The 72,089-nt window shown below is 39.4% G+C and overlaps 1 protein-coding gene across 1 annotated transcript; it reads right to left on the bottom strand.

The window, feature by feature from the left end:
- Positions 1-1,199: 1,199 nt before the first annotated feature.
- On the bottom strand, positions 1,200-28,216 carry Egln3 (egl-9 family hypoxia inducible factor 3). The gene is made up of 5 exons (XM_027929811.2): positions 27,564-28,216; positions 7,506-7,625; positions 5,785-5,921; positions 3,670-3,743; positions 1,200-2,807 (listed from the first exon to the last, which is right to left on the bottom strand). The coding sequence occupies exons 1-5, from the start codon at positions 27,918-27,920 to the stop codon at positions 2,776-2,778; spliced, it is 720 nt and encodes a 239-aa protein (XP_027785612.1). The 5' UTR covers positions 27,921-28,216; the 3' UTR covers positions 1,200-2,775.
- Between the last annotated feature and the right edge of the window lie 43,873 nt (positions 28,217-72,089).

Genomic DNA, 72,089 nt, shown 5'->3' on the forward strand with positions numbered 1-72,089 from the left:
AAAAAACCTGAGTTATTTAAAGATAAAAAATAGAATCATGTCTGAATGGATAATTCATGATTCAGACAGCCCAGAATATAATTGGTATTAACTACTCTACTAAAGATCTACTTAATGCACTTAGGTAAGACTTTTTATTTCTGTGAAATTGGATTTTTGGTTCAAAATTTAATCTCCTACCAACGACTCTGTACAATATAGATGATGTAACGGTGAGGTAGGCTCTTAACATTTCATTGCCAGGAATATAAATGAAATTGATCAGATTATTTGCCAAATAATGTTTCTTTAGCAGAGCTAAGTCCTCCCCTAAGTGGGCTGTCAAAGAGAAGAGCAAAAAGCAGACATTGGGTATTAAACTTATATTTTCAGCTTAATTGTGCAGAACTCAAATTCAGCCATGAAAAATCAGCCTGCATGATACACACTGATTTGTTGTACAGTTTATTAGTTTGTAGGACTTTTGTCTGGAGGCAATGAGGTCAGATCTTTTGGCAAGTCAAAATATCAATTAAAATGAAGATAAAAAAAGATAAGTCATGCTACTGGAACTACACAACACTCCTTCAGAATAGTATCACTATTGTTCTCCTGACATTCGTAATCATAGAGAAAATACAGTCACAAGATTGCAGAATATAAAATTTCCTAATAAACAACCTTCCTTCTTTCTTTTTCTTTTTTTTTGGTACTGGGGATTGAACCCAGGGTCACTTAACCACTGAGCCACATCCCCAGCCCTTTTTATTTTTTGAGACAGGGTCTTGCTAAGTTATTTAGGGCTTTGCTAACTTGCTGAGGCTGGCCTCGAACTTGCAATCCTCCTGCCGCAGGCTCCCGAGTTGCTGGGATTACAGGTGTGTGTCACTACGTCCAGCCCATTCTTTCTCTCTTAATGAGTTTTTTAAAAATTGGTTCAAAGGCAGAATGTACTCTGTCCCATCTGAAACTATTCTTCTGTTATTCCTAGAGTCCCAAGATACAAAAGGGAAGAAATGCTATTTGAGCAGTTTTGGGATTCATAGTGGTCAATGAGTGACTGGTTTGGAGATTAAACACATAGAAAATGACACTATGGAAAAGCATTCTAAAACTCTTAACCTAAATTTATAAGTCAATAGTGACAGAAAGATGTGTGTGAAAATTTTTGTGAGCCCTTCCTGCAAAAGATGGAGAAATGAATCAAACCATTACAATACTAACAGAGGAGACTGAGTTTATTCAACAAGTATTTACTGAGCCTTTACTATGCACCAGACCCTATTTTAGGTGCTGGAAATATATTGCATTGATTAAAAACATACAAAATCCCTGTCTTCATTGTGCTTACACTCTAGAGGAAGAATACAAGACATTGAACGTAATAAATAAGTATATTACATAGTAAGTTAGAAGGTGATAAGTACTATGATAAAACAAAATAGAGCAGTTGTGAGAATGAATGACAAGTCTTATGTAGAAATCTTCCAAAACCATAGAAGGAAAAAATTTATTTCTTGAAAAGACTAGATATCCATGCCCAACCAAAGAAAATGTTTCTGAGTCTTTAATGTTTACAAGATTTTCAAGTAGGAAATTAATGGGCCTTTAAAAATTCAAACGTAGAATTGAAAACTAGGAAGGGTGACTTTCATAAAATAGGTGCTCAACACAGAGTTCCTGAAGCACTGCCAACCACAGTGGATCTGAGGAGTCAAGTTGGCTAAAGAAAGTCCAGTAGGGACACACAATGTAAAAGAACTCAAATAGCTTTGAGATTTTTTAAAATTTCCATTTCCTCTTGACAATGACACCCTATCCTTTTTTATTTTGTTAAAGAAGGGTGGGCTCATTAAAAAGGAAGGAACACTGAAAAAAAAAGAGAGAACACCCATATTTCCGACTCCATCTTCCTTCTCAAACAACTGTTCACACTGCACACACGTTCACTGTCTATCAACAGATCTAGCTCTCTTCACACTCTTTTCAGAGGCTAACCCTAAACTACCAAGTAGACTTTTGTCCTCTGATTTAAATTCAAATTCCCAATCCAACAAAACAACCAAAACAATTAATGTCTAGTTTGGGCCTCTGGGTAAGTGGTGTCTCCAAGTAGAAGGGAAAATAAAGAATGAATGGTGATATACTCTTCAATCAGAAAATCATTATTTTTAGCAAAATGGGACAGAAGCATAAAGTCCAAATTGTAAGATAAGGAAAAAGGAGTGTCTGCACCATGGGACACTTATAAATCGATCACTATGACAGCAGCCCTTTCTAGAGGTCATTTTTCATTGGGTTGTAGTAATTCTCCAGAAACTCCAACAGCTCTGGATTAACAACATCTGGAAATGGTTCAGATGACACCAATTTATATCTCCTTCTGTTCAGGCTTCAGTGATGTCTCTCTGTGGCATATGTCACAAATTGGTTTCTTTGCAAACCTCCTCCTTTCAAATCAGGAAATGTAAATAAAGTGCAAATAAAATTCATTTCTGTGCTCCCAGGGTCTAGTTTTGATAGCCAGTATCACCAAATCTATCAGTTAAACTGCTGGCCAACGAGGATGTCTGCAGGTCTTTCTGGAGTTAGCAAATGAATTCATCTGGAGAAGACAGTCCAAGAAGTCCTGGCAAGAAAACATGAAGTACCACATACAAGACAGGGATGTGAGGGATGCAAGCAGTAGAGGGGAACTTATGGTCAATGAAGAGGTCATCTTTGGATCTCAACTCTTAAAAGAGAATTCTGGAACCATTACTAAAATGAACAAGGCCAGCAGATTTCAGAGCACAGTCAGTCTTCAGTAAGGGCAGATTCAGTTTTCCCTGGGTTGGGGACAGAAAAGAGAACAAAAAAGTAGAATGTCAAATCTGTTGAATTTTATGTCACAAATGTCACCAAAAAAGTTCCAGTAAATACTTCCCATTTTATAAAGCAAATGAAGCCCTAATAGAGTCTTGCCAAAAAAAAAAAAAAAAGGCAGTCTTCTTTGGAGTTTGATGGGTATATAGTCCAAATGGGTCACAAGCTAGGCAACATTACATACATTTCATTATTGTAAGACTTCTTAAGAGTCTTTGTTTAATATGCAATAAATACTGTCACTCTTCAAGAGAGGAATACAGTACGTAAGCATTTACCATATTTGGGGGGCCAGAAGTTTACCTTTTCTTAAACCAACGTGTTAGGATTAATGTTTTAGTGCACCATATTTCGGGGAATGCTACCTTACAATACTGGTTGGAGGGGACAGAAATGGTGTTGTCATGTTCAATTTATATTACATGGATCCTGCTTTTAAATTGAGTCACAGTGCCACACCAACATAATAAATTAGCCATTTTAGCTGGGTTCTATTATATTTTATTTGTAATGTATCAAAATCATGGACCAAATTTAATATTACCTATGACTAGTTAATACTGACAAAAGTTAATTATTTCTATCGATTATAAGCCATCATAGAATTGGTGGGCAATCTCAGGGAATGCCCTTTGTGTTTTTTCTGATTTTTCCAAGAGTGCTAAATCCAATGTTTCAGGATTAAACCCAATAAGGTGTCATTATGTAGGGAGCTAAACCACAACTGAGATTAAACAGAGTATATTACAAAATATATAAAATTAAACTCAAGGATTGACTTGATCAAAGGTCACAGGACATTATCAAACATGTACTACCACGTACTAGTTAAATTCCTGAATTTCTTTTTGGCTTCTGCCCTTTCTTCAGCATCAAAGTACCAAACAGTCATAGCATATCTGTAAAAGATAAGCAGGTGTAAGAAAAGACTACTTCCAAAAAAAACCAAACTTACTGTAAATCTCACATTAAAGTCACTCATGAAACCAACATGTAAAGGTTTACCTATTATGAGAAGTCTACCCCAATTTTAATTTAAAATTAATTTCTCTGGTTTCAATTCTGTTTAAATGTTTTAATGAAACACATAAGGATGCCTGGTGTGGTGGCACACACCTGTAATCCCAGCTACTTGGGAGGCTGAGGCAGGAGGATTGCAAATTTGAGGCCAGTCTCAGCAACACAGCGAGATTCCATTTCAGCATAAAATTCTTAAGGGCTGAGGATACAGTAAAGCACTATTGGGTTCAATCTCCAGTAAGAGGTGATGGGATTGGGGGCTGGGGGTCCTGTCAACAGATCTTCTTTCTCACGAATCTCAGGCTCTTAGCAGAAAAGACAGGGAATTAAATATGTAACAACAAGGAAATGTGACCTATATGGAAAAGACTGGAAATGAGTCATTCTGCTAAAGACTGGGAAACTCAAGCTAGTGGGGAGAGAACAAAGAAAATAAGGTAACAATTGAGTGAAGCTTTGAAGAATAACTTATTTAAATGATAGGACAAAAAAAATCTTGGCTTTCTTTCTTTAGTTTGGGACATTGAGGCAGAGATTCAATTGAATAGCAATACCCTCAAGCTTTCTACTGCATTCCAATTAATTTGCCTTATCCTGTCCGAGATAGATTGTAACAGAAGCCATTATTTCATGCTTGGGTTTTTTAAAGGTTTCCTTTTGTAATTATTATTCACCACAGCAATTTCTATAACACTTGATTTGTTTTCAAGGGCTTCTCATACACATTTGCTAATGTCCCTGTGAAGTCAGTCACCATGGGACTGGGAATAACCAGAGAATTCTACCACATAACACAGGGTCCAATTAATGTACCCCATAAAACAAGCCACAGGTAGACTTCTGTGGTAGACTTCTGTGGTAGAGGTGATTACCTGCTTATCTAGAGCTCAGTCCAAGCTGGCATTGAATGTGGAACTCTGGAGCTCAGATGGGTGACTTCTGAAGGGGGATTCGTGATTTTTCTCTGAATTAGGCTTATTAAGGTTTAGTTCTTAATAAGAACTAAAAACTCTCTACCCAAACTCTCTGCCCCTGCCCTCATCTGTTATTCTTAGCACAGGCTACACTCACATCACTCCCATACTGCCAGATCTTCAGCTTCAACCATAAATCAAAGACAAATGAGAGACAGAATTAAGATTTTTACCAGGAATTCCTAGATTAATACTAAACAATACAAAGTTGCTCAGTTATGCTGAAAATCTTCACATCTGTATGCTAATAAAAAAGATTTTAAAACCTCTAATTGTTGAGACATGGATATAGCTAGTCCAACAGGCCTATTTTATGCTACAGAAAAGGTAAAAAGGAAAAGAAGTCAGAGCAAATTACTTTTAAGTTTCTCTGCTTGTGACTGGCAATTTGTAAAGTCATCTAAGGTAACCACATAGAACTGCCTTTATTTGATATGGAAGGGGTACTGAGAATTTAATTCAGGGGTATGTTTTGCCGCTGAGCTATATCCCCAGCCCTTTTTATTTTTTATTTTGAGACAGGGTCTCATTAAGTTGCTTAGCACCTCACTAAATTGCTGAGGCTGGCCTTGAACTTGTGATCCTCCTGTCTCAGCCTCCCAGATCACTGGGATCACAGGCATATGCCACCACACCAGCAACATTTAAGTTTCTAAATGGGGAGGAGAAAAGGAAATAAAACAAAGCCAGTGAGAAATCTAGAATCCTATGTACACACACCTAACAGAAAATAATTTGTTAATATTTATTTCAAACCAAAGTTTGATTTGTATACTACAGAATCCAAAGTTTCTCCTTTAATTTTTATCACTCCAAATAGGTTTACCTATCAGCTTTGGGGTGTGGTCCATCCCTCACATGCACAGAACATGAGTTTAGAGAGTTCACTGGGAATTAGACTTTGTACAAAAATCCCCCAAAGAGGAATCAGGGCCCTGGCTATTACCTGGTGGCATAGGAAGGCTGGACTTCATGCGGGTTCCTGCGATCTGACCAGAAGAACAGGAGTCTATCAAAAATGGGCTCCACATCAGCTATGAATGATTTCCCTTCTGGAAATATCCGCAGGATCCCACCATGTAGCTGAGGACCATAAGAAGGTAGATCATTTCCTGGCCACATGTACAGTTTATCAACAATAATATTTTTAGCCCCATCTGGAAACAATGCCACTTTCTAACCTCCATTCCAAGTGTGTTTTATCCCCTAATTTTTACTTTCTTAAATTTTATTTCAAACTTAGCTAGAGATACCTTATGTACCTCATAACTAAGCCTTCCAACCTCCACAACCATAAAGCCCATGGACAAAAAATAGGGTACTATTAGATCTTATATAGAATTGCCACTATATGTTTTTGACCTACCCAAAACCCTAGCAACATCATCTGGTTACATCTAATATTAACAACTTCCTAAGGTATTCATCACATGTAACTTCCCCTTCAATAAGAATTTATAGCTTTCTTCTCTGCACGCCTCACTCCTATCTGACCTCATTAGTTGAATGTTACATGCTTTTTTCCCCTGTACTCTCAGACTACCTGTACCTGTACCTTTTATGACATACATCACTCTTAAACTGCTTTTTTCTTTTTTCTGATGTATACCCAATCTATCCTACTAGAAAAATCACATTCTCGGTATAATGCAGGCCTACCACATCAATGTTCCTCCACAGCACAGTACCTGACACTAGCAGAGACACAAGTATTTGAGGGTCTCATACTTTGCAATTTACTGTTATTGACTTGATAACTGTACCCATAGCAGCACCCATGAAGGTTCTGAAAGAGAGCTAATGGATATATTCCCACCATGTTAATAAAATAGGGAGAATAAGCCTCTTTACTGATTCATTAGTTTCCCAGGTTTCATTTTTCTGACTTTCAGATAAAATATACTGCTTTATGATAGCCAGAGTCTGCCCTAATGAACAGGAAATGGACATGCAGAAGGTTCAAAAGCCAAATAAGCTTGAAAAATTCTCTGACTTCCCAGACCCCTAAATCATGCTTAACTTTCAGAGAACATACAAAGTCCAGACGAGTGTGTGTAAGTGTGGAACCAGACTTCATCTCTCTCTCTCTCTCTTTTTTTTATACAAAAATAAGCCACGTAGCCTTGGCATTCACAAACCATAGTAAGCCATGGCAAACGGCCACCAAATGAGACGTATCACTCAGCAAAAGAGGATTGTGTGGGAAATCTCTCTTGGGGATCCTACAGTTCTATTTTTGTGGAATTCTCTCAATGTTGCTGCTGGAAGGGAAAAGTGTATATCTTACTCTGTTCTGAGAGACATATCAGCTCTGAATTATATGGAAAAAAACTGATTTATAATCCTCATATTAAATTACCTTCCCTTCATCAACTACTCCCCACACTTCAATAATTGCCCCCACAAAATTAAGTTCATATCCATTATTTTTATGTCATCAACTATACTACTAATTCCATAGGTGGGGGGAGGGAAAGCATAAAGGAGAAATAGAAAAGATTTATCAGGAGGCAATAGGGCTATTAGGAACTCAAAACTCCCCACTGAGTTACATGAATTCTTCTCCTATTTGGAAGTCACATGCTCTTTTTTCTGAATTCTTAGTCCACCTTATCTGCACCTTTTATGACATATAACCCCACATGCACTGCCACTGTTCCAAAGTACCTTCGCATCCCAATTCTTGTTCAGATAGTAGATGCAGGTGATACAGCGGCCATCACCATTGGGGTTGTCCACATGGCGAACATAACCTGTTCCGTTGCCTGGATAACAAGCCACCATTGCCTAGGGAGAAATTCCAAGGACATGGTTAACAAAGCTGGGCAATCCTCCCCTCCTACTGATAAACAGACAAGCTTCTGTGATATATGACATTTATGGGTGGTCACTAGATTCTTAATTGCACGTATAGTATATAAATTCAGATTACAAACAGAAGATCAAAATATTAATCTTCAGCATGTAAGATTAACAGGCAAGTCACACCCAGTGGAAGATGGTCCAACCACACCCTTACAGTCCGAGAATGTTTTAAAAGACTTATAACCCATCTACCTCATCATTAGGATGACCCACATTTCTGTAAAAATCCTTAATGAAAATCCAGGTTCTGGGTTCCCATCCTCAACCCACCCACAAGATCAGAATCACACGTGTGGAGCTTAGAGATCGGGCCTGGTTACTGAGTATTGCTGAATGGCAGAATCGTACTGTCTTATTTACAAATAGACAAATCCAAACACAGAGGAGGAAAAGGGTAGGCTTACTCAATACAACGTTGGGCCAGAGGAAGGCAGAAGGGTCAAGAGGAAGCTATGTCCTAACTTAGCAAAAGCAGCCCAGGGAGATCCCTTTCAGGGAAAAAGCTACACGTATCTTTTTTTTTAAATTTGAGGGGTGGTACTGGGGATTGAAGCCAGGGGCATTCTGTCACTAAGCTACACCTAGAGCCCCTTTTTGTTTTTTATTTTGAGACAGGGTATCACTAAGTTACCAAGGCTGGCTTGGAATTTGCAATCCTCCTGCCTTAGTGGGATTACAGGTATATGCCACTGGGTCCCCAACGCACATCTTAATATGCACTTCTTAGTGGTTTTCTTCTTTCTACTGATAATTATCAAATCGAGTGATAATCTGAAGTTCTCTTCCTTTGTCTAAATGTTACCTGTATCAAATCAGATAGAGAATAAAGCAGAAAGCCATGTCAGAAAACTTACTGAAAATTACTATTTGAGAGTTACTATCAGAGGGTAACAAAACTTCTAATCGTTCCATGAAAAAATTGTAACAGAAAGTGGGGGGCAGGGGAGCAAAGTACAAAAGCCTTTTCTTTTCTTTACAGGACACTACTATATTTTTAAAATATGTTTATAGGGATGCAATATGTGCAGGAGATTAGTGAATTGGTAATATAAAATGAGGGCAGAGAATTTTTTTTCCTGTTCACTGATGTATTCTTAGCACCTAGGACAGTGCCTGACACATAGATGGTGCCTATTTAAAATTTGATGAATAAATCAAATTTGGCTCTTTCCCAAAAAATTATGCTCACATTCTACCTAGATTGATAGGCCTTTCTGCCATTTTAAAAAACCTACTTTCAGGAAGAATGGAAGAACTTTGGATTGAGCAGAGGGGAGTGAGGGGAGGGGAGGGGGTAGAGAAGTGGGAAGGACGATGGAATAAGATGGACATTATTACCCTATGTACATGTATGATTGCATGAATGGTGTGACTATATCATGTACAACCAGAGAAATGAAAAGCTGTGCTCCATTTATGTACAATGAGTTGAAACACATTCTGCTATCATGTGTAACTAATTAGAACAAATAATTAAAAGAAAAAAAACCCACCTTCAAACATATATGTGGAGAAACAGGTCATAATATTCTCTGATAAATGGTGGGGTTGCTTCATTGGTAAAACAACCAGCTGGGAAGAGCACCAAACTGATGCAGTAATAGTTCAATGAATCAGTTTCAATGCAGGTCATTGCAGTAGTAACTAGGAAACATGGAACTAGGCATCTCACACATTATGTACTAGAATAATCAGGCTGAATGGTAATCTGGCTTTACAATGATCTTAAAGCTTAAATCACCATATCCCCCACACTTCATATCCTCAAGCAGCTAGCCATCTTGCCTTTGAACCTTGAAAATGTTAATGCCATGTCATCCATACAGCTGAAGTTAGCCTGTTAGCTTAACATCTTTCCAAAGATGGGATTTTGAGAAGACTGCAATAAAGATTTAACAAATGATGGTACCTCCAAGTAAAAGATGGCTTAGAGAAAGAGAACTGGGAGCAGACAGAAATGATAGGCCTAGTTGGAGAGGAAGAGATAAATGAAGTCATCCATAATGAGTAGGGAATTACCCATCCCTGGAAGCAACTATTAGGATTATAAGAGCCACAACTGAGCCAATAATGAAAGTCACTTAGGCCACAAACAATTACTGGCTAGATTCCCTATCATCTCAGCCTCCCCCACTATGTCTGTCTGAAAAGAAAAAGTACTCCATCAATGCTATAATCTTATATTCTTAAACAGCTCTACTCTAAGGAAAAGGTCAGTGGTCTGGATGTCTGCCATCTAGTACACTCTGCAACTAACTGTGTGATCCCAGGCTCAGTTTCTTTCCTATAAAGAGGGGCTTAGCTGAGCACACATAGTGCATGCCTGTGATCCCAGCCACAGGAGGCATGGGTAAGATGATTACTAGTTCAAGACCAATCTCAGCAACTTAGCAAGGCCCTAAGCAACTTAGCAAGATCCTATGTCAAAATAAAAAATTAAAAGATCTGTGTAGCTTAGTGGTAAAGTGCCCCTGGGGTCAACCCCCAGTATCCCTGCTCCTCCCCACAAAATAGAAGGACTCGGGTTACATGGTCTTCAAAGTCCAAAAAGAGCTAAGACTTGATCTATGCATCAGCCCCAGGAAAAGCAAGATTCTTTAGGGAATTCTGAAATGCTTAGTTGCCTCAGAACTCAGCTTAGATTAAAAAAAAAAAGAAAGCATAAAAGTACATCCGCTACTAATTGCTGCACGTATAAAACACACATAGATAAAGAGCTAGCACAAATCTAAAGAACTTACTATTAGGACAAAACCCCTAAACGTAAGCAAACATTCTGATTGCTTAAGGGAGACAAAGGGACCATTTTTCTGGCCAGAGCGAATATTCACCCTCTCTCCTTGTTCCAGAAGCCACATGCATCATGTTTGTTACAATGGAAGGAAATTATTGTGAGCCTCAGTGGGCCTGTTGAAACTACACTAGCCAATTGTATCAGTGAGTTTTTGGATGAGTGCCATAGGAGATGGGTCTCACCTCAGGCACATTCCCAACTATCTGCTGATCTCTGACAGGGGCTAAAACTACCAGGCAAAGGATGTGCTAAGAAGCAAACCACACTTAATAAATAACTAGTCATTTGCTTCTGAGCCAATTTGTGCACGGGGCAGTAACAAACTCCGGAAGCTAAGCAGCTCAACTAAGTTGCTATCTAAATCTCATCAATCCTGGAAAGGGACCTAAACTGTATAATGGAAGAAAAAAGCTTTTATGCTTTATTGTTAAAAGAACGGAGCAGGAGTAATTTAATGATTATGTAACCAACATGGCAAGCACTAACATTGACATCCACCAGGAGGATGTCTTATTACAAACCTTTCATTTCTAAAACTTCCTGACTGGATTACTATTTAACTTAGAGAAAGTTAATAACACAATAGTGTCACCTATAGTAGCATATCCAGTGTAGTCCGATTGTTCTAATTCTTGGAAATGCTGATGAATTCACTTGTCCCCTTGTGCATCACCATTCATTCCTCTGGCCCCTCTGTGTACCTGTCAGGCCCCCATCCCCAGAGGCCTCTCCATAGCTCTGTAGCAACAGGAAATGAGAAGAGGAGTGTACCAGGTATTCCCAGGCCGGCTTCAGATCAGAGATATGTGCTCTAGACATCTACGAAGCCAAGTTCAAGCAGGAAGTATGCATGTATTCTTTAAAGATTTATACAGATATATAGAATCATGACCATCCAAGTCCAAGTATCAGATTTGCTCCCTAAATGACACTGGTGGAAAAGAAAACAGTGATAATTGTGAGTTGTTGTTAGTGAACTGACTTTATAAAACTGTATCTCGTTCAAGTTCAAAGATAAAGCCGTAAAATAAAAATCTAGGTTTTTCATTCCAAGACTGAATGAAAATGTTCCTGAAACAGAATGTTCCTGAATGCTGTTAGTTAACCACAGCTTAACTATAATATACAAACCACTGAAAAATTAGCACCAGCAACCTCTACTGTCTATTCAGCAATGATGATCATTTTTTCAGACCACGGGTGGGAAAGGGAACATCCACCCTCCAGTTAGACTTGTACTTCTCTAATAAATTATACAATCCCCAGCGCCACAAAATACAAAAGCAACAACAAAAAATCATACCATGTACTTTTGTGCAAGTGTATTTTACATTACTCATAAATTTGGAGTCAGATTTGCTAATAGGAATTGATTTTGAACCAGTTATAATAAAGTGGCATTTCGTGCAAATTTAACTCAGTAAATTAAAACATCAAGTGCCTCACTTTACAAAATTTGCAATACATGAAAATCCATTGTCTTACGTTTGTCAAGAATAGCATAACTTTATGGGGCACAGCAGCACATGGCTATAATCCTAGTCAGATGGATGAGGAAGAGAATCACAAGTTCAAGGCCAGCCTAGACAACTTAGCAAGACCCTTTCTCAAAATAAAATAAACAAGAAAGAGTTGTGGAGGGAATAAAAGAGACCATGCACCTTCTTTAGCCTGGAAAAAACAGCCAAGCAACTCATCACAGTGGAGAAAGTAATAGCTGAAGTTTTCTAGCCAGACATGAGTCTCATTTATATTCAGGTGCCAGCAGGCTAGGTGACATACTTGCCAATGTTTTCAGTCTGAGGGCAGAGGAGCTGAAGGCTACACTTCCGGGGACATTTTTCTGGGTGATTTGTGTTCAGCAGATCTTGTAACACACATATTGAATGTGGACAGCGGGCAGGGCAGTCCCATGGTTGCATGGCCTATGTCCTTCATTCATAAAGATGCCTACTGAGGTTCAGGGGTCCCCTGGTAATTCATCAAGGTCGGGGAGGGAAACAGAGGCACTGAATGTGCTAGCAGCAGCTCTAAAATTGAAATTATCTCATTTAAAAAGTAAAGCAAAAATACAAAACCCTTAAGTATCCAAACTGCTATATGCAGGATCCCACAGGAAAGGTCAGAGTAGGAAAAAAATGAAGAGGCATGATCTTTGCAAGTTTTGTTCTTAAAAAAAAATTAAAGCCAAATTAAGGCCAAATGTCAAATTACCTTATTTTCCATTTGGCTTTGACAAAGAGAATTCCAGAAATCCTTTGCAAATTAATTCCAGAGGGCATGAAAAAAACTAACTGGAATTGCTGCATTAGTCTTTTGTCACCTTCCTTGTTCAAGGGTTTGTGATCTTCAAGGATACCCTGTGAGATCCGTTGTCACTTAGATAAGTTCCTATAATACATGGTCACAAGGCTCTTTACAAAATGATAGCAAATCTTTCTCCAAGGTTCAAGAAAATGTCACCAACACAAAGTTCATACTTGCTGCTAACTGGTCCTGTCTATTATACAAAGTTGAACATATGAGCCAGATCTCGATGTGATGATCCAACGGCACTACCTTATGAAGCATTAAAAAGTGCTTTAGAATTTTTATACTTTCATTCATATACATAAACATTTCATCCCGAGACTGGGAAAGAGAAATGAGTTGTAGATAATGTAAGGACTTTAGAGAAAAAGATAGGAAACTGCTCAAACTGTCATTTGCTATCTTAGCATCTTGCTTGTTATCCATGTTGTTAGTTAAGATTGAATCTAGCTATTTCCTTCCTTTTAAGGCCTCTAGTTAGAGATTGGAGGAAAAAATAAGGGGAAAATAGAAAATATACTTTTAGAGTGGTCAATAACATGAGCTGCGTCCAGCTACCACATTCCCTTTCCCAATGTTTTAGCATCTCACCAGACAATTTGAAAGACTGCCAGACACTCAAATCTGTCAGGTTAGTAGTTCTTCCAATAAACCCCAAATTATTCATGAAAACGTTTTCTACCATTCTATTTCCACAGTAAAAACTACTTCCACCTCGTTTGTCCAAAATCCACACTACAAGTAACTCCATTCCCTGAATCTATAACCCAGAATGTTGCTACACATTAACCTCACCTCCCAGCGTAGAACAGTGCTCACCATGCCCTTACACCTGAATTGTGTAATAATGTGGGGATTTCTGTACTTCTGCAAAGGAAGTCATAACCGACACTTAGTTACTTTGGTGAAGTGGGTCTGCCTGCTCTTCCTTGTCAGGCAAGAGTACTGTGACTAGAAGGGCAGAGAATTCACCATCTTCATTTTAAAACCTGCCTTCAGATGAACTTGGCCCTTACTTCCGGATCATGCAAATAAGCATCAACAACTCTTGAGATTCTGAAGTCTTCAATTTAGTTGTGTTGAGTCAGTGACAATATAAATCTACCTGAGCGGAATTGCTCCCACCTGCAAGAAATATACATATCCCTCCACCTGAACCCCCCCAACACACACACCCACACACACACACACACACACACACACACACAATCTGCACAAAACTGCAGAGTATTCCCAGGCCTGTAAAGTCTATCTGTACTAGGTCAAGATTCCTTTCCAGAGAATCCTACACTTCATGCATAAACTTCTGATTAAATCACCCTCCCCCAAGCAGCCTCTAAAACTCTGAGACCAGGAATTTAAGAGACTATTGTCATTCCTTTCTCAATTAATTCCTCTCCTTGGAGGGGATTCAGCCAGAGCTCTGCAATTAGGCACAGTAAACAGGCCAGGCAACATCGACATATCAATACAGGCTCTTTGGGTTTGGGAAAGCCGCCCTTCCCGTGGAGGCCTGGCTCTAAGCCAGCTGGGTGACGACTGAGTGACAGGGCTACGTGCGCTTCGTGAGGATGGCAGCCAGCCCACACCCGAGCACACCGCCAGGCAGCCTGAGGAGGGAACGGACACTGGGGAGCCCTCCCCCTCCTCCCCCATCACTACCCCAGTCACCAGAGAAATGTTTTCAACAGGGACTTCCTCACAATTACAAAATCAGCGAAAGTCAGTCAAAGCCAGGGTTGACGACATTAAATAAGACAGGCATTTAACCATGTCCTTTCTGATGCCTTTCACCAAATATTAACAGCTGCCACTTCCTGAGAACCCGTGTAGCCTGGTGGCACACATCCCTCTCTAATTGCCTGGTTCAGGGAAAGGTGAGTAGCGGCCATGTTCCCTGAGTCACACTGCTCCCAAGGCCTCAGTGGAAGTCATTAACCCTGGAAGTTATCGAACAGATCTAGAAGTTATCATTATATAGAAAAGCAAATTCATAAGTAATCCTTAAGGCAATGTGGGGATAGGGACTCAACAACATTTAACTTCTTTTGATGTGAGAAAACAGGCTTATCAGAAAAATACAACTTCACCTGTAGATCTATAGAGACTTTGAGCATAATAGAGAAAAGGAATGCTGTGACTGCAGAATTGTCAAAGGATTAAGTGTGGATCCCTTTACATTTCTCATCTAAAATTAGTTCTAAAATAGTTGAAGGAATCTACGATAACTTAAATACAACTAGTAAGACAACACTTTACTAGTGGATAATATCTAAAAGCATGGTTACCAATCAAAACATGTCATGAAAACTGTCTTGAAGCATATTGTTTAGACAGAAGAAACCTATATTTGCATTTCAGCACTGGGAAAAACGTATCTGCTGAATGAAAGAAATAGTACATAGCAAGTCAAGCAGAGACTCAAAACTCATCAAACAGCAACCATTCTTATTTGCTCAACAAACACTTATACTGTGCTTACTGAGTGCCTGACATTGTTTTGTGTGCTTCATAAAATACTGCCTCATTCAATCCATAACAACCTCACAAGGTGGGAACATTTTCTCCACTTTACAGATGAAGAAAGGGAGGCACAGGAGGCTGGATAACATGACTTTTCAAACCCAAATGGTCTGGCAGAGGAGTGTGAGGCATAAGTCATCAGGCCATGCTTTACCAACAGTTTTGTAGCATCTAACATTAGCCTATTTATTCCTATCCTATTTTTCTATTTTTTGAGGGAACTAGGATCTCCACTTATACTTGAAGTACAGTTATCCCTTAGTCTTCACCTGGAGTTGGTTCCTGGATACCCCCACCACCACCCCTTGCTCAGATATCAAAATCCATGGATACTCAAAATCTTTATACAAAACAGCAAAGTATTTGCATATAACCTACTTACACTCTTCCCTATACTTTAAATTATCTCTAGATTATTTATAATACCTAATACAATGCAAATGCCTTGCAAATACTTTTTATATTACATAACTGTGAAAAAGTGTATCCACGTTCAATACAGAGCCAATTTTTAAAACATACTTTCAATCCACAGTTGGTCGAATCTGAAGATATAAAGAGCCTACTTTATTTGATTCACCCTTTCCATAGTGATAGAAAATCATAAAATGCAAAAAAAAAAAAATCACAAAAAACCACAAAAATATGAAAAAACTGAGTGGACCTGAAATTGAAGCTATGAACTAAAAGCTCCAAGGGGGATATTTTAACAAGAGCCAGAGGCAAAGGAAATTGACCCTGAATCCTGCAGAAAAGCACTAGTGTCCAACTTCTTGTCTGTCCAACTTATTCCCACTGCAGGGCCAAGCTCAATCCCACCGTAAAAACTCCACAGCCTCTGCTAGGCTCCGCCCGCTTCATGTACAGTAGGTCAACAGCCTCCATCTTAAACCCAAGACCAGTCCACAGGCTGAGCTGTTCTTCCCTCCCTGAGGTCCTGCAGGGGGAAGTCAGCCCTTCTCTCTAGGTCCTTCCTTCATTAGATCAGGTCAACACCAACCAAGGCTTTCAGACTTGTTTCAAACTCAAGATGATAAATGGCCAATGCAAAATAATTCTAAAAGGAAATACAAAAGCATATTTCCCCTGGAAAGAAAAAGAGCAGCACCTGGTAAAGGAATCCCCAAGACGGGATCAATTTTTCCCTGTTCAGCCACAGTGCTGATTTAGGAGACATCTTACTACTACTACCACACTAATTAGAATTCATGGGATACAGAACTTTCTAAAGTCACGTTAATTAGAATTCACTGGATACAGACTCACTAGCTTAGAGGAGGGCTGAGATCCAGAAGGCCTGTTACAAGGGTAGAAAGTAGAAGACTTTTGAAAGAAATGTCTAAAATCTATTATGGGGGAATGGAAAGGGGGATTAGAAATAAAGGCAAGCCTGGCTATGAACATGGGGTGGGGGGGATGGTTAAATGTTCCCCTGCTCCTCAAAGATGGCCATGAGCCCCATTTTACAAATTTGGAAACTAAAAGAGTGATTTATTGGATCTTATGGAACCAAGTGGATGAGCCAGAATTCCAAACCCCACGGTCTTTCCATCACTAAACACTGCTTCTGAAATATCAGGGGGAAAGTCTTATTCAAAAACAGGAGTTATTATTTCCAGAGGGAACAGGAATGATATTACCTTCTTTCAACTTCAAAATAAGTAAAGGTTCTCAAATAATTCCCGACTCACCAAACACAGGCTCAACCCCGTAAGTGGAAAATCAAAGACCTTCGTGCCCAAATAGAAAAAGACAAATGGCAGCCATTTAACCACTCCTACCTAATCATACATTTGACTCCAATCAAGCTGAATTCAATTTGTTTGTCAAGTTTCCCCCCAGACCCCCACAGCTCATCCTTCTCTAGCCTCCTAAGGATAGCCATCTTGCCCTGGAGGGCCAGAGACCACTTCAGGCTCCTGAATGATGTTTCAAGTTAGCACATAATAGATGCTCATGATTTAGAGAATCACCTGCTCACAAGGCACTACTTCCCATTTGGGATCCTCCGAAGTCACTGTGATTCCTTCTCATTCTTCCTGGGGTCTTCAGCTCACACCCCTTGCAAGACTGTTGGATTCATGCATGAAAAGGAGCGATAACTTGCAGTCATTCACAAAGATTTTTTTTTTTTTTCCACTCCACTCACCACAACAGGAGGGAAACAGTTCCAAATTTTTTACTCCAATTATAGTCCTGGAAAATTAAGTTTTCTGGTACAAATAATAGAAACATAATGTATGTGTATGTTTAACACATGGAGAGATTTTTTTTTTTTTGAAAAAATGTCCCAAATAAAAAACAAGGGGAATTTTTAGTTTAAGTTTTAGCAGTGAGTAAGTTTTGGAGCTGTTCAACTGAACTCTGATTTTCTTGCTAACAGAAAAATTATAGGGAAATATATCACCATCCCTATTTAGCTCCTCTTAAAGCATGAACTCCTACTCAGTAGTTCTCAAACTTTAGCATGTATGAGAACCACCTGAAGAATTGGTGCAGCTCTGATTTAGATTTGGGAAGAAGCCCAAGAATTTGCATTTACAGCATGTTCCCTGCTAATAGTGATGCTGCTGGTCTGGCCTCTGAGAACCACAACTATTCTGTGCCAAAACCAAGAGTGGTTGTGTGATGCCTCACCCTCAATGATAAAAGGCTTAAAAAAAAAAAAAAGTTACCGGTACTAATTAATTTGGAGAACTGAAAGCAGGCGGGTAGAGCAGGAAGTGAGAGAAATTTGTAGGGCAGTTTCTGGCAGAAGCTTTTCAGGGTCATTCCTAAAGCTGGCAGGAAACATTCTAATTGTCACCTTTTTTTTTTTAATCTTATTCACTCATTTATTTTTATGTGGTGCTGAGGATCGAACCCAGTGCCTCACACATATCAGACAGTGCGTGGCACTGAGCCACAACCTCAGCACCTCCAATTGTCACTTTCTAGCATCACTGTTTGGTGTTGGGCTATGCCTCTGGGGATTGCTGTCTTGTCAGTTCTGGGGTCTGACTGTAGGTATGCATTTTACTCTCTCCAGGAATCAAATATGAGGCACCGAAAGCACAGATGGAAATCTAGTCTCAATTTTCATTTAATTCCTTAGAATCCTGGAAATAGAAACCATATTGTGCTTATGCTGTAGATGGAGAAAGGGGGCTCAGAGAACCGACTTGCTCAAGATCACAGTAAGATGAGATAAAATATAATGTCCATTCTCATGCCTAGTCATAAGTATTGACCAAAGTTAAATTAAAACAGAAAATAAATAATTAAATCATCCAAAAAGAAGTGGAAATCGAGGTCCTGAGATGTTCCTTGCCAGGCGCTGAGCCAGGATCAGAACCTGGGGGCTCTAAGCTTCATGGTCCTGGGCTTTTCTTGCTTCTTTGAGTCAGACTTATAGAGGAGCTGCTTTATATATGAACTATGTAGGAGCTGCCAGAATCTCGATGTGACTCTGGTACTTTCTAGGGTAGACCACATAATTTCAGAACTGAAGAAAAAATTTACAAAGCTAAGGTCCTCCTTCGGGATGATATGTAAACACTCGGCATCCCATTAGAGACCATTCTGCAAACTCATTACTTTAACATTTTATGGCTTTTTTTTTTTTTTTTTTTTTTTTTTTTTTTAATGCTCTGGCATCCAACAAGCATCTTTAGGGTTGGGTTTTGTCTTTGTTTTTGGTAGTGGAGATTGAATCCAGAGTGCTTTACCACTGAGCTACATTCCCAGCCCTTTTTAGTTTTTGAGACAGGGTCTCACTAAATTGCTGAGGCTGGCCTCCATTCAGCGATCCTCCTGCCTCACAATCTGAGTCCATGAGATGACAGGCATGGGCCACAGTGCCCAGCTAAGCACCTATGAATTTTAAGGGACTATTCTAGGCAGTAAAAGTATATGCAAAATGCAACAGTCTCTGCATTCAAGGAACTTCTAAATCTGTGAGGCATAAAGTAAAACAGGCAAAGAAAGAAATGTGCTAGGGTAGCCTAGACTGAGCCACCACAGAGTTCTAGGGAACAGAAAAACTTCATCAGATGGGCACTAGAACTTACCATACCTAGCAAATCATTTTCTAGCATTTCAGGAACCGGGAGGGAAGCAAGGCAGTCAGCAGGAGAGATTAAATGTAGAAAGGTCAGATGCGGTCAGATGTGGAAAACTTTCAGTGTGTCACCAAGAAGTTTACAGCATTGCAGGCAGACAATGGGGAAGGAGCATGGTTGGTTTGTGTTTTGTTTTTAAGAATGGAGACTGCGTGATTAGAGATGGGTCCGGACTACTACACTCTGGCAGAACCACAGAAGATGGATTACAGAGAGAATGAGACCCAAAGGCAGGTGATTTATGGTTAAAGCCAATCTCTTTTAAAAACTTTCTTCCTCGGGGTTTTCTACTAAGAAGGAGAAATTTTAGTTGAAAAGAAAAAGACAAAACTTGAGGTTTCATAATGAACCTAAAACACACATCAGTGAAAAAAGCACAACAGGCCAGATTTTGACTAATAATACTACATATTCCCACAGTGTTCAATACTGTGTATTTTAAAAGCATTTTGCTGCGCCATTCCAATCACTCATATTAACCCACAAAGTGATGAAGATGAGAAAATAGCTAGCCAAAAACAACTCACCATGATTGCATGGGAGGGACTGAGATTTCTGGTTAATAGTTCCCAGAATTGTCTGGATGGATGAACTGGATGGAGGGAGGGGCACAGGTGACAGGTAGAATTCTTTGCTCTCTGTCTAGACAGCACAGAGCAAGCTCTTGAAGGTGTGCAAACTGTCTAAAGCAACATGTCTTTACTACATTTCCAAGCAATGCTTAAATAGAATATTATCCTGGAAACTTCAAAACAACTTCAGTGTCCCCCATTAGAACCAAAAATAGATGGCGCTGACACCTAGAATTCAGTTTCCCATTTTTGTCTTCTTCCCACTGGCAAATAATCAAGACTACTATCATATTCTTTGATTCTGTGTTTGGAGATTATTTTTATGGGTAATACTTGGTATTTTTATTAACAGTACTAGATATGAAACCCAGGGACACTCTACTAACAAGCTACATCCGCAGCTCTTTTTAGTTTGTTGGGATAGGTTTCTGCTAAATTACCTAGACTGGCCTCGCAGTTGAAATCTTCCTGCTACAACCTCCTAAGTAGCTGGAATTATAGGCAAATGCCATCACACCCAGCAACAGTCAGTATTTTGGCCTCATTTTGAAAGGAAAAAAATATATATTTTTAATATGAGATAGACACATTCACTCCAGAATTTAAGAAATGTTATCACAGTACCTTTCTAAAGAATAAAAACTTGTCCTGACTTATAAGGATGTATTGACACTGCTTTGAACATAAGGGACATTTATAGCAAGTAGGTACCAAATAAATCCAATACAAGATCTGAAAGAGTGCATTATACAACAGCAACCCACGGGTATTTAGCTGAGGTAGGGTTGGGGTAGGGAGTGAAAAATATGTACATATAGTCACTACCAGCTCACTAAAAACAAGAACAGAAAGTCATCCACAAATCAATATCGAAAGAGGATGCAAAATTAAAGTAAGTGTCATAGTGGTTTAAGTTAGAAATAATTGAGAGAAAGGGGATACAAATTCTATGTATAATTAACCAAGCTAACTAATCTTGCTTGGCAAACAGACACTAGCACTGAATCTAAGCCAAATCAATGGTTCCTGGCAATCTGCCAAAGCTGAATTCCTTAGTCTGGCATCACAAAATGATTTGTCTGTTGTATTTACAATTCCAATGCCTCTGGATTCAGCTACCCGCTGGGCACCCCTGGCAGATGCCCAGCAGAATACATCTGAACTATCATTACTGTCAGAACATGTGCATTTGACAAACACCAGAGAAAAGTGACGTGCATTTCTTAGAACAATATCAGCTAACAGCTACAAAGTGCTGCTACAAAAGAATTATCAAGTCTGTTGCTGTAAAAATTAACACAAAATTAATAGCCTTGTTCATAGTGTCAACCTGTAAGGTGCTCCTTGGTCTTCAATGGGCACAGGTTAAAATGTCATTTATTTACCCAGGGCCACAAAGTTGAACCAAAAACAGAGGCCTTGCCAGACGGAACAAACATAACCCACAGGTGAGAAGCCTCTGCGCTTTATCCTGAAGTACACATGACACGGAGATGTGTACTTGGAGATGCTTCTCACAGGAGCTCTGCTCCTCATGGGGTGGGTGGTATGGAACTTCCCCATGTCCACTTTCTGGCCTCTTCAGAGGTGTCTTTCCACACATGGTAGGTCTCAGGAGGGGTCATAAATGCAAGGCTGTTTGCTATTTATACAATTAGAAGTTTTCCAGTCAGAGTCTGGAATCAGAGTCTGGAAAAGTTTTGCTTGAATATGGTCAGAAAGTGAAATAATTCCCAATACCCAAAAACTGAATACAAAAGTAGGCTATATAATTTCCACCAAAGGGTATTTTTAAATATTTAGTCAAAATTCTATTCAAAATTCTCACATAAAATGCTAATGCAGCTAACACATGGAACAGCACGAGCTAGTGAAGGCTCTTCTCCGTGAAGCACCTGTTCTCAGGCCCAACACCTACCCCAGGCCCTTCTCAAGACCTGCTCGGGGTATTTTCTCTCTAAATATAAAAACAACTGATGAATGACTGAGAGATTGGGTGGATGTGATTTCTGATACCTCTCTGACTCTAACAGCCCTTACTATTAAAGTCCTGGTTACTTATACTGATCATTTAGTTTTAAACAATAGAGAAATTATATAAAGCCCAAAGAGAAAAAATGACTAATGAGCCCAGAGGTGGACTTTTTCATTGGGGGGGGGCGGGGGCAAGAAAGAAAGAAAAAAAAAAGCCAGCAAGAAAAAAAAGTTGGTGACAACTATTGTACCATACTTAGCTCTCAGCTCACTTCTTCAGGTGGCTTTAGAGTCATTTCCCTCCTTACTTCCCCCATCCAAGTGCACACACAGTTCAAGGCAATTTAATGGTTTGCAAATTAAATTGATAACCCCTAATTTCGGGCTTTACTGCAAGCAGATAAGGGTGTGATTAAGTGGCCAGTGGCCCAAAATTGAGCAAAAGGAATGTAAATTAAACACACACACACCCACACACACACTCACCACTCTCCCTTCTTTGTTCCAAGTGTCATTCAATAAAATAGAAGAAGAACACCATGAAAACTCATCCAGCAAAATGCCTTGATTCCCTGTCACTGGAACTGTATTCCATAAATTATTTCCTTGGATTAACTTCCTTCCTTCAAGAGATAAGTTACCTTTTATAGGAATCCTTATAAAAAAAAAATGTTCAGAGGTTCAAACAGTGCCTCAGTCCCTAAAATACCTTACTCACAGACTTTTAAGATTTTAGTTGCAGAAATATGGCTATGGTGTTCAGACTACAAATTCTGTGCTCTGAGAACTACACCTCTCATAGACTCTGGCAACCCTATTTTTGTGACATATGACTGATTTTATGTGCCTCCCACCACCCCAACCAAGGCTGATAGGTCCCATGAGCCAAAGTGGGACAGTCAGACTCTCTCCAAGGCAATGAAAATATGAATTCTGTAATGTTAATCAAGCCTCCATTCACCTGGAACTGAAGGCTGCACTGGCTATCATAGGGCAGCCATCTGATTAGAAGGAGAGAGGGGAAGAAATAAGGTGCACAAGCAGAGAAGCAAGAATGGAGGCCGAAAAACTCAAAAGAACTAACACACCAGATGGCCTGAATCTGAAGGACTTTCTAGTTCATGGCTCCAGTCTTCTGAGAACACTGATTGCCTTTCCTGCACTTGGATCCTGAGAGACATCCTAGCCCATGTTTGCTTAAAGTAGCTTGCAACCAGGATAAGTTCTAACAACCAGGATATTCCTAACATCACATGAGAAGGGTGGGCCAAAACTGTTATTGTTCAACAGCACCTTGTAATACCTTTTCTTTTATTCATAAACTTTTTGTCCTTTAATAGTCCTCTAGATTGGTTCCAGGAAAAAAGACTGGTCCATCTGTTCACAATGCAACCCTCAGAACATCACTGTCCAGAGACACCTTGGTTAGGAATCCCAACATCCAATGTTGTTAATACTTTTCCTAAAAATAATAAGAAATACTAGCACAGGAGTCCCTTTCTTCTTAGATGTACTCAACTGACAGACATCAATATTTTTTTTTTCCTGTTTAGTCTTTTCGTAAAGTTTAAGAATTAGTCAAGTGTGCACTAAAGGTTCCTAAAATTCAAAGGTATATATGAATATACTCACTGTTGTACCCCCAGCTCTGAAACAGTACCCCACAAAGTGATTACTCCCTCAGCACCTGCTGAATACATGAAGGGGTAAGAAGTGGGAGAAGATAATGGTTAAGAGTACAGACTCTGGAGTCAGACGGATCTGGGTTGGACTCCCACATTTCACTTAAAGCCTTTTAACAATGATGAAGATCAGAATTTTACTAAGAATTTTATGTACATTATCTATTTAATGTTTCTTCCTCTCAAAAGCTTTCTGGTAAACAAGTCATGCGGGTCAGCCCCTGTAAGCCCAGCTACTCAGGAGGCTGAGGCAGGAGGATCACAAATTTGAGGCAGCCTAGGCAACTCAGTCACACCCTGTCTTAAAATATAATAAAAAAGGGCAGAGGACGTAGCTCAGTGGCAGAGTACTTACCTAGCATGCACCATGCTCTGGGTTCTATCCCAAGGACTTAAAAAAAAAAAAAACTTTAAATATTATCTTCCCCCATTTTTACACTTGGTGAAACCTAAGCAACTTACTTAAGGCCATGAGGTTTAGTAACTGGAAACCTAATCCCCTATCCCCTTTCATAAACTGCTTCTTACCACTTTGAAAGCCTGGGCAAATTATTTAAGCGCTCAATTTGTTTAAGATTGTGGTTCTGAAGATAGTATTTGTATAGTGCTTAACACGGTACCAGACAGCACAAACTACTCAATGAAAGTTTTTTGTTATTATTAGAGTTAGTAATTGGTGAGTCTACACTGAACTGCTTCAAGCAGAGGGAACTTTTGGTTCTATAAATTACACGTTCTCTGGAAAACAGCCATTTACAAGATTTAGGCAGCCAAAGAAAAAGAGCAAATTATAACCAGTATTTATCTTGGATATAGTCTAAACTCTCCAGGAGGGAGTAACTAACCGATAAGAAATCCTTTGCTAGCATGAAAGCAAGGATCATACTTGAAGTTAGGGGGCGCCATTTTGCAGTGCATTATAGAAAACCACTCCCCCGAGTGGGTCTTCAGCACCCTGGGTTTTTTTTCCTCCAACAAAGATTAAGTAGATAAATTCTGACCAATAGTAATTTTTTGGCAGGAAGTAATTCTTTCATTATTTCAGTTTTAGGTCCAGTATATATTCTTGTTTATTTCTATTGCCTTTGCTATGTATTCATTAAGATATACATTACAGGGCCGGGATTGTGGCTCAGTGGTAGAGCACTTGCCTAGCACGTGTGAGGCTCTGGGTTCAATCCTCAGCACCACATAAAAATAAATAAATAAAGGTACTGTGTCCAAATACAACTAAAAAATAAATATTTTTAAAAAAAGGGACTGCAGATGTGGTTCAGTGGTAGAGTGCCACTGAATTCAATTCTTCATACATCAAAAAAAAGATATACATTACATTATTCAATGACCTTTAATAAGAGTCCAGCAAAAAAAATTAAGTTCATTAGGATGTATGCATTCCTAAGTATAACCCCAAGAAATCTAAAGTACTTAAAAAACAGTTGGTCTAAACTACATGTATATATTGACAATTGTTGAAACTGGGTAAAGGGAACTCATATTAGCCTCTACATTTGTCTGTTTGAAAAGTTTAATAGAATGCTACAAATAAGTTTAAAATATATGTACAAATTCTGTCTTTTGAAAATTTACTTTTTACTGAAAACCTGTTTAAAGGATACAGCAGGAAATTGGATCTATGTACATCACTACTCTGGGAAGCAGCCCAAACAAAGGACTCCACTGAAGGAGAAAAGCCAGTAAAAAAGAAAAAAGGTTACATTAAGGTGAAACTAACATATAGCATACAGAATGGGTGTTTCTCCAATGCTTTAATAATGAACTTTGAATACAAGACCCAAGGTCACAGACTTCTTTAGACAAGCAAACCAAACTTTAAAAAAAAAAAAAAATACTAATTGCTCAAGCTTGGTTTGTGTCTTGGTTCTAATTGACCAGGGATTACTCCAACCTAGAGGTGATTTTTCTAAAGACAGGAATGAAGAGCTTTGTGCCAAAATAGCCAAAGTAAAGCTGGAATCTGGGTGTGGGCAGATGTCTTTTCAGCAGACAAGATGAGTTTTCTCTATCTCACAGTCACCTTCTGACTGGGTCAACTGAAAAGTTATTTATCCACCCAGAAGATAACCCATGACTGAAGAATCATATCTAGAGATTTTTTTCCTTACCCTGACTTACACAGCATTTTCATTTCATTTGAGTTAACTTCTCGCCTGAAACCCTATCCTCATCAATTAAGACAAAACTAGATAAAAATATTTAACTTTCAAATGTTAGTGACATCATCATTCTACTAGTTGACTTCCTTCAGAGCAAAACTGTGTTCCTAGAATGCTGGGGTGGAGAGGGGTGGAATTCCTAACACCTGAGTTTAGAAGAAACTTTCAAAAAAAAAAAAAAATGATAAGCCATTTGCTCTTCCAGGTTGAAGCAATAAGCACCTCCACCACACTAAGGCTTTCCCTCCCCCTCTCCCTTTTTCCCCCCTCCCCTCCCCCTCTCCAAGCCCTGGAGAACAGCAAGGTCATTCAGTGCAAAACAAAACTGATCAAAAGACAAATGACTTTCTAATCCAACACCACAAACCCATGGAAGTAAAAAAAAACTTCAACAGAGTTCAATTCTGAACTTTTCCCAAATCAAAGTAAAATTTCGAAAGCAACATTTTCTTCTAAGATTTACTCTGTGTCCATTTACTACTATGCTTGCAGATCCTTGTCCTCCTGGTTAGAAAGATAGATAGCAATCCATGGCTGCCCATCCCATCCCACTCACCCATCTCAACCCACTTCATATTTTCAGTCTCATTAAGAGTGCTCCTCTCAGCTTGTGGGGAAAATGAGATAATAGTTTATCACAGGATAAACCTTAAATTGAGAAATATTACATTTATTGTCAAAGGATGGTACAAAGGTGAGTGTTCATTTTTCCTCACATGCTAGTATGCTCTCTGCCTCACTGTGCTTAAGGACAAGTTTTCCATCATTCTGAGCGCTCCTTGACCAGACCATCATAGGAGAGCATGAAAGAACTGCCACTGGAAAACTGGCTGGACTGTCATTTGAAGGAAGAAAGACTGAACAGCAAGACTATCCCAAAGTAAAGTACATGCACCAACATCATGATACCTACATGTTGCCAATTTTTGTCAATCTACTGTAAATGTTTCCAAGATAAATTACCACCCAAGCAATCATTTTCCACTATGTGTACAAAAATATGCTTTCTACCCTGAGACACTTGACCATTCTCAAGAGCACTTAGCTGGTTGTTTTGAGTGGATTTTGCAATTAATTGATAGAAAAAGGAAGGTGATGGTGTGGAGCCCAGCAGTAGGAGTGAATTTTCAGTCAGGTAGATGGTCTAACAGTATCCTGGGTTCGAGAGGTCAAGGGCAGCACTGAGAGGGAAGAGGAGTTTTAGCCTTTGACATGTCAGACTCTTCCTTCTCACCCCTGCCAAATTCCACAAACCCAACTGCCACAAGGCAAAATCGCAAGTGACTCCAGAATTCGGAGTGCTGTTGTAGGAATCCCTTCTGACCACAACCAAAGGATTAAGTGGCTACTTAAGTAGGCATTTAAGATTATGAGTACATGTGTGTCTCTAATATGCTTTCGCTCATTTGGATCTTTGAGAATCTTCATGTCTTAAAATCGGACCAACAGCCACAGTTGTTCTGTTTGTATCACCCACCAGAGCAATTATTTCAAAGTCAACAGAGGTCATCATAATGATACACCTGAGTCCCTTGACTTAACATGGACTTTCGCTCAGAGGATCTGGGGCGGGAGAGGGAGATAAGAAAGGATATAAGAGGACAAATCAGGATGACTTTTTGATTAAAAACCAAAGTTCGCTGCAGCCCAGCGAGGGCCACGTACAACAGATTCGGAATGCCTCCGATTCCCGCGGCAGCTGCGGTGGGGCGCCCGAGCGCGTCCTACCTTGGACCTTTCCTTGACGTAGTATTTGCCTAGCCGGCTCCCGCAGTACAGGACCAGCCTGTCGATTAGGGACAGGAGGAAGCTGATGGCCTCGCAGCCCTCCTCATTGCCCCCGATCCACGTGATCTGGTCTCCCCGCAGGTGCCGCTTGGAGACTCCGGCGCGAGGCCCGGCCAGCTGGCCGTCCCGCAGGGCCCCGTTGTAGTGCAGCTGCTTGACACGCTCCAGGACGCAGTCTCCCACCACCTCGCCCAGGAAGTTGTCCAGGTAGCAGAAGCCGACCTCGTGTAGACAGGGCACTATGTACTCCAGGGCGATTTTCTCCAGATCCAGCCTCATGATGTGTCCTAGAGGCATCTCGCCCTTAAAGCCGAGGTCGGGGACCCCCAGGGTGCACCAGAAAAGGGAGTGGACCTAAGAAGCGCGAAGCCGAGGTGCGGGGCCCGGAGTTCAGCAACCTGCAGCGGCAAAGGTCCCCAAGCCACAGTAGCGCCAGAGACCGGGGAAAGTTGCTCACAACTCTGGGGAAAAGGGATCGCGGCTCAGGGACCCGAGAGAGTACTCCAGGGCGCCACGACCAAGGGCCGGACTGGCCCGCGAGGAGTCGGAGGGCCCCTTTTGGAGATGACTAGCCACCACTGCTGCGCCGGCGGCCGGAGGCGGGGAGAGGGTGAGGTCCGGCCCCTAAGCCGGCAGACCTCGGCGCGTCACGGGCCACGCCCCTGCCCCGCCCTGGGAACGCCTCCAGGACAACCCTTCCCCCAACCGATTACCCCTCCCGATCTACCCCTCGCAGAGGATCCGGGCGAGCTCCACTGCAACCTCAGTTGTTTGTGACCCGGCAAAGGCTGGAGAACAGACGGATATTTTAGCGTGCTCTCGATTTGCATATTGTTTTGCATGAAATCCCGCTTCAAATTTGAAAATCTGGATCCTCACTCTGAAATGTACATGAAATTAACAACACAGTTCACTGCCACATTCTGGGATAGTCACCTCACAGGCTTCTGAGCAAGATGATAAACCCAGGAGCAAATATATTTATTAAACAGTGGTCTCAGTCTAGCTTTACCTGGAGTCTTTCCTTATTCCCCTTTTCTCTGCTGTTTGACCCAGGTCAGGAGGTTTATGTCACTAAGAGAGTGAAAGAAATCCAGTTTTAACTTAAATTAACCCGTTAACAAATATTTCTCTCAGCCTCTACTGTGTGCATGCCCTATATGCTAAACGAAGGGGATATGCACAATGAGGAAATGCTAGATCATATCTGCTGACCCCTATAATATTGTGTTTTGCTTTGCCACATAATTTCGTTCACTTATCATTCAGGCTTCTTTTTTGTGTATGCATTTTAGTTGTACATAAAGGTGGGATTCATTGTTAAATATTCATAATGCATATAATATAATTTGGCAATATCTTTCTCCAGTATTCCCCCTTTTCTTTCCATCCTTTCTTCTCCTGGTCCATTTCCTCTGTGCTACTGATCTCCCTTGATTTTCAAGGGACGGCCCTCCCACATTTCTTTTCCTTTTTCCTCTCTAGCTTCCACATATGAAAGGAAACATATGACCCTTGACTTTCTGAGCCTGGCTTATTTCACTTGATGTAATGTTCTCAAATTCCATCCATTTTCCTGCAAATGGCATAATTTCATTCTTGTTTATGACTGTCATTCAAGCTTCTTGCTACGATATGATGTTCTGAAATTCTACCTTCAAAATGAATCACATGTTCATGTAACAGTAGACATGGGCATGCCCCCCTCCCCCAAGTCACACTCCAGGTCACTATTCCAGGTCTCTCCTCTCACTTTTTCCACAAGCAGCTGCACTCACATGAGAGAGCTGGACACTTCCAATTCTCCACAGATAAGCTGATTGCTTTGCATATTTTTTATTACCTTTCCTTCCAAATACCAGAGATCAGAATTAGGGGAAAATTTTTCATAAATAACAAGCCAAGCCATTTCCACATTTTTAGTTCACATTATTGTGCCCTCAGGTTTTTTCATTTAGGCTGAACAAAAGAATGTACTGGCTCTGCAGGTATTGTTTATTTTGTACACAATTCCCTACAGCCTTTTCACTTTAACTCTTCCAATTGCCCTCTCTATCTGGTTCAGAATGGAGAAATGGAGTGAAGTTCAGATCAAGAACAAAAGGTAAGGGTGGGGTGCACGCCTGTAATCCCAGCAAGTCAGGATGTTGAAGCAGGACCTCAGCAATTTAGTAAGGCCCTAAGCAACTTAACAAGACCCTGTCTCAAAATAAAAAAATAAAAATAAAAAAGTGCTGGGGATGTGGCTCAGTGATTAAGAGCCCCTGGGTTCTCATTCCCTAATACCCAAAAATAAAAGCATAGAAAATGGAAAGATACTGCTATATGATAGAAGCAGAGACATGTGGTCAAGTTAAAGCCAGCGGGATGTTCAGGAGGGGCATCAGTGGTGGAGGGTCTAAGAAACTTTGGTGAAACTTCTAGTTATATTGAGAGCAGGGGTCCTGCCAAATCAGTGATGAGTTGGCACTTTTGTATGACAATGGGAGCTACACCTTCTTGGGATAAAGGCTTGAGCTGGCCAGGACTCAAAAGGCTGTCATCTAAATTCCCACAGCAGCTCCTTGATGACAGGAACCCATCATCCTTGGAACCCCAGTGCCTAACACATAGTAGATGCCTAGTCAATAGTACTGGGGCTGGCACAGCTTAATATATAACTACTAGGGAGACTGAGGCAGGAGGACTGCAAGTTCCAGGCCAGCCTTGGCAACTGAGCAAGACCCTGTCTCAAAATAAGAAATACAAAGGGCTGGGATGTAGCTTAGTTGTAGAGTACCCCTGTGTTCAATCCCAGTGCCAAAATAAAAATAAAAGTGAGAAAGGTCTTCTCCCTATTTCTGTTTGAATCCCATGTAGCCAGAAGCCACTTTGACCCCTCCGATGATTTCCTTCAGAGACACTATGGACAACAGAATGACCAAGAGGAAACTGGTGTGAGGTGACCTGAATATAGGCCCTGGTGGGCAGTGGCTTATAGTTTTTGTAGCTTTGTGGACTGTTGTAGCAGAAGTAGATATCCCTGAAGAGAACCAGAATTTAAAAAGGGAACAAATGACACATAATCCTTGGCCATAATTTTTCTAGTTGAAGTTTATTGTTGTGGTGGTTGGTTTCGTTTGTTTTGCTACAGGAGATTGAACACAGGGGCCTTTTAGCACTGAGCCATATTCCCAGCCATTTTCAGTTCTTATTTTCAGACAGGGTCTCACCAAGTGGTTTAGGGCCTTGATAAGTTACTAAAGTTGGCTCAAACCTGAGATCCTCCTGCCTCAACCTCCCAAGACCCTGGAGTACAGGTGTGTGCCACAACGCCCGGCTTAGCTGAAGGTTTTCTCTAGATATAACTGATACTTCTAGGAATAAGTATACTTCTAGGAATAGGATACTTCTAGAGCATATGCAAAGGACTAGAAACCTACAGTAGTTGGTAGAGGAGGTATTGGTCAGTAAAATACAGACAATTATATACCCACCTCCCAGAATGAACATGTTGACCCAGGATTATAAATCCCAGGACTGGATAATTTGATTTACTGTTCAAATAATTTTTCAATAAATTCAGAGTAAAATTGGAACTAGTCTAGTTGTAACTAGAATGATAGGTTAAGGAAGCTCTAGTAACTGGTGACTTTGGTTGCAAAGCATGGGCAGTTTAGAGAGGAATTCAATCCTATGGCCCCAACTCTGCTTGGTAAGGGCACTTATTAATTCATCAAGAACCCCTCCATCAGTTGGGGTTACCAGCACTACATTTAGCAGAGGAGTCAGAGATACTTTGTCAAAAATCAGAGTGCTTGATTATACAGAGGGGAGAGATACCTGGAGTCAGGCATGGGCTCTGAGATTGAGCATCAGAGAAACAAAGCCCATGCTTATTGTTAAAGTGCATTTGTTTTAGTTATTTGTCCATTAATTTGTGTCATTTCAATAATGAATCTTAGTGCCCAGCTTTCTGTCATTGTGACAAAATACCTGAAATAATCAACTTATGATGCACAAAGATCCGTTTTGGTTCATAGTTTCAGTCCATAGTCCTTTGATCCCATCACTTTGGGACTGTGACAGAATAGTACATCACCTCATAGTGGTCAGAAAGAAAAGAGAGGGAGAAAGGGTTAGGGTTCCAATAGCCCCTTCGAGGCACACTCCCAATGACCTAACTTCCTCCCACTAGGTCTCCCCTCACAAAGGTTCTACCACCTCCCAATAGCACCACAGGCTGGTGACCAACCCTTTAGTATATGGGCTTTTGAGGAACACTTAAGATACAACCATATCAAATATTAAAATATCTTTTCATATTAATAACTGAAACCAATTAATTTCCTTGTCACTTAGATATGACTTTGTCTTCCAGCATGCATCTGCAGCCCAGAATGCAGCCATTTTTAAGCATGTGGAAGAGAAGAGGAGAAAGAAGAATGTTGAACTTCTTGATCTTGGAATTTGAACTAGAAGGAATTCTTAGTGGTCACCAAGTCCAACTTAACTCTCTTACAGATAAGAAAACAAAGGCCCTGGGCTGGAGATGTGGCTCAAGCGGTAGCGCGCTCGCCTGGCATGCGTGCGGCCCAGGTTCGATCCTAGCACCACATACAAACAAAGATGTTGTGTCCGCCGAAAACTAAAAAATAAATATTAAAAAAAAAAAAGAAAACAAAGGCCCAGAAGAGCTAGACACTAGTGATTTTCCTGAGAACACTCCGCCTTCTCAGCTATTACAAAGAAAGTACACTCATATATATGCTTTCATGAGGTAAAATTCACAAAACCTAAGTTTATCCATTTTAAAGTGAATGAGTCAGTGACATTTAGTATATTCACAATGTTGTGCAACCATTACTTCTCTCCACATCTAAAATATTGTCAATACCTCAAAACACAATTCTATACTCACTAAGCACTTGCTATCCATTCTCACCTCTTCCCATTCCCTGGCACCACTGATCTGGTTTCTATCTCCATAGATTTACTTACTCTCAATAATTCCTGTAAATCAATCATACCATTTGTGCTATTTTGAGACTGACTTTCACCACATTGTACTGTGCATCAGCACTTCCTTTTTTAGGATTCAATAATATTCCATTGTGTGGTTATGCCACTTTGTTTATTCACATATCAGCTGATAGGTATTTGGGTTCTTCCTACCTTTGGGCTATTGTGAATAGTGCTGCTATGAAGATGTGTGCTTAAATGTTTGAGTACCTATTTTCAATTATTTGGGGTACATTCTTCAGAGTGAAATTTTTGAGTCATATGGTACTTCTATGTAGTTTACCTTTTTTAGGAGCTTAACTTTTTCATGACATCTGTACCATTTTGCATTCCCAACTTTTTTTTTTCTAATGGAAACCCTGTATATTTCTTCTGTGCCATCAAAGTCCTGCTATGCCTGAGGTTCCTGAATATTCTTTTTGAAGGTTTTTTTTTTTTTTTTTTTGTACCAGGGATTGAACGCAGAGGCTCTTAACTACTGTGAGCCATATCCCCAGTCCTTTTTATTTTATGTTTTGAGACAAGGTCTTGCTAAGTTACTTAGGCCTAACTAAATTACTGAGGCTGGCTTTGAACCTGTGATCCTTCCTGCCTTGGCATCCAGAGCAGCTGGGATTATAGGGGTGTACCATCACACCCAGCCTTTTTGAAGTTTTTGACATAACATATCATCAAGAAGTTTATCATTATATTGAATGACTTTAGTGTGGGCAAGGGCTATCTCATTGATCAAACACTTTTGTTACATTTGATAATATGCCATAATTTTTTTAAAGCTTAATTAATTCTTGCAACACCAAAAAATATGTGCTATTATTATTTCCTAATGTAAAGATGACAATTATGAAACAAGGAGAGGTGAAGAACTTTATCCCAGTTTTCATAGAAATTATTTAACAATCTTCCCTTTGCAGGACAAAAGGAAGAGTCCAATGTAATAAGATCAGGGGGAAAGCTACGCTAAGCCATGGGTTTGGTATACAAATATTTTTGCCTTAAGTATTCTTTTGTTTTGTTTTGTATTTTTTTAGTACCAGAGATTGAACCCAGGGGTGCTTAACCCCTGAGCCATATCCTCAGATCTTTTTATTTTTTATTTTGAGACAGGGTCTCACTAAGTTGCTTATTGACTCACTAAGTTGCTGAGGCTGGCTTTGAACCTGTGATCCTTCCTGCCTCAGCCTCTGGAGCCACTAGGAATACAGGCATGCGCCACCATGCCTGGCTTCTTGTAATTCTCAATTGGAAAATTTCACCTGTGATGACAGTTTTAATATTGCTTCCTTACTGATATTTGGTGAAATAGAGACATAAGCAAACTGAACCATAAATTATTTAGTTGACTATATTGAGTCATTTTTCAAACTACAAATTAGGATTTGCTTCTTACTCCATTCCAATCATGGCCCAGAATTTCAAGGAATCAAAACATTCAATGTGGTATTGGTCTGTGGAGAACCATCACTAGCAATGAGTTATACCTCGGTCCACAGGAAAGGGTGCTTCACTCCTCAGGGTGTAGGAAATGAATTCATTTCAATGTGGCTAGTGAAACAAGTCAGAGCCTGAAATGAATGCATGGCCTTGAGCTCACTGGTATAAATTGGGTTAAAAAAAAAAAAAAAAGAAGTATCTGATTAGGTCTCTTTCCCCAAGGAGCTGAACCATCCTATCCTTTCTCTGGTCTAAGTGATGGCAAAGAAAGTGACTTTTTATATCAGTCCTTAATTGCTTTTCAGCATATAAACAAGCTCTAGCCTCTCCCATTTGCTCTTTGATAATTCTGGCCACATGCTGATTCTGGGAAGTGTGAAATCAGGAATATTCATTAATATTGTCTAATTCATCTCTTTTTTAAGTTGCAAATGTCTAAAAAACCTTTGCATGGATCATAAAAATACAGCAGTGTCATATTTTCATATGGAGTACTTTAGAGAACCTTTTTGCTTAATTCCATAAAGGCTTTTCCAAGGTGTTTCTATTACTTAGCTTTTTACATTTTATTGTATCTTCTTTAGTATAAACTTATAATAGTTTTATATTTAGAGAAAACCTATGAAGATTTATACACAGAGTTCCCACATACCTCACAGCCCAGTTTCCTCTATTAATATCTTCCATAATTATGATAGATTTGTCATAATTTATGAACCAACACATATACTTTATTATTAACTAAAGTCCTTATTTTGTTTAGATTGCCTTCCTTTTTACATACTGGCCTTTTTCTTTCTCATGATCCTGATAAAATTGGGCAGAGGTTGAAATGAAATCATAGTGTTTTCAGCGAAGTGTATACCAAGTCAGTCTTCCAGCCCTTTAGCTCCTATAGAAACTGATCTGGAGATGCCCAAGGTAGAGAGGGATGGGTATCTCCAGAACATGCCATTTCTCCTTCCTGTCAGCTCATTCTGGTGACTGAGAGGTAGAAGCATTGGGAGGTCTTCTCTGAAAGACCAGGGGCCACTAGGGTTCTGGTAGCTGACCTCGCCCTACTCTCTCCTGGTCTGGTGGTAGGAGCAGGGAGTACAAGGTCCCACCGACCTTGGGTTTCACTGTCCTATCAGATCTCTGCTTTTGTTGACCTATTTGTCTTCTGCCTCACTTCAGAGAAAAAATGTCTAAAGCAGTGAGTCTCAAACTTGAATGTACATCAGAATCACCTGGTAAACAGGTTAGGGCCCATCATCTGCATTTCTGATCAGTTTCTAGGAGCTGCTTCAGTTGGTCTGGAACCACACTTTGAGAATCACTGTTCTAATCCAATCAGTTCATCTCATTACCCCGATGACTGTAAGTGGTCTAAGGGTAGGCAGGTGACCTACACCAGGCAAATCCAGAGGTACAAAGCCACTGGAGTGCTACATATCTATAACTCCAGCTACTCGTGAAGTTGAGGAAGGAGGATCCCAAGTTCAAGACCAGCCTGAGTAACTAACTTAGTGAGACCCTGTCTCAAAATAAAAAAAATAAAAAGGGCTGAGGATATAGCTAGCTCAGTGGTAGAGTACCCCTGGGTTCAAATCCCAGTATCACAGAAAAGGAAAATTACTTAGGAGCTTCTGAAAACACCCCATAGCTACTTAGCCTCAGATTAATAAATTAATATTTCTGAAGATCATCAATTAATTTTTATAACAATACTATGAAGGGACTGGGATTGTAACTCAGTGGTTGAGCACTTGCCTAGGACATGGGAAGCACTGGGTTCAATCCTCAGCACTGCATAAAAATAAACAAACAAACAAATAAATAAAGATATTGTGTCCATCTACAAATAATAAATAAATAAACAAATAAAAACTAATAAGACCAAGAGTTGAAACTGTTTATTACCACGATAGGGTGACCACATATCTCTCAGGCATTGTTAGATTGCTTGTGAGTGCTGGTAGCCAAAAACTGTGACTTACATTGGCTTCAAAATGAGGAAATGTGATTATCTATTACGGTAATTCTATTATTATTACAATAATACTATTATTGTTCCCATTGCCAAGGTGACAGAGACATGTAAAGTTCAGTTTAAACAAGTAAACAATAGTACATAATAATTAGGTAAATAAGGGCTGGGGTTGTGGCTCAGCATTAGAGCACTCACCTAGCATGGGCGGGGCACCACATAAAAGTAAAGGTATTGTGTTGTGTCCATCTATACCTAAAAAATTTTTTTAAAAGGTATTTAAAAAATAATAATTAGGTAAATAAGTCAGGCGCATTGGTGTACACCTGTAATCCCAGTGGCTCAGGAGGCTGAGATACAAGGATTGAGAGTTCAAAGCCAGCCTCAGCAACAGCGATGCTCTAAGCAACTCAGAGTGCCCCTGAATTCAATCCCTGGTTACTCCCCCTGCCAAAAAATAAAAGTAAAATTAAATAGCAATAAACAAATAATAAAGCATTCTACAGTGTAGTGAGAATCGGTGGTCTGCTTGAACTGAGGGAATTTATATTAAAGTGAGAAGTCTCTCTCTCTTTCCTGCTCAACATGAAGAAAGGAAACACAGCCCTGTGGCCTCTGGTACCACGAAGGGAACCTCATCTGAGGACAAAGCCAACACAGAGGAAGGCAGAGCAGAGTGTTGAAAGAACTTGGGACCTTGCTGACATCACAGAGCTGCTTATCTTTCAGTTCTTGGAGCCTGTCCTACCTCGGGACTTCCAGTTATGAGAGATAATTACATTTCCTCATTTTGAAGCCAATGTAAGTCACGGTTTTTGGCTACCAGCACTCAAAAGCAATCTGACAATGCCTGAGAGATATGTGGTCGCCCTATGGTGGTAATAAACAGTTTCTGCTCTTGGGGACATCTTGCCGAGGCCTCTGCCTCCTGCTTGGCTCCCCCATCAGAACTCTGATTCAGGAGACACCAGACAGACTAGAGCAATGGATGGTTCCAGTGTGGTCTGCAGTCACAGTTCCTCTCCATCTCCACATTGCACATTTCCAGCCCGGAAGTTTTAAGAACTTTTCCCCAGTGGAAAAAAAAAATGAACAGGACAAGAAAAGACCTTATGTTTTAAAACAATTATTAGTTTTCTCTAAATAAGTAAATAATATTATAATAGTGACATAAGTAATGATTATCTTCTTCACAAACTATCTTCAAATTGCAAATCATTTTAAGGCAATAATTGCTTTTTTTATATTTATAAATGGAAAATGCTGGGAACGTAAATACTTAACACTGGAAGCTACGTGGAACTAAGCAGATGTCCAGCAAAACTACAGTATACAAGGTTAGAGTTTCTGTGTGTGTGTGTGTGTGTGTGTGTGTGTGTGTGTGAGAGAGAGAGAGAGAGAGAGAGAGAGAGAGAGAGAGAGAGGGAGAGAGAGATCATTAATAACTATTTCTGGATAAATGAAAGTACGGAAGTTCTTTTGTTTAAGTATTTGGTGGTGCTGGGAGTTGAACCCAGAGGCCCTTTATCCCTAAGCTCCACCCCTGGCCCTTTTTATTTTATTTTGAGACAGGGTCTGCCTAAGTTGCTAAGGCTGGGATCAAACTTGTGATTCTCCTACCTCAGCCTCCTTTGTTGCTTGGTTTAAGGGTCTGGGCCACCATGCCCTGCAGCTATTCTTTGTATTTTATAATGCACACATTTTACTTTTGTAGAAAGAAATAAAAAAATTAAAAGATACAGATTATTTTACCCACTTTAAAAATAAATCTTGAATTCCTCTGTGTCCTTGCCCTGTTGGAGCTAGGTGCCCCTCCTGACACTATGCACAGCTTCACTGGAGGTGGCTAAATCCTGAGAGTTGCATTTCCCAGTTTCCCTTGCCAGCTGGCCCATTTGGTGCTGCCAGTGGGAAGTGCTGATGGGAAACCGCATGAAATGAGAGATCACTCCCTCCCCCAGTTTTTTGGGTTTTTGTTTTTGTTTTTGTTCTTTAAGCTTCTGGCAGTGTCACAAGCAGCCAGTAGCAGCTGTGGGAGTTCGAATAACCTTTGGCAGCTCCAGCATCAGCATCAATGGTTCAGGCCATGGCCCCTAGGCTCTGAAAGCCTGGGCTCTGATGACATCATACCTCTCACCATTCCTCCAGTCATGGAAATGGCAGGGACTTCCTGCAGATACCCATCTCTAGGTTACCACATCTTTTTGTTGTTGTTGTTGTTCCTCCAATCTTTTCAACATTTTTATTTCTGATTCCTTTTATTAAATTGCCTCTACACTGTAGCACAGTGGTATGCACTTGCCTAGCAAACATGAAGCCCGGGGTTCAATCCCCAGCACTTAAAAAAGAAAAAAAAAAGCCTTCTATTTAAAATGCCTGTGGTGGTTTCTATTTTCTCAACTGGACACTCACTATATGCTCATATATCCTCAATGCCTACACTGAATTCAGCAAATCCTATCATTCTACTGCCACTTCTAACTGTCTCTATAGTCACTACCAATCCAGCCCACCGCCATCTCCACTTGGATGATTGTAGCAGACTTTCCTCAGACGCCCTCCTTGTATACTTGCCCCACATTAATCCATTGTCTGCACAAAAGCCAGAGCGCTCTCCTAAGACATAAATCAGATGTCCTTGCTCTCCTTTGTGAGACCTCTGTGCTTCAAATAGAATTCAGATTCACCAACATGGCCCACCTGGATGCTTATCACCATCCCTCGCCGTCTTCCTTAACTGTGATCCAGTCACACCTCTTTCCTTTCAGTTCTTGAAACAGGGTAAGTCTCTTACCACCTCAGCAGTGTCACTAATATGGCTTCTTCACCTTAGAATGTGCTTTTCTCTACCCTTCCTAAAGGTGGCTTCTTCTCATTTCCTTACCATCCTAAAAAACAGGTGTCCCACCTCAGCTTCTGGTTCATTTTCTTCAAGTTCCTATTAAAAGTTGATATTTTTGTTAATTTGCCTATTTTTTTTGTCTTAAATGGGGCTATTTTATCTTCTCCAGGAGTATGAGGACAGGAATCAGTTTGCCAAAGTATTTGCAGTGCCCAGCACTGTGCCAAACATGAATCCCCACCCCCTCATTATACAATGAAAGAAGGCTCGGCACATTTAACTGTTTCCATATTCATGCTTAGAAATAAAAGAAATTTGTTAATTTCAATAAACTCTGTATGGTTGGATGTTTAAACTGTATTGTTTTGTTTCTTTATAGAAAAAGCTACAAGTTCATTAAAATCTAAGGAAAGGTAGGAAGAAAAAAAATTGGAAACAGACCAAATTGATAAAAGATAGAGATTGGAAAAAAAAAGAAGAAGAAAAACTTCCTATGAAGCTGTAGCAAATTTTTTTTAAAGTAGTTGGACACAATACCTTTATTTTATTTATTTATTTTTATGTGGTACTGAGGCTTGAACCCAGAGCCTCACACAGGCTAGATGAGGACTCTACCACTGAGCCACAACCCCAGCCCTGTAGCAAATTATTCTACCAAATCTGATTTGGTCTAAATTCTTCTGTTCACAAATTTGCTTTTGCCTTAACTGATTTAACTCCATTAACTAAAACTGATTCAGTTCTTCAAGCTGGTTTCTAAGAAATTTTTAAAAATTCATCTAATTTTTATTTAATTGCTCATTTTTTTGGTGCCCAAACTATCTAACACATTTTTTAATTAATATTTTATTTGTTATTTTTAGATATACGTGACAGTAGAGTATATCCTGACATATTATACATACTTAGAATATAACTTCCCATTCTCGTGGTTGTACATGATATGGAATTATAATAGTCATATATTCATATATGAACATAGGAAAATTATGTCTGATTTATTCTACTGTCTTTCCTATTCGCATCCTTTCCCCCTTCCCTTCACTACCCTTTGTCTAACCCAATGAACTTCTATCCCCCCCTTCCCTTTATGTGTTAGCATCCACATATCAGAAGAACATTCAGCCTTTGGTTCTTTGGTATTGGCTTATTTCACTTAGCATGATAGTCTCCAGTTCCATCTATTTATCTGCAAATGCCATAATTTAATTCTTCTTTAAGGCTGAGTAATATTCCACTGTGTATGTGTACCACATTTTCTTCATCCATTCATCTGTTGAAGGGCACCTAGGTTGATTCCACAGTTTGGCTATTGTGAATTGAGCTACTACAAACATTGATGTGACTGTGTCACTGAAGTATGTTGATTTTAAGTCCTCTGGGTACATATCTAGGAATGGGATAGCCAGTCAAATGGTGGTTCCATTCCAAGTTTTCTGAGGAATCCTCATACTGCTTTTCATAGTGGTTGCACCAATTTGCAGTCCGACCAGCAATGTATGAGTGAACATACATTTATATATTTATTTTTATGTGGTGCTGAGGATTGAACCCAGTGCCTCATATGTGCTAGGCAAGTGCTCTACCACTGAGCCACAACCCCAGCCCCTCAGTGTAGTTTCAATTTATACCTCTAATTGCTTCTAAGACATTTTTTAGGCTATATGACTGTCCCTCATAATTGAATCTCTCTTTTTTTTTCCCTCCAGTACTGGAAACCCAATCCAGACCTTGTGCATGCTAGGCAAGTGCTTTACCACTTAGCTAGCTCCCCAGCCCTTTTTATTTTATTTCCAGACAGGGTCTCACTAAGTTGCCTGGAATGGCCTTGAACTTGCAATCTGCCTGCCTCATCCTCCTGAGTATCTGGAATTACAGGCATATGCCACCATGGTCAGTGGATCTCATCCTTGAAACAGTTTTAGCTATGACTTTCTTATGTCCTTCAATTAGGCATTCATTCCATTCATTTATTCATTCAGCCCACAACATTTTCTTGCATGCCTCTGTGTGCCAGGCACTATACTCGTGCCAGATGCAGAGGCAAAGATGACCAACCAAATTCCTATGCTTCTGAGGCCCTCATGCAAAAGGAAGACAGTCCATGATAAGCACAATAATTTGGGGTAGTGATTATGAACTGTGAGAAAATAAAACAACTGAATATGATAGGTGGTAGAGAGGCACCATCAAGTCTCTGGTGTTTGCTAAGTCTTTCCTGAGTAGGCAACAATCGTTCTGAAGCCAGAATTTATCTGAAGGAACCAGCAGGGTCACAGTGAGACTTGAGAAGCTTTAAATATGGTGAGATTATAGTTTCCCTCCTCCTTCCCACCCCAAGTAATTCAAAATAAAAATAAAAATCATCAACCAAATCTTAAAAGAAGTGCAAAGAAGGTCAACAAACTTCTGATTATTCCCCAGTGGCAAATACTTGAATACTTTAATGGAAATATCTAAAAATCAAATTCTTTTCAAATTATTTTGTTTTTAGGTTCGTTGCTGATTTTCTAAATATATGTTTAATCAGTTCACTGAGTTCTCTCGTACTTTGGACCATACATGAAAAAATATGAGGAAAGAACATTCCAGAATGAGGGCAGAGCAAACACAGGCTTTGACATTAGAGCTGGTGCTAGGAGCCCATGGGACAAATGAAACTCTATTGGAGCAGACATTCCTGTTCTTTTAGATGTTATCCCTGGCTACTTTTGTACTAGTACAACTCAGAGTGAATATCTCCTTAACTTTGCTTCTTTCTGGCCTCATCCTAGTCTGCAGAAAGTTTGCTGACCCCTGCGTATGTATGTAGGGCTTTTGTTTTGTTCTTTGCAGTACTGGGAATTGAACTGAAGGGTGCTTTGCCACTATGCTACATCCCCAGTCCTCTTTAGTTTTTGAGACAGGGTCTCATTAATTTGCCAAGGCTGTTTGAATTTGCAGTCCTCTTGCCTCAGCTTCCCGAGTCACTGGGATTACATGTGTGTACCACCGCACCTGTCTTTGTATGTATGGATTTTTGAATGAGGTCAGGAGTTGTTCAACAGACTTCAACTGTGTAGGGCACATGATTCCTTTTCATTTTTGCAAGTTAATTTTGGCAGCAATTAAGGGAATGGATGAAGTGGGGGAGGGGATGTGGCACAACAGAGAGACCAAGATCTTCTGGAAGCTTTAATGGTAGTTGCATAGGGACAAAAATCCTAAAATGCTTTCTAAATCATGTAACTCTACCCTGATTCTACCTCTAGTTCAGACCCTAGCTACAGTCTCTCTATGAATATTGATATTCCAGACCAATGGGTTTCTGTCTTTACATCTGAAGATGATCTGCATTCTCCCTTCAATGCCTATTCCTTGTTTTACCCCAAATGCTTCTCATTCTCAAGATGGCTGGCATTCTTCCTTGAATGTGTATCTGCTTTCCTAAGTAAATCTGTGTCTCTGACTGGATACATGCTGAAATTCTTTTCCATCTCTTATGCCAAGGACTACTTGTCCTGAGCTGTGGTCCCCTCTCTGGGAACTTCTCCAGTGACAAACATTGTAACAGAAACTCAAGCGTTCAATGGGGGTTGGACCAGTTGGCACTTATTTCATTTCTAAGTATATCAAGGTTCTGAGTGTTTCTGTGATACCTATACCCTCTGTTTTTCTCTTTTCTCATGGCTTTTCTCTTCTTTTTCTATTCTTAAATATACTTTCTTTCCATTTTCTTCTCTCATGTAGTTTATTCTTGGCTCCACTGAGAGCATGAAAGGCCAAGGTTATATGGTGTTTACTCGGAAATCTCTTTCCATTTTAGTGACACCTGCTTCTATCCAGGGCTTGCACGAATGTTACCCTGGAGCCCTTTGACCTAGGAATTCCTGAGGCAGGAACTACTTCCTTTCCCTTCTTTGTTGTATCCTGATGCAGAGACAGGGACCCACAAGATGCTAAAAAATAAAATTTAAAAAAAAAAGTGAGGCTAATAGGTATTCACAAGCTGCACAGGCTCTTTTTGCAAAATGGCACACTGGACATAGTAGAGTTTCTACTTAGTAGTTGAACATCAAGACTGACCTGAGGAATCAAGACAGGAAATTGATTCAGGAGCCTTCCCTGTATATGAGTTAAAGCCACGATTGTCAATGGAATCATAAAGGCAGAATTCAGTAGAGAGGCTGCAGTGCAGAGAGGCACGAACATATCTGTGAGACCTTGAGCTTACAAGCACTTGTAAAACTATAGGCAGATAACATTTTATAAAACAAGATTTAGAGAGAGGCCAGGTAGAATCTGACACCAGAACAGACTGCCCCTAAAGCCTGGAACAAGATCTGAGGCAGCCCAATGCAGGGAGGAAAGAGAGGGGAGTTCACCTGGACTGAGCACCTTTGCTAAGCCTGAAACTGCTAAGTGCTCTATAGATTTTGCCTCATCTGATTTCATAGAGTTAAGAAATTATTATCTCAAGTTTATAGTTGTGGCAAATAAAGCTCCAAAAGTCTAGCAGTTTCTCCGAAGGCACAGAGCCAGTAAGTGTAGAGCTGAGATTTAGACCCAGTCTGATTTCATGACTTCACTCTTTTCCCTCCATCAGTGAAGAAATGAAGTTCTCCTGTTATCACAAACCACTGGCTGAGAGCCCAGGGAGACACAAGCAGGTCTCCAGGTGAGGGGAAAACGTGCTTTCAGCCACGTGAACTCAGCCAGCAAATTTGCTATGTTCTTGGGAGAAGAAAGGAAAAGGTGAACTGCAGGTGTTACAGTTCTCTTGCCTTCTTCCCGACCCTGTCAACATCACGTTTGTTCTAGGCCATGTTTTATCCAAATAATACCCCAGTGATTCCTCAAAGGAAGACATGAATGTACTTAGTTGGGATGCACCAATTTCTTTCTAATTTCCTGTTTCCCTGGGACCACTTTCTCTTGACACCTTTCTCTTCTACATATAACTACCACTCTAGTTTGGAGAACTGGAATCTTATCTGAAGAGAGAAGATGTCCAAGGGGGGTGGGGGGGGGATCCTAAAATCCTTTTAAAAAATCTACCATGGATTTAGTTGGAGATAAAAGTACTCCTGTTTCAAACACAATGCCATACAATTAGAGATCAAACATTAAGAATCTTAACTTTATGATTTTCTCAGTTTACAATATGTGACAGCTGATTATATGAGCAAAAGGAAATGTTTGCAAATTAAGAGGAGGGGTAAGCAGTCAAAAATGTACCAAGAAACAGAAGTCGATTTTATGTTTTTAAATAAATCCACAAAACCATTCCACACAATAGCTAATTAATTTTACTCCTGGTTTACCATATAGTCTTCTTACCAATAGGTATGTAAAATACATTTATAAAGCTGTTTTCTTTTTCTTTCTTTTCTTTTTTTTCCCTCTTTTTCTTTCTTTCTTCCCTCTCCCCCTAAGTACTGTGGTTTGACCCCAGCGATGCTCTACCACTGAGTTACATGCCCAGATATTTTTCTTTTGAAACAGAGTCTTGCTAAGTCACCGACACTGGCTTCAAATTTGTGATCCTCCTGCCTCAGCCTCCTAAGTTGCTTGGATTACAGGTATGCACTACAGTGTCGAGCTAAAGCTGTTATGGAACAAATCTCCATACTGCATTCCATAGTGGTTGCACCAATTTGCAGTCCCACCAGAGATGTATGAGTATACCTTTTTCCCCACAAGAAGGAATACGAATGGCCAACAAATGTTTAAAAAAATGTTCAACATCTCTAGCACTTAGAGAAATATAAATTAAAACTACAATGAGATTTCATTTCACTCCAGTCAGAAAGGCAATTACCAAGAATACAAGTAACAAATGTTGGCGAGGATGTGGGGGAAAAGGCATACTCATACACTGCTGGTGGGACTACAAATTGGTGTGATCACTCTGGAAAGCAGCATGGAGATTCCTTAGAAAACTTGGAATGGAACCACCATTTGACCCAGTTATCCCACTCCTATGTATATACTCTAGTGCCACAGCCACATCAATGTTTATAGCAGCTCAATTTATAATAGCTAAGCTATGGAACCCATCTATGTGCCCTTCAACAAATGAATGGATAAAGAAAATTTGGTACATATATACAAGAGAATATTCCTCATTTGCTATTAACCAATATGGCCCCAGTTCTGCCACTAAGTTGGAGTATGTCACTTTCCCCTTTCTGGGGCTTAGGATCCTCACCTATCATGTGAGGGGCACAAGATTCATCATATTCTCCCAGGTATCACTTCCTATGATTCTATGTAAACTTTACATTTTACTACATTTTCCATTCATTTTATGGGCTAAGCCAGAGCTGCTGGATTTGGGAGCTCCTGTGGTTTAGATATGGTTTGAGTGTGCCTGCCAAAGGTTCACATGCTAGAAGCTTGGTCCTCCTTGTGGCGGTGTTGATATGGTAGAAACTTTAAAATGTGAAGCCTAACGAAAGATGATTAGGTCTTTGAGAGGAGGAATGCTGCCCTTGGTAGGAATTAGTGCACTTTCGAAGGGGCCCAGTTAGTTTCCTCAAGAGAGAGTTATTATGGAAAGAGCAAGCCTGTCCCCTGACTCTCTCTAGCTTCCTGCCTCACCATGTGATCTCTTCTATATGCATTCTCACCATTGTGATACCATCACTATGAGACCCTCATAAGAGGTCAAATAGATGGGGCTATTCAATCTTGGATTTTCCACTACCAAAACTGTGAGCTAAATAAACTTTTTTTCCTTATTGAATATCCAGTCTCGGGTATTTTGTCATAAAAACAGAAAATGAGCTAGGATGTAAGCAATGCTAGAATTCTGTAGGAGGTGAAGGTACATCTGGTTTGCTAGTGCTTTTTTAAAAATACATATACTCTGTCAATAAAGCATCTGTTATGGTTTAGATATGAGGTATTACTTGAAGGTTCACGTGTGAGTCAATGCAAGAACATTCAGAGGTGAAATGACTAGATTATGAGAGTTGTTACCTGATCAGTATTAATCCACTTATATGGATTAACTGGGTAGTAACTGTAGGCAGGAAGGGTGTGGCTGGAGGAAGAAGGTCACAGAGGGCATGCCTTTAGGGTTTATATATTTTGTTCTTGGTGAGGGGAGCTCTCTTTCTGTTTTTTGGTTGTCATGTCCCAAGCTGATTCCCTCTGTCATACCCTTTTGCCATGACATTCTGCCTCACTCTGGTCCAGAGCCGTGCAGTTAGTTGACCAGGGACTGAACCCTTGAAGCCATGAGCCAAAATAAACTTTCCCTCCTCAAAATTGTTCTTGTGAGGTGCTGTGGTCACAGTAACACAACATCTAACTGAAACAGCGTCCTACTATCAACCGAACTGGGGTCTTTCTGTACTTTGTCCTCGAGCCAGGCACAACTTCTGTCTCTATAACGTGACACTGAAGTCATAAAAGTAATTATGTTGTGAACCAAAAGACTATGGCTCATTTTTACTTAAAGCCTAATCTAGGCAAATTATAAATCATTGCACATATAAAATTACCTAGACATTGGTTCTTTTTTTAAATTGCTCTATTTTTTTTATATTAAAATTATTTTTATTTGTTCTTCGATTCTATTGATAATAATTGGAGGGAAAAAACTGTTCATAGAACCTACATTTGCATGACTTTTGTGGTTGGTGTCCATTTGGTGAACTTTGTCAGGTTTCCTCAAGGCAAGAAACACTTGAAAAAAAGAAATTTGTCTTTAATTCCTGTTTTAGACATGTTATAAACTTGCAAATTTATTTCCCAGATGATTCAATCTGCCATCTCTAAATCTTTAGGGAGAATTACAGAAATGGAGATAAAATCTTGGTAATTTATTCAATTTTATCACTTCTACTGATCCCATAAAAAGACTCCATCTGTCAAATTATCTTTTCTTGAAAAAAAAAAAAAACTTTTCATCATTTTCTTCATATGGGTATGTTGAAAACGAGTAGTTTAAGTATCTGTGTCATGAAAACTATTGACGTTCCAATAAAATCTGTTCTTTTTAAATTATCTGTTCTTTAGCCTCTTTTGAGAGGAAAACTTCAGCTTCTATCATTTGTTTATAATTTGCTTGTGCAGCATGGGATTTATTGCTTCAGATGAATATATTATGGCATATTTGAGAGGTGTGGAATAAAATATTCTTATGTTAACATATTCTGTGATTTGGATTCCAATCCATAATCAGTATATCTTTTAAAAATTTCTGCCTAGGACTTTCTTGAAAGCACAAATGGAAAGAAGAAGAAGAAAAATCTAGTTGTATCACAGCTTTGATCAGATAGCTTTAACCTTGTTCCTGTAATCAGAGGCTGTGTGAATGCTAGTGTACCTGAGCCAGGAGAGCGCCATAGAGAATCACTGCCCTCTGCCATGAGTGTTGTTGTCTAATCATAACTGAGCCCTCACTTGTTAGTGAACTCTCTCATTGGCTCAGCATTGGAGTTTCACTTTTCTCTTCAAAGCCCCACCTAGGATCCTGAGACAAACTATAGAACACCCAGTTAAATGTAAATTTCAACTAAACAATGAATAATTTTTTAGTGAATGTTACATGCAATAGTTAATGTGTCCCATATTTTTATTTACTAAATCTAGCAGCCTTACTATGACCCTCTCTTCGTCTCATATTAAAAAAACAGAAATTGTTCAAAGAAACTTCCTCTACTTCCTGCCATCTCCTACTCAAACGACCTACCTTTTCTTACCTCTCTCCCACTGCAGTTACTGGCCTGCTCAAGACCAGTCTCCTTGCTGAATTCTCAGCACCCCCTCCTTGATCATCTGTTGTTAGATGTCCTGAACCCAAATCACATAGCCATAGGCTTATCACAGTGTGAATGACCCTACAGAGCCCAGGAACTGGATTTATGTGTTTAGAGGAGGAGAAACAAGTTTAAAATGTACAGAGCCAAAAGCCAGTCCATGGAAAACTCTTTTGAATTTTGAATTTTACAGCTGGTTTAAGAAAGAAACATTTACAAAAACTTATCGATACATGCTGTGATGCTCAAAGAAATGTTATCAATTTTTAATTTTTTTTTTTCGCTTTTTATGCATTACTAGGGATTGAACCCAGGGCCTTGCCTATGATAGGCAAGTGTTCTATCACTGAGCTACATGCATCCCAGCCCTAACAATTTTAAAATATTTAAATAAGCACACTTAGGGAAAGACTGAATTACCTTTTTGTACTCTACAGAAATTGATATTACAAAATCATTGTCAAATGAGGGGTGACTAACTACTGCACAGCCAAAACTTAAGGGGAAAAAGTATTTCAGAAGTATTAAAAAAGTTCCTTCTTACCTTTCTCCCCAACCCTTTTTTTTTTTTTTTTTGAGACAGGGTCTCACTAAGTTTAAGTTGCCCGAGCTGGCCCCAAACTCTTTCCAGACTCACTAGGATTCCAGGTGTATGCCACTGCACCTGGTTCATTTTTTTTTAAATGATGTACTTTTCCTAGCTTTAGTGATGTTTGTTGTATTTGCCAACTGTAAAAAGTTCGTAATTCTTGTCATTTATTTTCTCATCCTAAATACATTTGTTTCTGTGCCTACTCTTCATGTTTGATTTTGTATTCTTTTTCTTAAAATGGGTCCCCACCTCTGTGAGAACTTCAAGGCCCCATCCAAATCTGAATTCCTCCCTGGCCTAGAGGAATGCCAGAATAGGAAGTGCACACCGAGTCATCATCAATCAAGGTGAAAAATGTCCAGAGCCTGCACGAGGTAGGAAGCCGAGAGCCCAGCGCACGGTGGGAAGGCAATTTCCTAGGTCAAAGATCTGACGCACCTCGTGGGGGAAGCAAGAAGTGAACTTGATAAATCCCAGAGACAAAGTGGACTTGATAAATTCCAGGGAGGAAAAGCACATGCCTTTGGCAGTCTTTCACACATTCCTGGAGTTCTCTTCGCTGAGAAGTCAGGTTCATTTTGAAATAAATGGCTTCTTTCTTGGCTCCGTCTTCAGGTCATCCTCTTCAGGATTCTGTCCTTGCCCTCTCCCTCCTCATTCCACACAATTAAAATTAGTCACATGATCTCACCTGCCCCCAATGTTCTTAATCGGCACCCACAATCTAAAGAGTTTCAACTCTTTGTTGGGCTTAGCTTTCTCCCGAGCTTCATGCTCACTGCAAATTTACTGAGTCATTTCCCAGCACTTGGGGATCTCAGATTGACTCTACCCAGCAGGGAGCCTTGACAGCCATTTTGTGTTCCTGCCTCTCAGCCTCAGTTGGTTGGGTCAAAAAGGCAGCCATCTGACCAGGCTGGACCAGTCAGAGTCCCTTTCTCTATGACATTTAGAATGGGGAGAGAAGGTGAAAGATCCATTGACTCACCTTCTTAGGAGAGCTGGCTGGGTGCTAAGGTTGGGCTGCAGGGCAGGGCTCCCTCATGCAGAGGAGCAGGAAGACCAGCGAGCAGGGAAAGACAAGAATGGGCAGATGCCCAGGGAGAAGCCAGAGATGACTGACAGCCGGAAGGGGTGCCTGGCTTTGTGTTAGAACACCCCACTCTCCAAAACTCCATCAATAAGACGCTTCTGTGACAAATTTTTCTTTGAGCTTAAGATAGTGGAAGCTAATTTCTGATATTTATACCAGAAAAATATTTGGATATAGCCACTAAGTTCTTTCAAACTCAGATAAATCAACCCAAAAGCCTCAAGAGAATTCTCTTTTCCAAACAGGAAATCCAGCAACTAGAATGCTTTGAGGGTGTTCTAAGCATTCTAAGAATTTTTTCCTAGGTAGAATTTTTGGAGCTTGCTTCAACTTGATTATAGAAACTACATTGTTAAGTATCATATATGAGTCATTAGAGTCATTTGAATCACAGTCCAGCTGTTTTTTTATGGATACATAACTTGATGTAAATTGGATTTCTCTATAGGAGATGTAGATTAGTCCTTATTTCCTGGAGTGATAGAATGAGCTACAAATTGATAAAAATTGTCCCTATGGGGTCTACCAATAATAATTATGAGAAATATTTTTTGAACATGGCATGCTATATGGGACTATATGCAAATAAAGCCTTTATTTAAATTTTTAAAAGGGCGTTTACCTAATGATGCAACATAGTATTGTTTTGATAACTACCATTTTCTAGAATGAATGTTCAGACTACATCTTGAAGAACTTAAGAATGTGAAGAAAAATCCCCATAAATGTAAAAATGTATAGTCTAGTGGTTAATTTAAAAAAATTGGAGGAAAGGGGAATTTTATATATGCTAGTATACTTACCACAGTATTATCATAAAATTTGAAAAAAATTTAAATGTCCAACAATAGGATGTTGGTTAAATAAATTGCAAAGTTGAATAAAGCTATGAAAAAATTATAATGTAGGTTTATAATTGTTAACCTGGAAATATGTTTGGTGGGTAAAAAGAGGGGTGATAAGGCAGCAGGTTTCAATATCACTGTTGTAAAATAAGTAAACTGAATGTATGAATCTGAAATGTCAAAGGATGTATGTCACATATAAATAGCAATGCTTTTCTTTACATAATGGAAACATGGATGAACTATTTCAATCCCTATATTATCTTTTTGTATTTTATCAGGTTTTTAAAAATAATGCCCTCATGTTCTTTCATAGTTAGAACCAATAGTTTTTTCATTTAAAAAAATCTCTTCTGAAGCGTACAAAGAGTTTTGATGTCAAAGGGACAGTAAAAGATTCCCTAATCCAACTCCTACACCCTCCCCATATCCCCTACTGCCAGTGCTTGAATCTGTCCTGGAGATTTCTGACAGATGGTCACTCACACTTAATTAATAGGGACCTCATTACTTTTCAGGTAAACAAGATAATTCTGTTGGCAGCATGATTCCATCCAGGAAGGGAATAGAGTTTGGAGAGCTACAAAATACTTTAGGACTCTGTCTGAGAAAAATAATGTGTGTTCTTCCTGAAGGGAGTAGGATAGAGCTTTGCAGAAAAAGATACATTTATTGGGATGGAGAGAGGTTGGGATCACTGCCACTATGTCTGAGCGGGGCAGGCTGGAAGTCTTTCTACCTAATAATCATTGGGACTAATTTTTGTATTATTTTCTTTTTTTTTTCTTTGATATTTACAGGTTCTTATTCTATTTGTTTTACTTTTTCCACTTTGTGCAAATTGAAGTTAAAGATGAGTTTGGTATCTGGATTGATGTGCAGAATAGTACAATTAAAACCAGGTACCCGGAGTCAGCGTTAACTACAAGAAAAGAATTTTTCCTAACTCTTGACATTTCTGGGCTTTCGCATGGTGAAAAGCATGAGTCAGTCTTACTTAAATGACAACAGGCAGAGTCCCCAGGTGACATCTGGGCCACAGGAAGCAGGTCCTCCCATTGTTTGACAGTTCTACTTCTCCCTTTTATCAAAATATGCTTCTGTACATCTTCAGTCCTTTGGTCCTATAACACAAAGTCAGTTTAATCCCTGTCCCAAGTGAAAGATAAAAGAAGGATGATACCCTTGAAATATTAAACCCCAGTAATTTCCATTTCCCTGTAAGTGAGGGTGTCCTCTGGCCCCTCTCTTGTTGAATCAGTGGGTTCCATCACTCCAGGGGAAGACTGAATACCTAACTAGAACAAAGCCATTTCTCAGTCTCGAGTATCAAACTAAATTTCTCAAGGTCACAGTGAGATAATTTCAAGCTTTGTTAAGAGAAAAAGGGTTTTGCCTATATTTAAAAAGTTTCTTTTTGAACATTTGAGCAGTTTGAGGTCTAACCATAGCGTTTTCTAGAAGGCCATGGTCTCCACATGATTCGGAAAATACATGAAGACTTTGAAGGGGTGCATGGTCACTGGAAACTTCCAGGAACAAGTTTTTGAGATTGTCATCTTCCATGTGTAGTCTCCTAAAATTAACCTATCTTTAGAATGTGCTGTGATTTGCTGATTCTTCTTTCCCATCCCATCTGACTTTTTTAATTTTAATTTTTACTTTTTTGGTACTGGCAATTGAACTCAGGGGGACTCAACCACTGAGCCGCATCCCCAGCCCTATTTTATATTTTATTTAGAGACAGGGTCTCACTGAGTTGCTTAGCACCTTGCTTTTGCTGAGGCTGGCTTTGGACTCATGATCCTCCTGTCTCAGCCTCCCTGTCCACTGGGATTACAGGCGTGCACCACCGTGCTGGCCCCATCTACCTTTTCAAATTGTTCCTTCTCCTGTGTTATAAAAGGAAATCATACCTCTCACCAACCTAAAATAGTACATGGTCCCAGGAGATAAAACCTCCAGGGCACCAAATGACTGGCTGGAGAATACATGTCCCTGATGGAGGAATGCCAGTGAACTCATAGAAAATACTGAGGCTATGGGGGTTTTTTTTTGGTCCAGGCTATGGAGTCCCACAACTCCATTCCCTATCTGTTTATTTTTGTTTCTATGTATTAGAATTCAGAAGTGACATAATTACCATGAGAACTCATATGGAAACATTAACTTCAATTGAAAAATTAAATTGAGACCTAATTCTAACAGAAAGTATGGCTGATTTGGCTGATTATTGGATGATGAAAACCAACTACTGGTTAGGTTCTACACAGACATTTTTTCATATATTGAATGAGCAAATGATATTGTTCTGAAGTCTTAATAAAAAATATAGAGAACCTATACAACATAAAATACAACAGAGATTTTATCTTTTGTGTGATTTTTAAACTTTTGATAAAAATATTTAGATTTCAAGTTTAAAAATGTACAAATTTTTCAGAATTTTTAAGAAGTGTATGAGAAAAACAAGTTTGCTAAAACTACAGTACACAGAGGCAGGATAGGATGGAGAGGCATTTTGGATTAGACATAAAGTTGAAATAAGAAAATGAGAAGAGGTGCAGGGTTAAAGGTCAGATGTGAATGTAGACAAACTAAAAGTCAAAGAACCAATGAAGAATGGTTTAGGAATGAATATACATTTGGAAGAATCCAGAGCATAGACAATTGTCTCTTGTCTTTCAGAAAAAATAGCTCAAGAAATTTTCAACATGGAGTAAGTACAAGGAGCGAAGCTTGTTGTAAAATATAGTTAGACGCAGGAAGCACTGAGAGACCACCGAGGCCTGAGTTCATATGGCCAGTCTATGGTGTGCAAGAACCTTCCAAACATCCAGAAGACCTGAGAAGGAATTTACAAGGTAACCTGAGAGTTAGGAATGGCCTGCTATTTAGAGGAAAATTGCCCAAATCCACCAGAAGCCATCCTAACCTCCAGCCCATGTCCATGTTCACTCAAAGAAAGGAGATCAGGACCTGAAAGAAAGTCCATAGAGACAGTTTTAAATAAGGAACTAAGTTACCATGAATTGGTAAATTTGGTTGGTTTGATCCTAACTTGAAATTTTGTATGATAGTTTGATGCCTCATTGAAAAGACATTTTTAACTTTCTATTACCTGCGATTTCTGGCCCTTTTACCATATTGTTTTATCACCTATCTAAACAATCCTGATTATTATTTTCCCTCCTAAAGTAGAGAACATAGAGCCTGACATAACATTTCACTTCTTAGACTTTTTATGGTAGCCATTAATACAAAAATTATCAGAATAATACACTCAGCTATTAGATGAAGTTAATTAATACATTATAAATTTTGGTCAATATCCAGGGCATTTTATTCATAAATAATTTCTCCTACCATACACTAATTTACTGGAACAGTGTAGGAAGTATCATAACTTCTCATTACACGTAAGGCTATTAAGAACTTCATAGGGCAATGTGTGAGCAATCTAAGAGGCAGAAGCACTGCCATGATTAGCATGTTCTAATTCAAGGTAAACCATCACAGAAGACTGCTTCTTGGGGAGGTGGGAGAGTAACACTATTCAGCCATGGAACTCCCACTCTTCATCTCTGAGCTGTCAAATAATTTAGACATGCTTTCTCATCAGAGTAATAAATAGAGTCATTGAGTTTTAGAGCTTAAAGGAACTTAAATGATTGCTTGGCCCTCTGCTCCCATTCAACAAATATGGAAATGAAAGCCAAGAATGATAAAGTGAGTTGGCCTAGGTTTAGGAGCTAGTATCAGAAGTGGTAATCCCCACTGGCTCCCCTTCAGCAAGGGTCTTTTGTGGTACTTTACGGAACCAGCCTGCTAATACTTTTCAGAACATAAATTCTCTCCACTCAGCTTGGATGCTCTGTAATGTGGTCTCAATAACTTCAGGTTGGCTGAGCCATTGATTGTTGAGAGCCACAGTTTAGTCAGAATGACGCCTGGCATTTTTGCCAGAGGGAATGGTTGAAAGGTGACCCTGCTCCGGGATTAGGGTGGCTCCGGGATTAGGGCGGATCCTGCTGCCTCAGGAGCCGCTACTTTTGAGTTCTCGCAGGGTTCTGAGAGAATTGGCGGGCGGAGCCCGATGGAGGCAGTGTGTTCCTGGGAAGTGTGTGTAGAGTGCCAGTGAGAGTTCGGGAATAAGGGTTGCTGTTTGAACCTACAAGGCTGTGTGGCGGCTCGATTATTTTGTGCCCAGCCAGACTGCAGCAATTGATGCCTCCAAAATACCCAAGAACACTGGATATTTCAAACAGATTAACTAAATGTATGTGAGAATAAGACCAGTAAAACACACTTAGGATACTGTGTCAGGAATCATGGAAATACTTTACTGCAAGGCTGCCCAATAGAAACATCTGCAATTTGGGAAATATTCCATATCTGTGCTGTCCAATAGTGTGGCACTAGTGATTGAGGCTATTGGGGACCTGAAATACAGTTCATGTACATCTATATAGTAATGAGGAACTAATTTTTTTTTTTTTTTTGTACTGGGGATTGCACATGCTAGGCAAGTGTTCTACCTCTAAAAATAAGTTCCTCTTCTTTTTCACTGCAATCCTTAGGAAACCGGTTCAAACTGATTTTTTTTTTTTAAATCTATACCTCAATATTTTCCTCAGATATTTTACCTCCCAACTCTTGAGAAGACAGGTTTACATACTGTGTCAATACATTTATTCTCTGGAAAAATAAAATGTGTTCCTTTTCAGGCTGAGGGTTGAGAAGCAACCTTAGTCTTTGGACTAAGACTTATCGTATTGCTTATTTAATTTTTAAATTTACTTTTGCTGTGCATGTGATTTTCAAAATTAAATTTGGTTCAGCAGTTGCTCTCTTAGTTTTAATAGGTTTAACTTCTAAATCATATTTTCCCTAAGAGCTCTCTTTTTTCAGGTGAGATTTGATCTTTACATTACTGTATTAGTTATCTGTTGCTGCATAGTAAATTATTCCAAAAGGTTGGAACTTAAGACATTAATATTTATTACCTCAGTTTCTAGGACTCAGGAGTCTGAAAATTTTGAATGATAGTTTGATGCCTCATTGAAAAGACATTTTTAACTTTCTATTACATGCAGATTAACTAACTGAGTCTCCCTCCTCAGCATCTCCTGGAAGACTGTAAGCAAGGTGTCAGACAGGACTGCGGTCATCTCAAGGCTCAACCTGGGAAGGATCTACTTCCAAGCACCCTCACCTGGCTATTGGCAGCCCCGGGTCCTCACTACTGTCAACCAGAGATGTCAGTTCCTTCCCAGGTGAGCCTCTCCACTGGGCAAGTCACAACATGGTAACTGGCAGTTAGTTGACAGTCCTCGGTTCCTGGCCACACATACTTCTCCAGCCCATCTCAGAATATGGCATATTGCTTTACTAGAGAGAATGCAAGAAGAGTCAGAGGGAGAATGTGAACCAGAGCCCAGTCTTCTATAATCTAATCTCAGATGTGACATCCTATCACTTTAGCTATATTTCATTTATTACAGGTGAGTTATGAAGCCCACACTCAAGGTAAGGGGACTATACAAGATCAGAGGGTGTGTGCAAGGGGAAGATCACTGGAGAAGCTGCTTTCCAAAACAACTTGAAGGAAGACTCTTTTCCTAGCTGGTCTATCTTGAATCTCAGCTTCAGGGTCAGCCCTACTCAGACTCAGAAAGTGTCACCCAACTAGAGAATGGCAGAACTAAAAGTAGAACCCAAATCTCTGGGTTCTTGGTTAGTCTTGTTTTCAGCTCCCCATTGGTTGGGTCTCCAGAGCAGAGCATGGAAACCCATAATGACAACCAAAAGTTCCTGGACTTCAGAGAACAGGAACCAAGGTACCAAGGTTTTTGAGCCTGAGCATGCTCTAACAAAAGTGATTTTTATAAAAGATTAGTGTGATAATTATTTGTTAAATGGATTGGAGAGGGAAAGACTATAAATTAAGTTCCTATTTATTTTCAATTAACATAGCTATGATCTAGAGTTTTATGTTTTATATTTTATTGTTGCTAAACATTCCATGTTTTCTTTTTGTTGTTGTTGTTGTTTATTTGGTACTGGGGACTGAACCCAGGGTGCGTAACCCCTGATCCACATCCCCAGCCATTTTTATTTTTTATTTTGAGACAGGGTCTCACTAGTTGTTTAGGGCCTCACTAAGTTGCTGAGGCTGGTTTGAACTTGCAATCCTCCTGCCTCAGCCTTCCAAGTAACTGGGATTATAGGTGTGCCCAGGTTCCATGAGTTTTTGTGTCTTAATAAAGTGCTCTTTCAAAGCATTATTTGGGTCCAAGGACTATCAAGTAAAATAGTACATTAGAAAGCCTATGACCAAATTCTATGATACAAAATATTTCATATGTGGATGTTGAATTAAACTCTAAAAACTATTTCCACTGAATATATAGGAATTTCCAAAGAAATGTTTTCTACTAATATAGAAAGCTTCTGAGTGTCTGGACCTGAAGCTGTTGTGTAGTCTATAAAATATATTACTTTGTTAAGCCTCGACCTCCAGTCCTAACAACATACAAACTTGCATTTAAGTTGGTATGAGGTGTGATAGTCTTCTAGCTGTCCATCCATATGAACCCTTACCTTCTTGTTTTAATAAAACATTATTTTTCTTTTGCAGTACTGGGGATTGAATCCAGAGGCCCTCTATCACTGAGGTACAACATTAACCCTTTTTATTTTTTATTTTGAGACAGGATCTCACTAAATTGCCCAGGCCGACTTTGAACTTGTGATTCTCCTGACTTAACTTCCCAAGTGACTGGAATTATAAGCATATACTATGGTATAAAAGCATATACCAATATATATTGCATATATAAGCATGTACCAGTGTATATTGGTATATTGGTATATCAATGAACAACACACTTCTGAGGCTTAGTTGGATACCATACCCAGTTAACAGTGCATTTCCCAGCCTCCTTTAGGTAGGTACAACCATAAGATTAAATTCTGGCCAAGAGATTTGAATGGAAGTGATATGAATTATTCCTAGTTGTGTCCTTAACAGGAACAGTATATCTTCTCCCTACTCCTTCTTTTCTCACTGGTTGCCGCGCAGATGTGATAGAAACTGGGAGTTGCTTCCTTGTAGTCAGAGATGAAAGCTGCCAAATCAACCTTGGACCATCTATCTCTGAAAAGTTCTACAACAATTATAAACTTCTTGCATGAGCCACGAAATTTTGGTGTCCCTATGTTTAATATGTGGCTCTCTAGGAGAAAACCAGTTCTGATTTGTAGTTTGCTAATTTCCATGGTGCAAATACTCCCATCATGGCTGATTGCAAAGTAGCCATGTGATGTCACTGAACATAAAGTGAGGAAGAAACACATACAATCACTCCTCGCAAGCCAGTACTATCCAACTCCAGAACACCCATGAGATTTATCCATGTGTTATCTCAGCCAAGGACTGCTTTGATTTCTATCTTTGGTTATGCTTCAGAGGAAGATGCTAAATTTACAGTGAAGTACGGCAGGAACAGTAAAGATAATATTTGGGTAGTTCTGATTATCCCTCAGCTGTAGCTGTGGCCTCACTTTCATCTGGTCAGTGACGCTCATGCAGTAGCATTTCATCCTTTGGGTTCAAGACAGTGAGTGGCAAACTTGCCAGCATATTTGAAAACACCTGGAAACTTTTACCTGGGCTTCAGCCCCAGAGATTCTGATTCAATTGCTTTGAGCTCGGGAATATTAAAGCAGATGACTTTAACATGAAGCCAAGGTTGGGAAGCCCTGGTTTAAAGTAAAACATCTCTTATTATTGTGACAGATGGTTGGTGTTATTATTTTTACTTTCAGCATAATGAGAAAAAAAAAATCAGCCTACATGGCTTGAGACAAAAGGAAGAAGTAAAATGGCCGTACTGGGACAACACTCTCATCAAAGAGTAAAGTTGAAATGTCTATACTTTGTCTCCTCTGTAGATCCTGAAAAGAAGCTTAAATATTACCTTTCCAAGACTTAAGAAGCACTAGTGATTCTTCCTTTATAATTGGGAGTTTTAGAGAGCATAAGAAATGCTGAAATCCTAGGAAAATATTGCCAATAACTTAATCATCTCTGCTATTAGTTTTTTTTAATCTAGACAAACTGGTATTATTCATTGTGAAATTTAGTTTAATTTCTTTTCATCTATATTAGATTTGCATTTATTCTTAGCAGCAGATGCTAAGTTTACTTTCTTCAAAAATCAACAGATAACTATGTCTTGCATTTTTCAACCATTAAGTTAATCCCTGAAGAAAATTGTGATCAGATTTTTTCTTTCTTTTTTTTTTTTTTTTTTTTTTTTTTTGTGGTACTGGGGATCGAATCTGGGTTTTCATGTATGCTAGGCAAGCATTCTACCATGGACCTACACCCCCAGCCATTCTTGTTGTTGTCATTGTTTTTATTTTGAGATAGGGACTCCTTAAATTGTCCAGGCTGGCCTTGAATTTCTGATTCTCCAGCTTCAGCCTCCCAAGGAGTTGGGGTTCCAGGCATGTTACCACAGTGCCACGCTGTGATTAGAATTTTACCAATTGATACAATTGCTAGTTTACTCGTGAATCATTTTCATGCATTACTATTTCACACAGTAATTCATATGTCTATATGAAAGCACACACATAATATAATTGGGACAATGAAGATTTACTGAGTCCAGCCTATGATCAATAGAGCAGAAGTTGGGCAGCATGAGACTGAGGGGGAACATGGAAGCAGGAAGTCTGGCTTCCAAATTGAATAGTTATGTAGTTTCCTGATCTATAAAGAAAAGGATATAGGACAAGGTGAGTTTGGTTCCTTTGATTTTAATCAAGAATCCTGAGACTGAAACCATTGGTAGTGTCAGTGAACTAAATATCTCATGGATTCTTTCTCCTAGTTTTGGCAAATATTGACAAAATCTGAAGTTGAGTGTGTATTTCTAGATAATTTTTTATGAGTTTATATTCCTTCTAGATCTGAGGTTGCAGATAAATTTTACCTTCAGGTCTGAACCTATTTGACCAGTAGTAGCCTCCTATAGCATCATGTTAAGAAGGTTTCTGAGGCCAGGCTGAAGCTGGTGAAGGTTAAGAGAATCATGACTGAGAAGTAGTGGTTGTCTCTGGCCTGAAAGGAAGAATGTCACAGTATATGTGCCCATGATCCATCTGATCCCAACTCTTTCATTTAGACCAGTATTCTCTTCATCTCCCATTGCAGACTGAAGTGAAAAGAATTTTGGGATTCTGCATTCTGCCACTTTCCACCAGGAAAATTTACTTCACTGTCAAAACAGTTTTGAACAAGGAATTCAACCACAGAAAATTTGCTCCTGAGTCTTCAATGAGCAGTTTCAAAATAGGTTATGTCTTTATAATGACCAAATAGCCATGAGTAGGTTTCACTTAATCTATTCAAAGGTAGGAGAAAAATAAAAATAAAAATAAAAACACCTTGTTATTTATTTATTTTTAGCTAAGATTAAAAAAAAAAGTCTTTAGATGATTTTGCCATTTAACACCACCTAAAAGATAAGAGAAATCCTGACCTTTTTTTCTTTTACCTCCTTGGGCCGGGATGGCTGGGGTTTTCTCTTTAGGCCATGTGATACCACAGCATGATCTGAAAAGTAATTAATGACTTTAGGAGCTAATCCAGCATATTCTTTGAAGCAGAGGCAATTCCATCACTAATAGTTGTTTGGCAGATTGATTCTTTCTTCTGGCTCTTGAAACTGTACATAGTAATTGCCCTGGAATTTAAAAATCATCTGGGGAATTCCTTGCTCTACATTAAGGCACAAACAGCGAATGACTTGGACATGTTGTACTCATGTGTGTGTGTGTGTGTGTGTGTCTGTCTGTCTGTCTGTCTAGGGAGGGGGGACAGTGCCTTGAGAATTACTGTATGAATAAGAATTTCATCTTTATTCACTATAAATAAATATCTGAAAATATCTTCTACTAGATTATAAAACAGAGTTTCAAAACTAGTGAATTGATAATGTGTTGGAATATGCATTCACAGAGAGGAATGTTCTCAGGAAGGACTTCTGAGGTGGTGCTCTTGCATTGAGAGCCACAGCCGAAATGGGCCCCAGCAAACTTCCAGCTGATTGGCTCACTATGGCCCCAGCAAACTTCCAGCTGCCAGCTGATTGGCTCCTCTGCAGTGATGCTCATTGGGCTGTTCCCCCCCCCCCCCCCCCCCCCCTTTCAGGCCACAGAGCTGCTCATTGGGGGACTCTTTTGGCTCCACCCACGCGACCCAGCCAATCGGCCTCAAGAGCAGGAGGAGTGGGGGGTTGAGAGGCTCCGCTGGAAGCCGGTGGTGGCAGTTGGGCTCTGAGGGAATTCCTGAAGAGCTCTTATGGTGCCTGGTGTGTGTTCTAAAAATAAAATTTGTTTCTGCTTGACAAGTGGCTTGTGAATTGTGCCCAGCCAGATTGTGGCACTCTTGCACACAGGGACCTTAGTTATAGTATTGTCTATTTTCATTTTGGTTTTGTTAGTGCCATCGCCATTGGTAAAATTGCAGTAACTATTCTCTTCAGGGCAACATTTTAGTTTGTAAATTAAATACTTATGTTCGCAATTAAAGATTGTACATTCACACTGTTCTCATAAGCCTTCCTTCCGTGCCTGTTGTCTTGATTTAATTATCAGACTGTGTTCTGCACACCTCCCTACTTAAACTTACTAAAGACTGAGGTGTTGGGTCAGGCTCTTTCATTTTCTTCCATCTTCTCCAGCCTTTTAATCTCGTGACATTTAGCACACAAAGAAGTCCTCAATAAGTTGTCTGTGAATTGACTATCATATGGTTGTGTTTAGTTTATATTAGTTATTTATACTATCTCTCTTCTAAAACTTGGGATGGTTCAGTTGGTGTTTCCAGCTATCATGAGCTGTCAATCAATATAAATCCTTGAATTTTCAAACAGACCCCAATATCTTAATTTTTTGAAATAACTATAACTAATGGAGCCAATAAATTATTTCCAAACCACAAATGAGTCTCTAGTTTGGGGATAATTCAAGGAATCAGTGAAGAAGAATTTATTATTTACTTGAAGTAAGAAGAAATCAGAAAACACAGATCGTGCTGTTAGGTTAGTTGAAGTTCACTTGGAGGCGAAAGGACTAATGTGCGTTGGACAGCATGTTCAATGTGAGGTGTTTTATTACCACATTCTAATGGTGTTCTGGAAGTTTAGAGGGAAACATGAGCCCTGAGGATTGGTTAATGAGTGAAGGCTTGAGGGACAAGGTGAACTGAACCAGCTGCTAAAGGAGACCAGGTTTGGAAAGGCAGAAGGAAGGAGACAGAATTTGCAGTGAGGCCTGGACAATGGGGAGTGACCAGTGTGGTCAGTCAGGCAGCCATCTTAGGGAAGATGGTAGGAAAATTGCAGAAATCACATAAACTTGATAGGAAGAGGTCAAATTATCGAGGCCCTTTGAGATCACACAAAACTTGAAATTAATATAATAGAAAATAAGAAGCCACTGAAAGATTTTTATTTAGGGAGTGACATTATAAGTGGTGTTTCCAGACTATTCTGACAGTGGTATGTAGAACAAAGTATGATGAAGAATGAGGTAATTGAATTAATTTGTGAGGTAAAATAGGACTTTCTGGCTATGCAAAGGGGCTATGGGAACAGAGGCATTTCGAAAAGAAAACTCAGCCAACCTTGGCATCTGGCTAGTTGTGAGGATGAGGATAAGATTATCAAGGGTAACTTGAAGGTGGGTGAATGGGAGGGAAGGATCAATGACAGAACCAGGTAAGTTGTAGAAAGATTCATCACTGAATTGAAATGACAGTGAGCAGCATAAGGAGGTAATACTGTAGAAGGCCAATTTGAGAATATCACATGGCCTTTTTCCAAAACTTGAGTCTAGGGCCAGGCACACAAGGGTGCATGCCTTTAATCCCAGCAGTTTGAGAGCCTGAGTCAGGAGGATCACAAGTTCAAAGCCAGCCTCAGCAACATAGGGGGCTCTCAACAACTCAGTGAAATCCTGTCTCAAAATAAAGTATTAAAAAAAAGTTCTGGGGATGTGGCTCTGTGATCAAGCACCTCCTGGGTTCAATCCCCATATCAACATAACAACAACAACAAAACAACAACAAAACCTTGTTTATTCTTACTAACCAGGACAACAGTACCTGGCTCACATGGATGAGGAACTGATTAACCATGGGATGAATGTGAAAAATTCTCTTCAAGTGCTCTGGGTACATCTCCTCCTCAGCAGCATATGATGCTGGATAAGTATTAAAAACATAAACTTCCCACTCATAAATTGAATCCCAGTATGTTTTGAGATATATCACTTCTGGCGGCAGGGAAACTGGTTGGGAGGCCACAGCAGTAAAACAGGTGAGAGGTGACAATGAGGATCCTGCTTGTGACAGCATAAGTAGAGCTAAGTAGACTGATGCATTTTAGGAGGAAGAAATGACAGAATGCACTGATTGATTGGGTGTGGAAATGAATAAGAAGGAGTAAGCTAGGAAGAAGTCCAGGCTTCTGGTGTGGGAAAGTGATGAATTGTGGTTTGAATCATTGAGATCGAACAAACTAAAGGAGGAGTCAATTTAATAAATGAGGAGTATCGTGAATTTAGCTTTGGACATTGTGGTAGGCAGAATAATGGTTCCCCAAAGCTATTCACATCCTAATTCCCAGAATCAGTGTATATATTACCTTACATGTAAAAGAGACTTTGAAGATATGATCAAGGATTTTGAGATGAGGAGATTGTTCTGGACTGTCTGGGTGGACCCAGCGTAATCACAGACGTAAGTGAAGGAGGGAGGCAAAAAAAGATCAGAGTGATGGGAAGCAAGGAAGATGGATCATGGCTGGCTTTGGAAATGGAAGGGTCCACAAGCCCATGAAGGTTGGTGGTCTCTACCAGCTGGAAAAGGCAAGAAAATGGATTCTACCCTACAGATGTTGGCAGGAACGCGGCCCTGATGATATCTTAGTTTTAGTTCAGAGAAACCTGGGTTAGACTCCTGACTTCCAGAACCGCAAGGCAGTATCACTAAACCACTGAACCACATCCCCAGCCCTATTTTGTATTTTATTTAGAGACAGGGTCTTACTGAGTTGCTTGGTGCTTTGCCATTGCGAGGCTGGCTTTAAACTCGCCATCTTCTTCCTCAGCCTCCTGAGCTGCTGGAATTATAGGTGTGTGGCACCATGCCTGTGTTTGTGTTGTTTTTTTGCCACTAAGTTTGTAAAAACATCTTTATACCAGCAAACTAATATAGGCATATTTGAGTTTGAGGTATGTGGGAGCCATCCAAGTAGACATATGAAGGACAGTTTTATATAATGATCTGGAATGGAATCATACATTTGGGAGTCATTGGTACAGGATACATAGATAATAGATATCCCCCCCCTCTCCCAGTACTGGGGATTGAACTTGTGGCCTTGCACATGCCAGGCAAGCACTCTACCACTGGACTACTTCTCTGCCCTTTTATAGCTTATTAAAATTTTGACCCTTGCTAAGTTTTCCAGGTTGGCCTCAAACTTGTAATCCTCCAGTCTCAGCCTCCCAAGTAGCTAGGATTATAGGTATGCACCACTGCATCCAGTTTATATATTACATTTTAACATCTCTGAAAACAAGGATGTATCTTAAAATTGACAATTCAATCATTGTGGAAGGCAACAAACTTATTGCTTTGGCATGTCCAAGTGATTGGACTGGATAAATGTGACCCTCTGGAAATTTCAGTCAACAAAACATTTAAGGACTATTTTTGTAAAATATATGAATTTTTGTTGTCTGAAGACTTCGTTAACATGCTTTGGGAAGATCAAAAATGGCGAAAATAAAAAAAAATTCAGAATAGGTGTCAATGACATTGGTGGAAAAATCTTTTAAGTAATACTGTCTTATTGATACTCTTTTTTTTCTTCTTCTTCTTTAACCCAGGGGTGCTCTGCCACTGAGCTACGTACCCAGTCCTTTTTATTTTTTTAATTTTGAGACAATTTGCTAAATTGCTGAGGCTAGCCTTGAACTTGTGATCCTCCTACCTCAACCTCCTGAGTTGGTAGGATTACAGGTATGTATTGCTGTGCCCTACTGATTTATCAATACTCATAATGGAGCAATAGACAACACTGTGATGAAAAAAGAGAATAAAGATGCCTTTTAGTCAAAAGATGGCTCTGAGGAGATGGATTCTGAAAAATATTAAGTAATATTATATTAGTCCAATTTATATTACCTGGGCAGCTACCATATAAAGAGAAAAGGTTTGTTTATAAATTTGGGAGGTCAAGGGCATATGTTAGTCAGATTCTCATCATTGTGACTAAAATACCTGACATAAACAACTTAAAGGAAGAAGGACTTATTTTAGCTGTGGTTTCAGAGGTTTCAGCCATGGGCATGAGGTGAGGCAGAACATCATAGCACAAAGGCATGGAGGAGGAATGCGGCTCAGCTCATGGCAGCAGAAAGCAGAGAGAAGGGTGGGGGAAAGGACCAAGATATAGTCCCCAGAGGGCATACCTCTAGTGACCTACTTCCTCCAATCATGCCCCACCTGCCTACATTTTTTACCTCCTCCCAATAGAGCATTCACATTATTAATCTATTAAATGGATTAATCCACTGATGAGGTTAGAACCTTCATGATTCAATCACTTCTTAAAAGTCCCACCTTTGGACATGGTTGCATTGGAGACCAAGTCTTTAACACACAAGTTTTTGAGAGACACTTCAAACTTAAACCATCAAAGCATGCCATCCGCACTGGCTTAGCCCTGGCTATGCCACATCATGACAGACAACAATGGTAAGAGCAAGCACATGATTATAGCTTGAACCAGGAGCAGAGAGAACAGAATGAGGCCAAACTCAGGCTTTGAAAACAACCCTATTGAGAGAACTACTAAGGAATCTCAAGAGAACCTCCTTCTAAGAGGATGCCTCCCAGAGGTTCCACCACCTCCCTGTGGACCAAGCCTTCAATCACTATGGGCCCTTAGGGACACTCAAACCACAGCTAACCCATAGCAAATATATTAACCAATATATTTTTCTTATAATTCCTTTTTGTATATGCACAAGAGTCTCTTTCAATAATTATTAAATAACAAATTTTAGGTGATAAGAAAGTATCATGTCAACCTAATTAATACCATGTTTTACTTCTGTCCTTCAGAAAATAAAAGTGAATTTTACAATTCATGAAGGGAAAGAGGTCTAAATGGCCATATTTGCCAAGTGAAAATTCTGAAAGTTGTTGAAGATCGTATTTCTGTCATGTGAACTTAAGAGGCAGAAAAAATGGTACAGAGGCACAGAGCTCATCTTCCAAAAGACTGGTTCTAGTTCCTTCCTCAGGCTCAGCTGAATTTATGCCCTTCAATTCCATGAGATATCACATATTCTAAGAGTAATATTAAAAACAGTTAATTTGGCACAAGGGAAACAAAATCATATGACCAGAGAGCTGCTACGTGGCCCTGGACATCCACCACCATTCTGAGTATAACCCTTTTGCTATGAAGAACAAGAGGTATGAGAAATCCTAGGGGATGAGCTGTGCTGGTTGGGGCAGTAAGGAAGCATTTGGGGATCTCAGAGCAATAGAAGTAAATGTATTTTAAGGTATAAACAATCAATATCACCATAAAAAAGCAACCAACTGATGATCAGCCCTCTTCACATTCTTAAAAGAAATGTTGCATTTTCACTTAAACTAGTTTGAATGGTTTCACAATTTTGATTCCTAAAGAATAAGGTTTATGCTGTGTCATGAGTTGCCATCAATTTCACTGTCTGAATTTGCTGGTAACTTCATAAAGCCTTAGGGGATAGAACAAACTTGGAAGTAATTTTGTCTGATTCTTCATCCAAATTTATTTTTCATCCTAATAATTTATCACAAGGTAGAAAAAATTGTGCCTTTCAATCCAATAGAAGCATCAGAAATATAATGCACTGATTAATTTTTTTTCATATTATGAGGTAATATATTTTCACTGTATAAAACATTATGAAATATAGATGAGGGAAGCAAAAAAATTTAACACACTTATCCAATCATCAATAAAAAAAATTACCTTTTACTGTGGTTTGTATATATTCTGATTTTTACGTATAGTTTCTAGTTTTTGTAAGAGTAGTTTTACATGGAAACCATCTTTTTTTTTTTTTTTTTTTTTTTAATATTTATTCTTTAGTTTTCGGCGGACACAACATCTTTGTTTGTATGTGGTGCTGAGGATCGAACCCGGGCCGCACGCATGCCAGGAGAGCGCGCTACCGCTTGAGCCACATCCCCAGCCCTGGAAACCATCTTTTATTTAATATCATATGATTTTCTTTCCACAAAACCCAGATTTTTCCTTTTTTTATCTCTAATCCTGTATTTCATTTCTTGGGTGTTAAGGCACTAGAGGAAGGGACGAGGACAGATCTTCAGAGTTACAAGGTTTATGTAGCTCTTTGCTCCTTGCTCTCAGTGCAGATCCCATGAGAACAAAGGTTGACCTTATTTCCAGGCAGAATTATTCATGTCACCACTTCTACTTTGGAAGATGCTTAGCTAGTCATGTCTGACTATCTGAGAAAGGATGAATTTACACATTCAGCAGCAGATATACCCAAGTCTACAAAGTCCATTATTTAATCTCCAATATTAGCTCCTGAGCTGCAAAATGGGAGAAAGACAAATGAGTCATGGAACCTCATATATCACTTAGCTTGCTTACTTTCATCCACTGGGAAGTAAAGTCTTTTTAAGTAGAAAACGATATTTGCATCTGATCACTCAGACTTACATCCAGAGTATTGTTATGGTGATAAAAATCCTTGGTGTTACTGAGGATCTGCTGGATCAAGTGCAGTGGCTGGCCACCACCAGGGGACACATCATCCACAATGGAAGAGACATGGAGAAGCCAAAGGAATAGTCAGAGACATTGGAAACAAAAAGGAAAAAAAACCTGCCCCCATAAGTAAAAACTATTGCCAGTTTGGTCTGTGTGAAAAGTGCAGTGTTCAAGAAAAGAGTAAGGGTTTCCCTGAATTCCACATTCACCCTCCTGTCTGATTAGGTACTAGGTTCTAGGAACCTTATACAAAGAAGGAGATTGGCAAATAGTGTGTATGCAACAGAGAACAAGCCAGAACTGAAGATCACATGAAAGAATTTAAGGTAATAAGTGCTGTTTATTTGGAAAAGAGAAGATTGAAAGAGAGGACTACTACCCTCTTCATAAATTTGAAAGCACCTAAATGTCTATCACTGAGAAAATATTTAAATATGTTATGGTACATCTGTACCATAAGTAAGCACTTACATAAGTATGGCTTTCTATGTAGCCATTAAAAACATCACGTTCATGCCGAATGTTTTCTCTGATATAAGAAGGCTGATTCATAGGGGGATAGGGAGAGGGAGCATGGGAGGAATAGATGAACTCTAGATAGGGCAGAGGGGTGGGAGGAGAAGGGAGGGGGCATGGGGTTAGAAATGATGGTGGAATGTGATGGTCATTATTATCCAAAGTACGTGTATGAAGACACGAATTAGTGTGAATATACTTTGTATACAACCAGAGATAGATAGATATATATATATATATATATATATATATATATATATATATATATATATAAACCTCACATTCAAAGAACAATAAATTTAGTAACAAAGTGAGATATTAAAATTAATTTTTCTATTTTAAGTGTTTATCAATACTCTATAATAAAAAATTCTGTATTCATACAAAATCAATAAGTAATAGAAAGGAAACAAAAGTTTAGACTTGGGGGTGTTGGGAAAAAGTATAACAGCAGCCACGGGGTTGGAAAATGTGTGTGTGTGCATGAGTGTTTGTGTGCATTTTTAAAGAAAGAGAGATAACCAGATGCTATGGTGCATACCTATAACCCCAGCGACTTGAAAGACTGAGTCAGGAGGATTGCAAATTAGAGGTCAGCCTTAGCAACCTAATGAGACTATCTCAAAATGAAAAGTGCTAGGGATGGAACTCAGTGGTAAAGTACCCTGTGGTTCAATCCAGTGAGAGAGAGAGAGAGAGAGAGAGAGAGAGGAGATTTATATTTTTTCTTTACCCAACAACGAACGGGTTGCTTCATGCTATGCAAGCTTGCATGCTATCAAAAGTGTTCAACCAGGTGAGGAATTCTTGTATTGAATAATAGATACCTGACTTCCAAGATCCCTTCTCATTCTAAGAATCTATTATTTCCTAAATCAGTAATAAAGATCAGGAGATCTGTCCTCACCAATTCTTTGCCATATAATATTGGTCAACTACATGTTTTTCCTGTAATCCTTTTTTGTTGTTGTTGTTTTTGCTTGGTATAGGGGATTGAACTCAGGGACACTCAACCACTGAGCCACATCCCCTGCCCTATTTTGTATTTTATTTAGAGACAGGGTCTCACTGAATTACTTAGTGTTTCGCTTTTGCTGAGGCTGGCTTTGAACTTGCGATCCTCCTGCCTCAGCTTCCCAAGCCACTGGGATTACATGCCCGGCCTATAATCCTTTTTTAAAATAAGAAGAAAAAAGACTGGGGTATAGCTCTGTGGTAGAGAGCTTACCTAACATGTGCAAAGGCCTGGCTGGGTTCAATCACTACTACTGCAAAATAAACAAAAAGAGAAATAATATTCACTTAGATCTATGTAAACTTGACATATGTGATTTAAAGAATATTTCTGAAGTTTGTAGATCATATTCTATAACATTAGAATAGTTAATGAACATCTTAATAAACCTAAGCAGGATTTCAAATACTTTTAAAAACTCTAATTCTCTTTGGGGCTCACTGCTCTTTTATTACCACACTTTCACAATACAATTATGTCCCAATATGCCTTACTTCAAATTGTCATTGCTCATGCCACAATTATTAAGAAAATACATATGTATTTTTTGAGACAGGGTCTCACTATGTTGTCCAGGCTAGCCTAGAACTTCTAGGCTCAAACAATTCTCCTGCTTCCCAAGAAGGAGGGACTACAGGTGTGCCCGACCACATCTGACTCCAAAAACATTTTTAAGAATGATCTTGAGATTTGGGCATTTTAAAAAGAAAAACATTATAAATGCAAATTTATGTCACAATGAGATGCCCCTTTGTATTCACTAGAATGGCTATAATACAGAAAGACACAATAACAAATGTTAGTGAGGATATGGAGAAATTGGGACGTTCATACATTGTTGGTGGAAATGTGAAATGGTATAACCTCTCTGGAAAATAGCTTGGGGTTATTTCTTCAAAATATTCAACATGGGGTTATCATCTGACCTGGTGATTCTACTCCTAGGTATATAATCCAAAGCAATGAAAAGTATATCCACACAAAAGCTTATATGTGAATGTTCACAGCTGCATTATTCATATAGCCAAGTGGTAGAAATAATCCAAATACCCATCAACTGGTAAATGGATAAAGAAAAATGTGGTATTCATACAAGAAGATTTTATTAAGCAACAAAAAGCAATGAAGTATTGGCATATGCTACACATGAACCTTAAGAATATTATGCTGGGCTGGGGATATAATTCAGTTGGTAGAATGCTTGCTTAGCATGTGCAAGACCCTGGATTCAATCCCAGCACCACATACACAAAAAGAACATTATGCTAAGTGAAAGAAGCAGTCTCAAAAAGATCACATATTATATAATTTAATTTGTAGGACCTGTTCCGGAGAGGCAAATCTGTAAAAACAGGAAATAGATTAATGGTTGCTAAGGGCTGAGAGGGAGGGGAGGGGACGTGAGATCAACTGCTAGTGGGTACAAGGTTTCTTGTGGAGAAATGAAATGTTCTAAAGTTTATTGTGGTTATGATTATACAACTCTGAATATTTATTCCGAGCATTCATTGCATTGTATACTTTAAATAGGTAAATTAAATAGTATTTATTTTAATAAAGATATATATATTTTACACACACAGACACACACACACACACACACACACACATATATATATATATATATATATATATATATATATATATATATATATATATATATATATATATATATTGAACCCAGGAGCATTCAACCACTGAGCCTCACTCCCAGCCAATTTTTAATTTATTTTGAGATAGAGTCTCACTACCAGCCCATTTTTAATTTATTTTGAGATAGAGTCTCACTAAGTTACTTAGGGCCTTGCTAAGTTGCTGAGGCTGGCTTTGAATTTGAGATCCTCCTTCCTTGGCCTCCCTAGCCACTGGGATTACAGGCATACACCTCTGTGTCTAGCTTAATAAAGCTATTTTTTAACAAGAAAGAAAATTATAATCTTATAAGTTTAATTTCAGCTTTCTAAATTTCTCTGATATCAAGTCTGTTGTAACATTTCCTAGATGTAGCTTCATAAGCAAGACACAGCTACGGAAATAGCGTGTGGTCTTCCAGTGCAGTGTTCAGTTTCTGAGTCAGAATTTTAAAACAAAAGCCAGAAAACATACCAATCTGCCAAGCTGAATTTAGATCTTGTAAAAAATACTACAAATGTGAAATATTAGATTTAGGCCTCAAGAGCTGTTGGAATGTAGTTAAAATTACCGTAGATTAGAGCTCAATCAAATAATCAAAAGAAAGCCAATTCCTGATTTGAGTCAGTCTTCTAAAGATCATAAGAGGATATGAGAAAAACTTTTAAGTCTCCAAAAAACAAAAAAAGAAATAAAGAAACCACAAATGAAGATATTTACCAAAGAATAAGTTGTAGTAGCCCAAATATATTTTTTTGTCTTCCCCTCCTCCCCCTCCTCCTCCTCCTCCCCCTCCTCCTCCTCCCCTCTCCCCCTCCTCCCCTCCTCCCCCTCTTCCCCCTCCTCCCCCTCCTCCCTGTTTCTTCCTCCTCCCCCTCCTCCTCCTTTTAATGCTTTCCTAACAGAATCGAAAACTCCTGGAGGGCAGGGCCCATGGACTCTCCTTTTGGGTCCCTCCCTGACATTTACACTGCCCTGCTAGAGAGAATTCTAGTGACCTAAGGCCTACATAATCCAGCCCTTGCCTTATATCCTTCTGCAACTACCTGTGCACACCTGTTCCTATACAAGGGCTCCTTCCATTCCTCACATCAGCCAGGTGCTCCCGCACCTGAGGGACTCTGAACATGTTGGTCCCTTGGCCTAAGTGCTTTTCCACTCTTTTCATGGTTCCCTTCTTCATATCCTAAAGGTCTTAGTTTAAATATTACCTTTCAGAAAAGCCCTCTTTCCCTATCCCACACTAATTAGTTAGGTTCCCAAAAGAATTTATCATCTCTTAGGATTAGTTTACAGTCATAGTATTTATCACAGAGTATCTCAACAACATTCCACAAATTTTTATTCAGTCCCTACTTATAGTGCCAGGCACTGTTTTAGATGTTGAGGTAAAAAAAAATACTATTTCAATTTATTTGTTTGTTTGTTTTGAAATGGAGTCTTGCTATATTACTTGGATTGTCTCAAACTTGTGGGCTTAAATGATCTTACTGTCCCCCCACACCCCGTAGTTTCAACTACAGGCATCTGCTACCATGCCTGGCTGTATTTGTGGTTTCTTGCTTTTGCTTTGTGTTCCCCATAAATCTCTAAATTCCTTGTAGGCAGGGACTGGCCAAAGGGAGGCAGCATGATAAAGTGGCCAAGAGCAATAACCCAAGTCAGACAGCTCTACTGCTTGGCAAATTACTTAATTGTTTCAAACCTCATTTTCCTACCTGTAAAATAGGCACAAAATAATAGTGCCTTCTTCTTGGAGTGGTTATGAGTTTCAAATAAGGTAGTATGTCTTAATCACTTGGAATAATACTTGGCACATAGTAAGCCCTATATACACGTTTATTAATGTTTTCTGACTACTGGGCCAGAATAGTGCCTAACAAATAGTTGA

The sequence above is a fragment of the Marmota flaviventris genome, chromosome 2, assembly GCF_047511675.1.
Source record: "Marmota flaviventris isolate mMarFla1 chromosome 2, mMarFla1.hap1, whole genome shotgun sequence".
In the NCBI taxonomy this organism is placed as follows: Eukaryota; Metazoa; Chordata; class Mammalia; order Rodentia; family Sciuridae; genus Marmota; species Marmota flaviventris.

Coding starts and splice junctions, on each gene's coding strand:
- Egln3 (XM_027929811.2), bottom strand. CDS start 27,920: ATGCCTCTAGGACACATCATGAGGCTGGATCTGGAGAAAATCGCCCTG. Junction 3,744..5,784: donor CAGCCTTCCTATGCCACCAG/GTAATAGCCAGG, acceptor TATCTTTTACAG/ATATGCTATGACTGTTTGGT. Junction 2,808..3,669: donor GAAATTCAGGAATTTAACTA/GTACGTGGTAGT, acceptor TCCCCAACCCAG/GGAAAACTGAATCTGCCCTT.